Source organism: Parasteatoda tepidariorum, chromosome 8 (genome assembly GCF_982258835.1).
Source record: "Parasteatoda tepidariorum strain Cologne lab strain chromosome 8, Ptep-v5.0, whole genome shotgun sequence".
In the NCBI taxonomy this organism is placed as follows: Eukaryota; Metazoa; Arthropoda; class Arachnida; order Araneae; family Theridiidae; genus Parasteatoda; species Parasteatoda tepidariorum.
The window spans coordinates 66,673,497-66,745,585 of record NC_141762.1 but is presented as its reverse complement, the minus strand read 5'-3'; the positions used below and the strand labels follow the sequence as shown (position 1 = coordinate 66,745,585).

Below are 72,089 nucleotides of genomic sequence, written 5' to 3'. Positions count from 1 at the left end.
CTTTTTTTGAAAGGAAAATTACAGGGTGTTGCTCAAGATTTTGTGGCCAATAATCCTAAATTCATTAACGCTAATTTCGAGTTAACGTGTAAGTTGCTCAAAGAATTTTTCCAAAACGATGCGAACCCTACTAGTAATCTGATAACACTTAACAGTATGTTTTTGCTGCCAGGTGAATCGATTCGAAGTTTCGCACATAGAATCGAGTCCCTGGTTGCAAAAACATTTACTTCAGTAAATGATAATAAGGCATTAAACCAGATCAAAGCCCTTCAGCTGATCAATGGCCTACCCAATGAAATGAAAGAGTCATTGGTTTTAGAGGATTCCAGTGATTTTGAGTCTCTGGTAACCAAAGCCAATAAGATAGCTATGGCAAAAGCCACCGTTCAAGTACTAAATTCACATACTATTACAAATAAGTGAGATAATAATACTTTAAAGAGGCTGGAAAGCCAAATACAAGCCTTAACATTAAAAGTACAGGAAATTTCCTGCCAATATTGAAGCACTGGCCAATTGTGAAGAGTTTTAATTATCACTAACCCGACCAAAAGAGGCTTCAAATATGCCTAGACAGGAAAGTTTAAACTATTTAGATAACACCCATCAAAAATCACAGCAACCAATAATTTGTCATTATTGTAACAAAAGAGGTCACATTATGGCCCATTGTAGATTATATTTGGCAACTGTTCGTCCCACTAATTATCCTAGGTTTCGGGGTCCACAATATGTGACACCTCGTTTCCCACATTACAATTATCCCAATAGATATGATAGATTTCAAAATTCTAATTCACAAAGGTATAATGCAAGGCAATTTAACAATCAAGCGAGATATAATTCTGAACAAACTATGCCCAAATCTACCTACAAGAGTCATTTAAACTTAAGACGAGGCCATTAAAGGGTGGCATAATGTCCTCACTCCCACGTACAAGTTCACCCAAACAAATACTTAATCAATACTTAAATTCTAAGATGAATTCTGAACAATTTGATACGGTTAGAGATTATTTTAATAGTTTTAATGCAGAATCTAAATTAATTTATATCAATAATGTTTATACCAGTAAGAAATTACCCACAATAGATATTAAGTTTGGCAATCAATATTTTAAATTTTTATTGTATTCAGGTTCAAGTGTTTCACTCAAGACAAAAGATGTATACTCAGCAATAAAGAACTATAACAAAACTAGACTTCTTTCGAGCAATGTTCAAATTCGAACTGTAAATTCAGAGTTAAAATTTTTGTTTTGCTCTGAGATTTCTTTTAAAATTGATAAGCAACATTTTAAAAACCCTTTTTATATTTCTGAATTTACACATGGCAATTTCGATGCTATATTGGGCTATGACTTTATTTCCAAACATGATATTAAAATTTTCCCCATGAAAATGTTGCTGTTTTTCAAAATTTTAAAGTTAAATTAACTGAAAAATGTGAAACACTTTGTAATTCAATTGTTGACTCTAAGGCAATTGTAAATAGGAAATTAGTAATTGAACCGAAACAATCTGCTCAAAAAACAATCTGCTAAAAATTTTAATGATAGAGACAAAACCTTCTTGTTTGAACCCACTTTTAAAAATCCAAATATTGAAATATTTCCCTCTTTACATAATTGTGACAAATCTAAATTTATTACTGTTGTTAAAAATATTGGCGAACAAACTATCCATATAAACAAAAAGACACTAACTTAGGCAATATTTTCTTTAATCCTGAATTTGAAGAGAATTCTTCTCAGGAAATTATTCAAAATTCTGAAGAAGATATGGAACTTTGTAATTTGATATCTGCTACACAAGAGATTTTGGATTTGAGGAAAATTGAATTAAATAAAGAAGATTTTGACCTTGCCCATTTACCATCTGATAGGCAAGAAAAATTATTGCAATTGTTTACTTCAAGATATGCTGCTTTTTCAAAATCCCTTAAAACTTTAGGGCACTCAGATATTATTAAACCTCAAATTAAGTTTAAATCAAAAAATCCTATGAAATGTCAACCATTTACAATTCCCTATGCCATACAAGATCGAGTAAGAACAGACTTAATGTAATTAGTTGAAGCAGGCATAATAGAACGAAATATTTCTTCTTGGTCTTGCCCTTTAATTGCAGTTAAGAAAAGACCTAATCCTAAAGACCCTAATGCACCTACTAAATTTAGACTAGCCCTTGACCTGCGTTTAATAAATACTATAATAGATTCTGCAACTTATCCCTTACCCCGCATTTCTACTATAATTAATGAAGTATCACAATTTCAATTTTTCTCTACCATGGACATGCCCCATGCATATCAACAATTAAAAATTTCAGAGGATCTTAAAGATATTCTCACATTTACCACACCTTTCGGAACTTTTGGTAGCAAAAGACTGGTTTATGGCTTAAAAACAGCTGCCAGTATATTTCAAGCTATGATAGACACTATCATAGATGAATTAAAGAATATAGGATTCACTGGCATATTTTCATATCAGGATGATATAATTATAGGAGCTAATTCATTTGAAGATATGTTGAAAAAAATTCAAGCAGTGTTAGATATTTTTATTAAGTACAACTTAACTTTATCCCCTAGTAAATCTGAATTCTTTAAAACTGATACTAATTATTTAGGATTTAATATTTCCCATAAAATTGTTAAACCTATTTCCACTAACATTGCAAAAATAATGAAATTTGAACCACCTAAAAATCATGACCAAGTTAAATCGTTTTTAGGAGTCTGCGGCTTCTACCGCCACCTAATTCCTAAATATGCAGAGATAACTGATATTTTATGTAAACTCAGTGTTAGTAAATCAAAATTTGTATGGACGAAAGAACATCAAGATGCCTTTGAATCTCTTCAGCAAATATTTTTTTCCGAACCTTTTGTTTATTTCCCTCAATGGGATAAACCTTTCCTCCTGAACACTGATGCCAGTAAACAGGCAATTTCAGGTGTTCTTTTACAAGAATTTGATGGCGTCCTTCATCCCATCTCATATTATAGTAGAGCCCTTTCTAAGTCTAAACAAAATTATCCGGCCATTAAATTAGAACTCTATGCCATTTATAAATCTGTAACATCTTTTAAGGATTATCTTTATAACCGAAAATTTACAATTTTAACAGACTCCAAGCCCCTACTCCATTATAAGAAAATTACTTCACCTGCAAATTTAATTACTCGTTGGCTATTAGAACTGTCCGAATATTCCTTTGAAATGAAATATATTCCTGGAAAAATTAATTTTCTTTCTGATTACTTTTCTGGAAGAGAAAATCCTAATAATTGTGCTCCTGCTTTACAGTCCCAATATAATGAGCTAATACTTCCTTTTGTTGATCAAGATATAGAATTGGAAGCTGTAAATATTATTCAAAAACAGGACCCTCAAAATGAAATATCTAACAACACCTTTTATGAAGAGCAAAGGAAAGATCCAATTATAAATGAAATTATTGATCTGCTTGAGTCACCTTCTTTAATTAATGCACATAAAGTTAAAAATTTTATTGTTGATCCTGATACTAAACTATTAATGTTTATTACAAACAAAAAAAGATTAGTTAAGTTAATTGTTGTTCCAAAATCATTACAGAGTAAGGTATTAAAATTTAGTCATATCTCACATTTTGGCTTAAAGAAAACATATGAAATTGTTCAAAAAAATTTCTTTTTGAAAAATATGAATAATGATACAAGAAACTTTGTTTTATCTTGTGACTCATGCATACGCAACAAATCCTACAACATTCCCAAAGCACCTTTACAGAATGTTCCTATCTCTAAAGTCCCAGGAGAATTTATTTCAATTGATATAGTGGGCCCCATTAAAAATTGTGGTTATCCATTAACCGTTTTGGATCATTTTTCCAAATTTCTGACACCCTTTAAGAAATTTAACTACCGAAACTGTATCACAACATCTAATTGAATTTATCTCGATACATGGTAGACCAGCCATGATTTTGACAGATTTAGGCACACAGTTTAATTCAGAGGTATTTCATTGCATCAATAAAACTTTAGGTATATTTTTGACCCATACTTCTTCTAAACACCCACAAGCTAATGGTGCCACCGAATCTTTGAATCGTGCCATTAAATCATCCATTTTGACTTTGCACGAAGCAGGTGTATCATTTAAGAATTCATTACTTATTCATCAAAATTTGTACAATAATGCCGTTCATCCCAGCACTAGTTTTGAACCTGTATATTTACATTTTGGTAGATGCCCTCCCACTATGTTCGATACTTTTGATCCAAATGTAGAGCCTCAACAACTGGACAAGGCTTCCTTTAGTCAAAATTTCATATCAGATTTAAGGATAACTTATGATATAGCATTTAATAAACTGAAAGAACAGCAGATCTTACAAAATCAAAAACAAATGCAAAAGGCTAAACTTCGAAACTTTAATGTAAACGATATTGTGTACAGTGCGCAAAAAAAAAAAAGATATCACCCTGAATAACTTTCGTTCTAATGATCCGATTTTCACGAACTAAGTGTCAATCTTAATGGTTCCTGGGGGTGACCTCAAATATGCTAATTAATTAGTGCAAACTATTAATTAAGTTACGAAATCAGACACAAAAACGTACTTTCTCTGAATAAACATATATTTTTTTTTTTACATATTTGGTATCTAGACACTTGAATTAGGGGGGGTAGACAAAATTTTAAAACAATTGGGTCGTAAATTGGATTGCAATAAAGGTTTATATATTTGGCGATAGTCCAGAAACCGCCAAAAAATGTCGCCTGCGCAAATAAATATTTTAAGATAACCCATTGACTGATTCAAAAGAGAAACGCTTAATTTTACTAGGTTGCTAGGCAACCAATTTCTGACTGTAAAAAAGTTGAAATAATGTTTTGTGATTGCTCTGAGAGGTTTAATTAATAGTTAATAGAAAACATCTCGAAGTTTCTAGGCCAGAGGTCGCCGAAGTGGTCTATATAGACCCCCAGGGGTCTATTTAACAAAAGCAGGGGTCGACCTGAGACAGGGGGGCGAATGGGGGTCGATCCGAATCGGAAGGGTCGATTGTGGGTCGGAAAAAAAAACAGTTCTCAATTCGCAAATCACACATACCTAATTAAGTATGTAAAATTTGTGAATTTTTTTTATAATTGACTCAATATCAGTTTCTTTATAAAACATAAATTAATAAACGTATATTTATTGGGGTGAAACAAGTATTTAGGTACCACCGCGCAGTGGCACGAACTCAGCGCAGTTTATAAGTCATATGCATATGTGCGCTTGTCCAAATGTCACGTGTGACGTGCATTGACGTCACAAATGCAAATATCATACGCAGTTTCAGGTATCTTTGCAAACTGTGTTGAATATTTGCAGTGTCATTATTAAAACTTTTATAGTTTTGAATAATTAGTTATTGTTTCGATAAAACCATTCGTTTAGTTTAGACATCAATTTTAATTATCGATGCACAAAAAAGATGGTGAGCATTAATAATATGGATTAGTACAGCCCGAGAAAAAACTATAGCACACTTTGTATTTTTTTACGAAAATTACAAAATTGACCAATTTTGACGAAAATTAAAATTGACCAATTTTGAACCTAATATAGCGAACCTTGCAAAAAAACACCAGGCTCACCCATCTCATTGATCAAGAAGCAGTAAATCTTTAGTTACTTTACTTATTATATCTACTTATGCATAATTAATTAATAATAAGATATTTAAATTTCAATATTAATATATTTTTCATAAAACTATTGTTACACAATGTACTATTACTTTTATAAATGTTTAAAATCATAAATTAAATGTACAAACACAGTATCTAATAGAGTTTAATTTTAATTAACAAAATACTTTTGTGGGGGTCGACGGAGATTTCGAAAAATTATGTAGGGGTCGATGATCAAAAAAGTTTGGCGACCCCTGTTCTAGGCAATAGACAATTTTTAAGTTCATTTATGTCCAAAAAAAAAAAAAATTATTTTATTCTCCTTTGAAAAGAAAATTTGAATCGATTTATAAGTTTTTAGAATTTAAATACATGAACTTTTTATCTGATATTATTTAGATTATGCTATTTTTGCTATGTTTATTCGAGGATTTCATACTAAAATCACATTAACATAACTTATACAAAATTTTAGCTATATACAAAATTAGCTATATGCAACATTTTAGGGATAATGATTTTTACAGCTGTAATCAAGTCTTCTAGGCATGAAAGTTTGAAGAAAAAAAAAGTGCTTGAAAAATAAAATGTAGATTGTATAGCAATTCTAATGCACATTCACAAAGTTTTCTATAATTTACGATATTTCTTTTTTCTATAACTCAATGAATTGCTGAATGTTTAGAGACATTTTAAAAACATTGAAATATTTTATGTTTAAGAATAAGATATTGAAATAATATGTTGCATATTGTAGTATTCATTGTTTAAAAAATTGCTTCATTTTGCTAGATATTTACGTTACATGGTTTTCTTTGGATAAAGATGATTAGCAAATAGCATCCACATGTTTCGATACATTCTGAAACTTACGTTCGCAAATTCACCATAAAATGTCGCACAGCATATTCTTCAATTACGATAAGCTACATTTACCACCAAATACTGCTACTATGATTATTTTTGTTTTCTTATATATATATATATATATATATATATATATATATATATATATATATATATATATATATATATATATATATATATATATATATATATATATATATATATATATATATATATATATATATATATATATATATATATATATATATATATATATATATATATATATATATATATATATCTGATATGATACTCTCTTTTTAAACAGAGCTCGTAAGGCCCTTAAGATACTGAAATGGGGGCACGAGAACTTAAAAGATTTTTTTTTCCTAATGCCCGCCTGTGTTAACATCCGTCAATTCAGGCATCTACAGGGCGACAGATATCTGTGTGGCCTAAGGATTCCTAACGAGCATCAAACATTCTCAAAATTAAGTGTTCATTCACTGGAAAATTTAGTGTTTATTCAATTTAAGAACTGTTCCTTCACTTGGTTATCTTACTACTTATTATTTAAACCACCAAAAGCTTAAAACAATATTATGTAAGTTATCTAATTTTTTTTTACATAATTTGCATTTATTAACAAATATGTCGACATGCATTTAATAACAAATACGTCATTTAGCTAAAATTACAAATTTTGAAATTTTTATGATTTTTTTTTTTAAGACAAGCTAAGCTTGAGTATTCCATCACTGGTTAGTTTACCCTATTAGATTTTGAGAAATTTGCGATGTTGTGAGAGATGCTTAAAAATGTTGACTACGTATTTTTATTAATATTTATAAAATATATATTCAAGAAATTGATGAATATTTTATTCCAAATTTTTTCATTCGTATGTATATTATTGAAATTTTATCAGTTATTGAGAAAAAAAAACTAAAAAATAAAAAATAATCACATTAAAGAAACACAATCTGTTGTATAATCATATTCTATCAGAAGCATGCTTTTATAAAACTCCACATTCTCTGAATAAAATGTATTTTATTCAATAAAATGTTTTATTCAAATTTCTTTACTAAATTGCAAATAGAATTTTAGAAGACTAAAAAAGAAACATCGTATTTTATAGCTTAAAAAAATAAAAATGAAAAGATAAGCAAACGATTATTAGTGAAAAAAATATGAATGAAATTTTATGCTAAGCGTGCGAAGTCAAGTTCCTCGCAAGTTTATCACATTTTAATATTAATCGCTCCATTTAATCATTTCTTCATTGTCGCCAAATTATTTTTTTAAAAATAATTAATTTTAATTTTTCTCAGCTTCTAATAAATAAAAACAGTTGAAACTTTAGATTTTTCAATTGAAAAATATGTAGATTAATATGGTATAAAAAAATTCATACCTTGTAATTCAAAAATTTTTCATCCTTAATTTAATTAAATAATAAAAAATAATTAACAATTATTAAAAATTATTTTTTTCGTGAAATTATCTTTGGGTAAATGAGTTTTATGACTGGGTGAAAATTTCTTCGAATTGCTTTATTAGTTTTTAAAATATGACTAAAAACGTAAAAAGTGAAATTAACATTAAAGGGTACGAACTTTGGATCGCTCTCCTGACCAAACTATGGGGACCATATTTCCCAGATTGCGGCTACCCCCTATATTTTGAGGGTTAAGAATCCAAATATGTAAGAAAAAACATATGTTTATTGAGAGAAAGTACGTTTTTGTGTCTGATTTCGTAACTTAATTAATAGTTAGCCCTAATTAATTAGCATATTTGAGGTCACCCCCAAGAACCATTAAGATTAACACTTAGTTCGTGAAAATCCGATCATTAGAACGAAAGTTATTCAGGGTGATATCTTTGCAGGGTGATATATATATATATATATATATATATATATATATATATATATATATATATATATATATATATATATATATATATATATATATATATATATATATATATATATATATATATATATATATATATATATATATATATATATATATATATATCTGATATATATATAACAAAAATAATCATAGTAGCAGTATTTGGTGGTAAATGTAGCTTATCGTAATTGAAGAATATGCTGTGCGACATTTTATGGTGAATTTGCGAACGTAAGTTTCAGAATGTATCGAAACATGTGGATGCTATTTGCTAATCATCTTTATCCAAAGAAAACCATGTAACGTAAATATCTAGCAAAATGAAGCAATTTTTTAAACAATGAATCATACAATATGCAACATATTATTTCTATATCTTATTCTTAAACATAACATATTTCAATGTTTTTAAAATGCCACTAAACATTCAGCAATTCATTGAGTTATAGAAAAAAGAAATCGTAAATTACAGAAAACCTTGTGAATGTGCATTAGAATTACTATACAATCTACATTTTATTTTTCATGCACTTTTTTTTCCTTCAAACTTTCATGCCTAGAAGACTCGATTAAAGCTGTAAAAATCATTATCCCTAAAATTTTGTACATAGCTATTATAAGTTATGTTAATTTGATTTTAGTATGAAATCCTCGAATAAACATAGCAAAAATAGCATAATCTAAATCAGGGCTTCTTAAACTTTTTTATATAGCGACCCCCTTCAAGCTTAGGAAATTTTAAACGACCCCCTCCTCCATATAATGAAATATATATTAACCGTAGATGTAATATCGCACTATTTTACAATGTAAATAAAATAAGGATTAAAGAATACGTACCCATTCATTTCACATATATATAATTGGAAACGTTGACGGGATATCGGTCGTAATAAAACACAATAAATAGAATGACATAAAACTATATATATATTTATTCAATAGAAAAAATAAACTTTTGTAACAATTTTTTTATAAGAAAACATAAAACTATATCTATATATTCAATAGAAAAAATAAACTTTTGTAACAATTTTTTTAATAAAAACATATTATTAACATCAAACAATATTAATGTGACGGATGTGATTGTTTATTTTTACACAAATAATTAAATCTAGGCTCAATTTGAGTTAGTGCAGATCGTAATAAATTTTCAACGTTTATTAAAGTTGAACGGTATTTTGATTTTATGTAAGTTAATGTGGAAAAGGCTGATTCACATAAATATGTTGTACAAAATGGCAGTAATTTGTTCATTGCCATTTCCGATAGTAGGGGATATTCTGATTTGATTTCTATCCAAAATTCATGCACAGGCACTTGAGAAAATCTAAGTCGCAAGGTAGTATCACTTGTTAATTCGGCAAATTCTTCTTGTGCTTTTAAGTTTAAAAAATTAATTTCTTCCATTTCAATTGAAAATGGATTGCAAATCCATTGTTGTGTATCGATATCATTGGGAAAATACCTATGCATGTAAACTTCCATATCCTTCAAATGATTAACTATAATTTTTGTTATAGGAGTATCTTTTTTTGAAATATTGTTACTAATTATATACTCGTCAGTAAATGGAAACATTTCGAGTGATCCACTTTCCACTCTGTTCTTCCATATAAGAATTTTTTTAACAAAGGCCTCAAGTTTATTTTTTAACATAAACATATTAACGCAGACTCCCTGCATTGATAAATTCATATCATTGATTTTATCAAAAATATCTGCCAAATAGCATAGCTTGAGAAGCCATAAATTATCTTGAAAATAATCGGCCAAATTAGAATTTTGCTCTGTTAGAAATATAAGAACTTCATCTTTTAAAGTTAATAATCGTTTCAAACTTCGACCTCTTGATAGCCACCTAACTTCAGCATGTAGCAATACACTTGTATAATCCGAATCCATATCAATGCACAAATTTTTAAACAATCGACTATTAAGTGCTCGACTTTTAATAAAGTTAATGATTTTGACTGCATCAAAAAACACAGTGTTTAATTCTGGTGCAATTTTTTTAACAACAAGTGCCTCTCGGTGAATCATACAATGTGTAAATGTAATATGATCATTTCCAGCTTTAACAAATGCTGTAAAACCAAGATCTTGTCCGGTCATTGCTGCAGCAAACCAAGATCTTGTCCGGTCATTGCTGCAGCACCGTCCGTGCACACACCAACACAATTTTTCCAATTTAATCCTTCTTTTTCAAAAAACTCATTTACTTTTTTATATATATCTTTTCCACGAGTATGACCTTCCAGAGGACGACAAAACAGTATATCTTCATGAATGCTTCCCTCATAAATATATCTTACAAAAAGTAACAACTGTGCCATTTTTGAAATGTCTGTCGACTCGTCCAGCAGTTGTATTGCAAACTTTGAGCTGTCTTTAGGCCTCATAAGAAGCTGTTGAAATTGATCATTGCTAATGTCTGAAATTCTTTTGGACACAGTGTCATTTGATAATGGAATTTTACTAATTTCAGCAGCATACTGTTTTCCATGAACAATTTCAGACATTCTTATAGCTGCAGGTAGTAAAAGTTGCTCTCCAATAGTAAAAGGCTTTTTCGTTTTTGCTATCAGATACGAAACTTCATACGATGCCAATAGATATTTATCATTCAAAGTAACATACTTCTCCAAAGTGTTCTTTTCTTTATTTGATGTTTGCAAAAGACGCTCAAAATATTCTATTGGCTTTTTTGATAACGTTGCATGTTTAGTATTCAAATGTCGTTGCAGTTTTGACGGTTTCATGCTTTCTGCAGCCAAAACTTCTTTGCAAATTAAGCACACTGGTTGTTCTTCATTGTTGTGAGAAGAGCATGTGAAGCCATACTGCAAATATGATTCGTCATATTTTCTTTTTTTTGTATTGCTAGAAGTCGGATTTGAAGCACTGCAACTTGGTTGTGACGGCGTGGCAGACTTATTAGTTGGAATTTTAATTAGCCATTTATCCATGATGGTTAAATAATAATAAATAATTAAACAAAATGTAGTTGAACTTTAACGTAATAATTAAAAACACCAACTGAAAATTACACAGTAAATACACACATGTCACTACGAAGACAAAGCTGAGTCCAAACTGAAGTACAAACAGAAAAATAACTACACTCGAATCTTTACCAGTGCAATGACAACAAATTACGATCAGATCAACCCCGACGCATGGCGTGTTCAAAGTGTGCAGCGCACAAAGGCACCGTATCACAAAGACGCCGAAAAAGAAGCTTTCATTTAATTTTTTTTATTATTCTTTTATAAAAATAATATGCCGATTCGCCTAGCCTAGCTTGATTATGCTTCCGTATTGTATGTGTAAGCTGTAAGGCGACGCGGCGTCTGGGTACTTATAATCACTAAGTTATCTTGCAAACACTGACGCCGGCGGCCAGACATCAATGTCGAACGTTCAGTTGAAAATCGAGGAGCGCGTTGTATTTATTATTTTAAATGCTACTTCCATATTTTCATTTATAGGCCCTACATAACAGTTTTGCATTGCCACTTTTTTCAAAAAATAGTTATAATAAAACTACAATAGTATTTTGTATGATTTTTATTTTTATTTATATTTGTACGTAGTGTGTATACTAATTTTAAAATTTTATTTATAATGATTGAAAAGTATCAGATCTTTGCGACCCCCTTTCAGTAGTCTCGCGACCCCCCTGGGGGTCGCGACCCACAGTTTAAGAAGCCCTGATCTAAATAATATCAGATAAAAAGTTCATGTATTTAAATTCTGAAAACTTATAAATCGATTCAAATTTTCTTTTCAAAAGAGATTAAAATAATTTTTTATTTTATTTATTTATTTATTTTTTTTGCTTTTTGGACATAAATGAACTTAAAAATTGTCTATTGCCTAGAAACTTCGAGGAGTTTTCTATTAACTATTAATTAAACCTCTCAGAGCAATCACAAAACATTATTTCAATTTTTTTACAGTCAGAAATTGGTTGCCTAGCAACCTAGTAAAATTAAGCGTTTCTCTTTTGAATCAGTCAAGGGTTATCTTAAAATATTTATTTGCGCCGGCGACTTTTTTTGGCGGTTTTCTGGACTATCGCCAAATATATAAACCTTTATTGCAACCCAATTTACGACCCAATTGTTTTAAAATTTTGTCTACCCCCCCTAATTCATGTGTCTAGATTCCAAATATGTAAAAAAAAATATATGTTTATTCAGAGAAAGTACGTTTTTGTGTCTGATTTCGTAACTTAATTAATAGTTAGCACTAATTAATTAGCATATTTGAGGTTACCCCCAGGAACCATTAAGATTGACACTTAGTTCGTGAAAATCGGATCATTAGAACGAAAGTTATTCAGGGTGATATCTTTTTTTTTTTGCGGACTGTACATTATCAAACTCTGTGCATTATTAAACTCAAATAACATTATATAACTATTTCATTCAACAGTATTTAGTAAGGAATTAAAATTAAATTTAACTTTTAACTTTCAAAAAAAAAATTATGGTAATAATTTTTTGTTTAAAATACTTACAATTACTAAGTACTGATGTATTCTATGAGTTGATTTTTCTCAATTTAACAATTGGGTATTTTTAACAGGGTTTTCAAATGGCAAATATATCAAAATTGTTCAATGTTGATATAATTTGAATATTTTATTTTTTACTGTATGTGATATGTTAAGGATATGTATACCATGATTTATTGAATTTATTTAATATGATTTGTTGATCATTTGTTGGAATGATCATACTTGTTTTTATAAGGAATGAGAATGTTTTACATGTACATAATTTACAGGGTCATTCTTATTTTTACGAGTGATATTTCTCTTAGAATTGGTAATTGTTACATTTATGAAGAAAAATGTTGGTATTTTACAAACAAATTAAAATTTTAGGTTCTTTTAAGAGAAATTTGAATATCACGATTTAATTTTGATTATCACACTGAATACTCACACGTACTCACCTTTTTGGTTATATTTATTTATCCAAGTTTTTTTCTCATTTATTTTAGATACATAATTACAAACATTTAAAAATGATGGTCATAATTACTAATGCATAAGCATTTTATAGTTGATTTTCTTGTCATGAGTCTTAGGATTTCTTTATCGAAATTAACATTCGTCAAAAAAAAAAAAATTTCTTTTTATGGAATTAACATTTTTCCTAGGTTTTTAGAGTTATTCCATAAAGTGACCAAATTTACTTGAATGACTTCCAATGAGAGTTTTTAAAGGTAATTCCAATTTGTTTTTAATAGGATTGAATTACTTATAATTAGAGTTTTTGATGTTATTCCAAATGCAGCGAATGTATTTACAGTGAAAAGTGCATTTAATGTGTCAAAGTTGTTATTATATGTGATGCTCATACTTGTAATGCCATTTTACTTTTCGTCAGACGTTTAACCTCACCTTGTCATCCCACCTCAACAATTATGGTTTGAATTTTAAGAAAAAAGCAATTATTGTATAATTGGGCATCAGGACAATTGAACTCTTTTTCAGGGCACCAGCCAAATTGTCTTTTACTGAGGACACTTGTGTAGCTCAATATTTTTTAATGCATGTATTTACTCTAGATTTTTTTATGTTGAACATGATATGTATGTATGATGTTTTTTTATCTTTATGATTCGCATTTTATGTTTACGGTAACTTAAGTTTTTTTGAATTTAACTTTTACATTTTAATGGGGTAATTTAAACTTAATTTTTCATTAAAGGGGTGGTTATTAATTTTTTTCCCATTCAAGGGGGGAATTTGTGGTGATCATGGGATCACCACAATGTTCACTTTTCATACTGGGCTGTCTCCAACAGGAGCGCCCTCTTCATTGCCTTTGCAGGATCTCTAGGGCTCGACTCATAGCTCGTCTTTAGAGATTCTCGCAACCGCTAAGGAGGGGACGCTATCTTTTGGAGATAGACCAGCATACCCCGTGGATATTTGTCGAGTGTAGTTGCTTTTTTCTTGAGCTGCGTTTTTTTCCCCCTGTGTGCTCCACGCCGTTATAATTCATCTTAAGTTTATTCCTTTCTTAACTCCATAAATTTAACATATAGCAAGTCATCTATTTCGAGAATTTTACTATTATCTAAAATTATTAAAATAAATTTATATTTATACTCCCTGGAGCACACAGGGAGGACATAGTCCACGTGTTGAACTTGATAATGCTTCATCTTATATTCCATGAACTTCACTTAAAAATGTACGATGTACTTCACTTGAAAATGTGACGATTAAATAAAAGTATCTATGGTGTAGTTGATGTCTAGAAGTCCTATGCCACCCTGAAATATCGCCCATAAGAAGTAAGTTAATCACTGTTCATGATCGACGCAAAAGACGAGGAACCACCTGTCCTGGCGAGCAACATCTACTCCCCAATATGCACAACAACATGAAATATATATATATATATATATATATATATATATATATATATATATATATATATATATATACTGGATTTACGTGGTATTAGAGATGCACAATGGGCTATTGACAACGGTCTGGGAGACATCCTTGATGATGATCCAAAGACATGCCATCGCAATTTTAATTCTCTGTAGAGGGGAGGGTAGCCCGACGACTTGCGCGCGAAGTCAAGCACTTTACACGGCAGAAGAGTTTAACGGGAACCGATACCGCGCACCCTCGGTCCTTACGCAAGCTGATCAAAATGGCTTACCCGCTTACTGACAGCAGCCAGAGCTGTTTGACTTCAATTCTCTACTAACCGTGTTTTTACGATCAGTCCACTGCGGGAGTGTATATATATATATATACGCGCACACACACACATATATATATATGTAAATGCCTTGGTTACCATTAATAAAGTCAATCACGACATTTAATGATTATGCTTATTCTTTAATAATAATATGAGTCACACAGACTCTTAAACAAAAAAGATCGAACCACACAGGTTCCAAGTTTCACACAGAAACAAACTTCAAATAACTAATAACATAGTCATATAGGCTCTTAACCACTAAGGTTACCCGTTTCACTTAGAAACTACTCCGACAGACAATTCCAACTGACTAACTCCTTTACATCGAGAAAGTTCTATGCCTTTTGTTCAGACGAGCGACATCTGGCGGGATAACAGAGGCTGTTGTCTCGCTTATTTTATATATATATATATACACTGAAGAGCCATAAAAACTGGTACAGGCATGAGTATGCAAATAAAGGGGTATGGAGCTAATCAAAGTACAGCGCTGCGATCGACAACGCGTATATAAGACAACGAGTGTAGATCGGAAATCCGAAAATCCTAAAACATCAAATCTACGACACCGCTGGGATATTTGGGATGCCTTGCAACGTGATGTTCAGAAGATATCCCCACCCCCTCTTACTCCCACTGGTTGATGGACAGCCCTGCAAGATTCATGGTGTCAATTATCTCCAGCACTACTTCACACATTGTTCGAATCCATGCCACTTCGTGTTGCGGCACTTCTGCGTGCTCGCGGGTACCCTACACGATATTTGGCAGGTATACCAGTTTTTTTTTGGCTCTTCAGTGCATATACACACACTCCCGCAGTGGATTGATTATAGAGGGCAAATTTCAATTTGTTCGAAATTGTATTACTGCTTTATGCGCTTTTTCGCCATTTCTTAAACTTCTTTTACATTGAGTAACTAAACCATTCTTTTTTTTCCTATTTTTTTAGTTTTTTTTCTTTTTCTCGAAATTTTTGGACGCGAGTACTAACACTTGACTTCATGCCAAAAGCTACAAAAACTGAAACATTTTAATAAAACATTGATTTGATGCTGTTAAAAGTTAATATTTTTATTGGAACTTTTAAAAACACAAATGGTTCAAAAGAAATTTAAACATTTTCTAATTTTTGAAGTTATATGATGAAAGTTATATTTACAAATTTTTAACAAATAAAATTAAATCTTAGCAAAATGTGCTTAAAAGGGTAACAAGAATTTTAAAAACAAAATTTTTTTTAAATCGATTTTCAGGAAGAAACAAGACTAAAATGATTGAGGTATATGTATAGGAGTTGTTAAACGAAGTGATAGTGTAATGAACCTTCAAGTAATTAACAAAAAAATTACTGTTTTATTTGAATTTCTTTAAAATATATAGTTATGTTGATTTCGTAAAAATGTAAGACGAATTGCATGTTGTTTATGTACTTTAACTAAGATAAAACATAGTTAATAAGATTAGTATTTTAAAAATATTAGTTCAATTAAATTTTTGGAACAATAATTTACTAGACTTTTAATGTTACTAAAAAATTTTAAACTATTCAATTTTATACAATTTGACTTTGTTTATATTTGACATTAAAATATTTTGTTTTAAAAACATTATCAGTGTTCAGAATTATATAGAAAAAAATATATAATTGTAATTAATTAGTAAACATGATTGTTGTAGAATATTTCATTATAAAACAATATTAATGTAATTTTAATTTTCAGGAAGGATAAATTACTGCGTAAAAAATAGAGATTGTTTACTTTTTATATTAAGAATACATTTGAACAAGATTAGTAATTAATCATATTACAAATGTATGAAGAAAATTTTTAATTATCAAAATAATTTTTACATTTGTAAGAATGTGTAAGAACAAGTGTAAGAATGAGAAACTAAAATGTAAGGAAATGAAAATATTCAAAGATCTTTTGTTTGTTGCTCCTACTGACATCTAGTGAATAAAATAGTTACCATTGTCTATTTAAATAGAGTAAAAACATTTGAAAAATCTTTATGAGTATATAAATAAAAATATTTAACTCAAGTTTCGAACCCTCGATCTCGGCATAAAATATATTCCTACCGTACTGATTTAGCCACTACGCTAGCCAGCATGCTAGGACTGTACGTAGAGCATTCGGAAATATAAAATTTTACTCTTTTCTTTGAGTTGGTTAATTTTTAGTTTATATCATTGCTCATGCTGCCACCTAGTGAAAAAACTTCATCTTGAATTGCGTGAAATAGAAAATATTTGGAAAAAAAAAATCACGATGCTCATGGCGGCATCTACTAGTTAAACTCCGAAGTTTGAAAAAATAAAGAGATATTTGAAAAATAAATTATACATAAAGATGTATGGGACAAGCTTCGAACCATCAACCTCATCACTTCGACTTAAAATGTCTCAATGGCATAGTGGCTTAACGCTCGTCCTAACCACTATGCCATTGAGACATGTTGTCTTTCAGTTGTTTTTATAAAAATCAAACCCTTACATGGAGTAGATAATATTTTTACTTGTTGCTTATCAATGTAATTAAGTATAAATATTTCTTAAATTAATTTAATAAATATGTTTTTATTTTTGACAGCGATTTTATTTGCATTCGCTTTTGATCACAAAAAAATGTTCAACTATCATCTGCCATCTTTCTCAACAACATTCTCTAGTAAATCAAGGAGAGCTGAAATCTGTGGATTCAATTCATCTTGGAAAAAGTTACTAGTCTTTTGCTCCAGAATTAGTGACTTTAATTCTGTGACTGTATTTAGGGATAGAGGCGAGGACCACATTACGATTTCTTTCACATGATTCCAATCCTCATCAGTTAGTGATTGATTTAAGAGCAGAACCTTTTTAATTCTTTTCTCAGATAGTATAAGTTCGTTTTTGTAACGCTTCACTTCATTCATATTATCAAAAGATGCATTCAAAAGTACGGTGGCACTTTCAAGAAAACCTTTACTCAGTGCATACTCTATACAACTACGACAAATAAGTCGAAATTCTGCAACGTTTACAAGAGAAGACAAGTTGTAGTTTATAAATTTTTGTAACACATATCCTTCTGTTTTTGATAGAATGTATAGCATGTCTATGAATCGCTTGAAAAAATAATTATAACTTTTTCGCAAAAAGTCTGCTTTAAATTGTTGAATTTCATCTCCCGTCTGGAAATACCAATTCAGAAACTGGTCCACACTCTCATAGTTGGACAAAAATATTAATGTCAAATAGATAACATGTGGAGATGACACTGTTTTCTTAAATGTTTCAATTTCTACAGATTGATAAGCCCATCTCAAAAAAGATTCAACTGCTTGGATGTTACCATCGCATATCCACTCAATACAAATATGCCAATCGCTAAATCTAATAAGCCACGATATTATCAGTCTATCTTGCTCTCTTTGCTCTATAAGATTGATTTTATAAGGATAACATTCTGGTGGCAAGGTAGATTTTGATAATAACACGTGGAGTGAATTCAGATTGTTTGAATAAATAGCACGATTGAATTCAGGCCGGCTAAATATAAAGCAGATAAATAGTTTAATCTCTTCTTTGGAAGCATCATTTATTATCCTGACAGACAAGTTCAGATTTTCTAATTCCAGCAAGCGCAACCACACTTTGCGGCAAAGATATTCATTTTTCAAAAATGATAGTCTTAGTCTTAATGGACTGGCACTCCATATTTCTTTAAAAATCGTCATTTCATTTCCCCTTTTACTCATCGTAGAACTAATAATCGACATTATACATAAATAAATGTCTTCTTGAAGATTATCCAATAGTTCAAAAATCATGGACAAGAATATTCTTTGATATGGCCAACTTTCGAACAAAAACACTAATACGCGAGAATGATTCCGAAAAAATTCGGTCATATGAGTTATACGATTGACATGAGATAATAAAAAACATAATACATCTAAATTTTCTGAAGAATCTTGATAAGATATATGATTTAGAACTCTCATACGTTGAGCAGCTTGCAAAAGCCACTTACTCAAATGATCGTTTTTCTCCTGCTCCGACAATTTTTTCCAGAAATACTTTAGGGCAACTATGTTACCTATTCGAATCGAGCAAGCAATCATATTTACATCAATACTAAACTTATCATCGTATATGTTTTCATAATCTATAAGTCTAGTTAGAAAACTCCCTAAATTATTCTCGAGGGCACATGTCCAGTATGTTATCAAATCATCCCAGTACATTCTAAAGTTGTTCCTAAATTGTTCTGGAATTTTCTCCCACAAAATTGAAGCATATTCCCCTAAACAGTGAGAGCAGGCTATCTCATACAAATCGCAAATATCTAAGCTTCCATTATAGAATAGTTCCTTAAGGGATTTCACTGTGTCAACTGTCCCCTCAACTGTCCAATAAATTGAACCACGCTTCATGTAATACTCACAGAGTTTTCTTTGGTATCCTGTCCTTCTAAAGTAACTACGAAATGCTTTCGACAACTGCAACCTAATGGGTCGAATAACGTATGAGATTTCGGTCTTCAGCGATGAGGGCAAAGAGCTATTGGACAATTTGTTTAATATTCTTCCCTCTAACTCAACTATATCTTTGATATCGTATAACGGAGAAATTGTCATTTCATTCCTTATATCAGGCGCCGTCCATAGCCCGATTGCAATCGACACTACTGCAATGCGCTGCAGGGAAGGAGGTTCAGAAAAATTGTTTATGAAATCAGCTCTTTCAGACGATTCTGTTTTTGATGTTTTGAGCCCCCAGCTTCCAGACCTCTCTCCATCTGTAAAATACAATTTTTAAATTTAGTTTTGAATTAAAGATTCGAATAAAAAGAAAGAACATAATGCATGCGTAATTTATCACGAACCTAAGTCATACATTCAATCTACATGTTACTAGTTAAGGGCAGGGTTGGGGTTTTGGACGTCCTAAACTGGTTTTGGACAGGACACGTGGGTTTTACTGTCTTAAACTGGGTAAAACTGTCTTGTGTCCAAAACCTTGAACTTTGGTAAAAGGTAAAAATTCTATAGGTGTAACCATTGTACAGTCCGCAAAAAAAAAAAAGATATCACCCTGAATAACTTTCGTTCTAATGATCGGATTTTCACGAACTAAAAGTCAATCTTAATGGTCTCTGGGGGTGACTTCAAATATGCTAATTAATTAGTGCTGACTATTAATTAAGTTACGAAATCAGACACAAAAACGTACTTTCTCTGAATAAACATACATTTTTTTTACATATTTGGATTTTTCATCTTCAAAATATAGGGGGTAGCCGCAATCTGGGAAATGTGGTCTCCATAGTTTGGTCAGGAGAGCGATTCAAAGTTCGGGCCCCTTAATGTTAATTTCGCTTTTTGCGTTTTCAGTCATATTTTAAAAACTAATGAAGCAATTCAAAAAAATTGCACCCAGTCATAAAACTCATTTACCCAAAGATAATTTCATGAAAAAAATAATTTTTAATAATTATTTATTATTTTTATTATTTAATTAATGTGAGGATGAAAAAAAGTTGAATTATAAGGTATGAATTTTTTTATACCATTTTAATCAACATATTTTTCAATTGAAAAATCTAAAGTTTCAACTGTTTTTATTTATTAGAAGATGAGAAAAATTAAAATTAATTATTTAAAAAAGAATAATTTGGCGACAATGAAGAAATGATTAAGTGGGGCGATAAATATTAAAATGTGATAAACTTACGAGGAACTTAACTTAGCGCGCGTACCGAAAATTTCATTCATATTTCTTTCGCTTATGATCGTTTGCAAATCTTTTTATTTTTATTTTTTTAAAACTATAAAATAAGATGTTTCTTTTTTAATAGTCTAAAATTCTATTTGCAATTTAGTAAAGAAATTTGAATAAAACATCTTATTGAATAAAAAAATTTTTATTCAATTAATGTAGAGTTTTATAAAAGCATGCTTCTGATAGAATATGATTATACACCAGATTGTGCTTATTTAATGTGATTATTTTTTAGTTTTTAGTTTTTCCGTCTCAATAACTGATACAATTTCAATAGTATACATACGTATGAATAGATTTGGAATAAAATATTTATCAATTTCTTGAATAAAATTTTTATAAATATTAGTAAAAATACGTAGTAAACATATTTAAGCATACCTCACATCATCGCAAATTTCTCAACATCTTATATATCGTCTTAATGTTAGAAGTAATTTTTTAATCACCTGTCTGGAAGTGTTTCGCAGAACTATTTTACCAACTATTTAATCACATTTTAACATTTTTAAAAATCTTATTCTTGTATTATTTCTTCATTAATATACTAACAATTTTTTAGTACTTTAATTTAGGTTTTCTTTAAAGTGAAGTTCGTTTTTAAATTATAGTCAAGTTTTCTTTTAAAAGAATTATTGTCTGCTAGCTAAGAATAATACCTTGTTAAGAAATTAAAAACATTCCACTGTTTACAATTATTTAATGCAAAACAACTGATTATTTTCTAAGCATACTAGCTTTTTCGAAAAAGGAATATAAATCATTGATAGTCTTTTTTTTGTTTTGTTTCTTGTGACTTCAACATAGATTATCTAAAATAGTGTTGATGCTTTAAAAGTCACTACAAAGAGTCTAAAGATACCTAACATAAAAAGCTGTCGAATACGTAGCCAAAATTTTTAAGCGTCTTAAAATATCTCAGTATCTTAAATGTCGTCCTAACATTTTAGTTGTGAAATTAAATTTTTAATTATCTGACCACGCGTGATTCAATAATTATTTCATTATATCTTTTACTCTTTCTTATGATTACATGTAGATTTTTTTCCGGATAATATGCTAAACTATTTTGTTTAATTTTTGTCTTTAGCACGATTCCCAAGATATTATTGTAGTATAATTTGTTATCAGGAGAAATGCCTTATTTTGTTAAGCAGGAAATAATAAAAATTGAATTTTGTAAGAAGATTCCGAAGCCGTGCCAATTTTGGAACCATCTTATTTTTAAAAAAAAAATGCAATAAAAAATACGCAATTTCCGATCTTATTTTGATTAAAAATAAAAAAAAAATTAAAATAAAAAAAGCGTGGCAAGAAGGCTAACATACTTTTTTCAGAAATTGTGAAAACCAATTTTTCCTATATTTCGTCAAAAGAGGATAAGAATGATTCCAGAACGCTATTTCCAGAATGAAATCTGCTTGATCGAAACATATTTCCTTGAAAATTAAAACGAGAAAACAATTAATTTTATTATTTATCTAAGCTTATTCCATTTATTTAATGATAGCGGTATCAAGGTTAAGGATATGCGATGGAGGCCCCGTTTACTATTATACTATAAATGCATTAAATCAGGTAGCTTGAATATTTTATTTTAAGTAAATTATTTAATAATTTTAAGTAAATAAGGGTGTAAAAATAAACTCGATCGAAATACTCCGAAAGTGTACCCTGAAATATATGCAGAATAAACTTTGGAATCGATATATAAAAAATACCTTTTCAAACAACTTCGAGTAGGACGGAAACGCAAACTGTTTTGAAATAGTTGTCCTTGAAACTATTTAAATTCGATTCCTGGTGCTAGGGGACATTCCATTTTCACATTCGACTTTTGAAATTTAAGGCTTGCAGCAAAAAAAAAAAAAAAAAAAAAAAAAAATCATTGATTTTTTTCGAAAGTAGTGAATTATTATTTTTTTCAATCAAAGAACCTGCGCCTATAGCTTATGTAAAACTTATTTTAATATCGAGTGAAATAATTTAATATGTTGTGTAACTAAATAGATAATCCTAAAAAACTGAATCGAAAATATAAAAACTTCATTGATTTAAAAAATAATAGATGATAATAAAAATAGACATGTTTTGAGTGTCCAATAATAAAAGTCATAAGTTATTCAAGCTTGACAAGTTTTGAGAATGGGCGATTATATTTGAACGCTCGAAACATGTCGACTTTAACTTCCCTCTTCATATTTTTTGAGGCCAGGTGAGTTTTTATCATCAATTATACCGTTTTACATTTGAGTCTTGATCATTATTTTGATAAGTATTTTACACTCGTTAAAGTAAACATAAGCATTTCTATATTTTAACAGGATTTATGTGGTCTTTAAAAACGTAATAGCCACAATAGTGTAAAAGTTAGATTTAACTTAAAAATTGAATTTTTGAGACCAGATATTTTGAGTTAATGAAATTAAACATTTTATCTTTTAAGTTTTTGTGCCCCCATTTCAGTATCTTAAGGATCTTACGAGCTCTGCTTAGAAAGAGAGTATCAGATATATATATAAGAAAACAAAAATAATCATAGTAGCAGTATTTGGGGGTAAATGTAACTTATCATAATTGAAGAATATGCTGTGCGACATTTTATGGTGAATTTGCGAACGTAAGTTTCAGAATGTATCGAAACATGAGGATGCTATTTGCTAATCATCTTTATCCAAAGAAAACCATGTAACCTAAATATCTAGCAGAATGAAGCGATTTTTTAAACAATGAATCATACAATATGCAACATGTTATTTCAATATCTTATTCTTAAATATAACAGGTTTCAATGTTTTTAAAATGCCACTAAACATTCAGAAATTCCTTGAGTTATAGAAAAAAGAAGTATCGTAAATTATAGAAAACCTTGTGAATGTGTATTAGAATTACTATACAATCTACATTTTATTTTTCAAGCACTTTTTGTTTCTTCAAACTTTCTTGCCTAGAAGACTCGATTAAATCTGTAAAAATGATTATCTCTAAAATTTTGTATATAGCTATAATAAGTTATGTCAATTTGATTTCAGTAAGAAATCCTCGAATAAATATAGCAAAAACAACTTATCTAAATAATATCAGATAAAAAGTTCATGTATTTAAATTCTAAAAACTTAAAAAATCGTAAATAATTTTTAAATCAATTCAAATTTCCTTTTCAAAGGAGTTTTTTTAAAAAAAAATTTTTTTGCTTTTTGGACAGAAATCAGCTTAAAAATTGTCTATTGCCTTGGAACTTCGAGATATTTTCTATTAACAATTAATTAAACCTCTCCCAGCAATCACAGAACATTATCTAATTTTTTTTTTTTTTTACATTCAGAGTTCTTTTACTAGGTTGCCTAGCAACCTAGTAAAATTAAGCATTACGCTTTTGAATTAGTCAATGGGTTATCTTACAATATTCATTTGCGCTGGCGACTTTTTTTGGCGGTTTTCTGGACTATCGCCAAATATATAAGCCTTTATTGCTACCCAATTTACAACCCAATTTTTTTAAAATTTTGTCTACCCCCCCCCCCTTAATTCAAGTGTCTAGATTCCAAATATGTAAAAAAAAATACATGTTTTATCAGAGAAAGTACGTTTTTGTGTCTGATTTCGTAACTTAACTAATAGTTAGCACTAATTAATTAGCATATTTGAGGTCACCCCCGGGAACCATTTAGATTAACTTTTAGTTCGTGAAAATCCGATCATTAGAACGAAAGTTATTCAGGGTGATATCTTTTTTTTTTTTGTGGACTGTACACAATATCGTTTACATTAAAGTTTCGAAGTTTAGCCTTTTGCATTTGTTTTTGATTTTGTAAGATCTGCTGCTCTTTCAGTTTATTAAATGCTATATCATAAGTTATCCTTAAATCTGATATGAAATTTTGACTAAAGGAAGCCTTGTCTCCATAGTTTGTTCAGGAGAGCGATTCAAAGTTCGTACCCCTTAATGTTAATTTCGCTTTTTGCGTTTTCAGTCATATTTTCAAAACTAATGAAGCAATTCAAAAAAAATTGCACCCACTCATAAAACTCATTTACCCAAAGATAATTTCATGCAAAAAATAATTTTTAATAATAATTTATTATTTTTTATTGTTTATTTAAAGTGAGGATGAAACATTATTGAATTATAAGGTATGAATTTTTTTATACCATATTAATCTACATATTTTTCAATTGAAAAATCTAAAGTTTCAACTGTTTTTATTTATTAGAAGCTGAGAAAAATTAAAATTAATTATTTTTAAAAAAATAATTTAGCGACCATAAAGAAATAACTAATTGGGGCGATTAATATTAAAATGTGATAAACTTGGAAGAAACTTGACTTCGCGCGCGTAGCGTAAAATTTCATTCATATTTTTTTCGCTAATAATCGTTTGCTAATCTTTTTATTTTTATTTCTTTCACACTATAAAATACGATGTTTCTTTTTTAGTCATTTAATAATTTATTTGCGAGTAAAGAATTTTGAATAAAAAACACTTTATTCAACAAATGTCTAGTTTTAAAAAAGCGTGCTTCTGATAGAATACACCAGATTGTGCTTATTTAATGTGATTATTTTTTATTTATTTTTCAATAACTGATGCAATTTCAATAATATACATACGTATGCATAGATTTGGAATAATATGTTTATCAATTTCTTGAATATATATTTTATAAATATTAATAAAAATACGTAGTCAACATTTTTAAACATCTCTTACAACATCGCAAATTTCTCAACATCTTATAGGGTAAACAAAACAATGAAGGAACACTTAAGCTTAGCTTGCCTTTAAAAAAAATTCAAAAAAATTTCCAAAATTTTTAATTTTAGCTAAATGATGGTGTCGACATATTTGTTATTAAATGCAAATTATGTAAAAAAAAGTTAGATAACTTACATAATATTGTTTTAAGCTTTTGGTGGTTTAAATAATAAGTAGTAAGATGACCAAGTGAAGGAACAGTTCTTACCAGTGAATAAACACTAAATTTTCCAGTGAATGAACACTTAATTTTGAGAATGTTTGATGCTCGTTAGGAATCCATAGGTTACACAAATGTCTAAAAACAAGATCTTTCTTGGAATTACGACATATAACCATAGTTAATGTGGAAAATATTACTTTTTTTTCAGTCATGGAATGGAAAGTAAAATATGTTTGAATACATAATTTTAAAAAAAATGTTTTTCATTTTTTTCTCACAGTTTAATAGTCCGTTCTAAATTATGAATGTTTATCATTGTGTAATCCGATGATGTTTTTATTATTATTATAATTTGATCATTTTTTTGTTTACTCTTTTCCCCATATTTTTTAAGCTTTTTTTAAATCTTTTTAAGTATTTTTTTTCTCTTCGTCATGAGTAATTTATTTCCTTTTCTTTTGATTTAACCTTCCTCTTTTTTCCAACTTTTTGGCCAATGTAAATGTATCTTCGAAATTTCTTTTGATTTTCCAGTTCCATTTCCAGAATTCCTCATTGGATAATAAATGAGAAAAAGGAGTTTCGAAGTTTGAGTAAAACTCATCTCTCATTGACTTATATCTAGTAGTTACTTATGAAACCAATTGTTTTTGCTACTAACAATGCCTCAAGAGGACTTATCTCAAAATCAGTTTTCAAGATACTTTCATTATTAATGTTAGTTCTCCCAGCTTCAGAGCCAAAATTTGATTATACAATTGTTCTTTTTGAAATAAAATCTTCAATATTGAGAAAAACACAGGCTATTGGATATTTGGGAGATTAAACTTTTCTGCCAATGTTCCTTTAAAAATTTGCAACATAACTTGTGAGATTTCCTTCTCAAGCTTCTGAAGAAATAGCGCATCGTTACTCTCGAAACATGTGTTTTGTTGATAAGTTGTCTTGCTCATTAACTCTTGGTGTCTGTTTTGCATGCATTTGTTACAGCCAACGTTTTCTACATCGAATGGAAAAATATCGCATTTCATAAAAGCATTTTAACTTCATCAGTTGATGCCTCAAATCTTATTTAAAAATGGATGTGAAATTTTCTAGACTTATTGTTTTACAATTCTTTTGTTTTCAAGATCTAACGAGAGATTTCCATGAATTAGGTAGAGAACTAAACCAGAAAATTTGTTTTGAGGAACAAAACTTGCTCAGTTTCAAATTGATATGAGATTTATACCTTTCCAGAAGAAGCAAAATATGGAATTTGATTGCATTTTTAATTAGCCATGGGCAGAAACATTTGCAATATATTTTTAAAATGTTGCTGCGGTCATCGTTTCATTTCACGAATAGCTTTTTCCAATGAAATATGTAGCAGGGACTGATTCTGTAATATCTCAACGAATTCTTCTGTAAGGAAAAACTACCAATGGAGGTACTTTTTCTTTCCTAGGTACTTTAGAATATAAATCCTTATAATTTTTAAGGCCGAAGATTTTTCCCCCGTTTAAGGGCAGTATTCAACTCTTGTTTCATTCGCATTGTAAATGCAATCACTTTATAAAAGGATGCCAGGGCTACTTCTCTCCTAAAGATTCTTCTGAAGTTCTTGAAACCAGTATTTCGAATATTATTCTCTAAGGGAAGTTTTGCCTTCGAGAACTGTGCCATTGCATTTTTATTAATATTTTGCCATTGGACTGAGCTATCGGTGGATGTCGCCTTAAAAAAACTTCACCCATTTTTCACCTAGATAATTGTCTTTAAATGGATTTTTCCTACCAGTTCCCGTTAGGACATTAAAGACGGCAATAAGATAATAATTTAGCTAATTATTGGCACAAAATCCTGCAAAGAAATTTTCCATTCAAGCTTTTATTATTATATTTAGTTGTTATATTTAGTTAATAAACATAGTTTATTAAGGTGTCTAAGGTATGATGTAATAACTAATCACTACATTTATAAAGATAAATAATAAATTAATTATTATTATAATTCTTTAAATAAATTTAGCAATTAAATTTGCATATTTAAATGAAATTGTTATAGGAACTATATACAACATTTAACTGAATTTTAGGAGTCCTCTATGTCGCTGAACTACTAGTTATCCATGTAAAATCATATTTCACACATACTATTCATTCACTGGGAAATCTATCAGTGAAGGAACATGCCTGTTCCTTCACTGTTTAGAAGTTGTTGTTGTTTTTTTTTTAACATAATTTTGATTTATAATATGACAAAAGGTACAAGAAAATTAAAATTTTTCTTTTATTTTCATTAACTTGAAAAAATCCCAGTAAAGGAACACTTGTTTATTCATTGGTTTTTCATCGTTCGGTAATCCAGTTAATAAACACCCCCTAATCTCAGTACTTGCTTATGTTATGATGCTTAACATAAATAAAACGTAACTTCAATGAACATATTTTGAATTCTTTTTTTCACAATGAGAAAAAAAAGCATTATTATATGTAATTAATTGTAGTTTAAACGGATAACAACAAACACTGACCTTATAATTTTGTCAAAGAAACAAGGCGTTAAACAGATACTAACAAGTTCAAAACTTTTTCCAGAGAAGACTCAAAGACCAGGTAACTAAATGCATTGTTAGATGACTTCCTATTGTTAGGTAGTAAGCTACTGTTACCAATCAATCTAAATTAAAACGTTTAAAATCTTATTTCTAAGAAATATCTATGAAATGCTCCTTCATTTGTTGGTTTACCCTATATCATTCTAATCTTAAAAGAAATTTCCGGAAGCGTATCGCAGAACTATTTTACCAACTATTTAATTAAATTTTAACATTTTAAAAATCTTATTCTTTACCATTTTACGTTTATTATTTCTTCATTAATATACTAATAAATTTTTTAGAACTTTAATTTAGATTTTCTTTAATATAGGTTTCCTTTTTAAATTATAGTCAAGTTTTTTTTTTAAAAGAATTATTGTCTGTTAGCTAAGAATAAAACCTTGTTAAGAAATTAAAAACATTCAGCTGTTTAAAATTATTTAATGCAAAACAGCTGATTATCTACTTTACTTAGCATACTATTTTTTTTGAAAAAAGAATATAAATTATTGATTGTCTTTTTTTGTTTCTTGTGACTTCAACTTAGATTATCTAAAATAGAGTTGATGTTTTATAAGTCAAAGAGGATAAAGACATCAAACATAAAAAGCTGTGGAATACGTAGCCAATTTTTTTAGTGTCTTAAAATATCTCAATATCTTAAATGTCGTCCTACTATCTTAGTTGTGAAATTAAATTTTTAATTATCTGACCACGTTCACTAATTATTTCATTATATCTTTTACTCTTTATGATACCAAGTAGATTTTTTTTCTGATAATATACTAAACTATTTTGTTTAATTTTTTACTTTAGCATGATTTCCAAGATATTATTGTAATATAATTTGTTATCAGGAAAATGCCTTATTTTGTAAAGCATGAAATACTAAAAATTAAAATTTGTAAGGATTCCGAAGCTGTGCCAATTTTAGAGTCATCTAATCTATTCTATTATATATAATTCTCTTACGTGGCTCCCAAATTTTGGCTGTATTTCTTTTCCGCCGGTGGCAACGTTTGCTTTGCTTTGAAAACACCAAAGCATTCTGTCTGCAGTATCCTCACTACTGAGTCAAACTCCCAAACAACAACTGCCCCCTGAAGCAGTTGTGAAACGAGACTATGATACTTCAACCTCTCTAACCGAACTTTGAACTGAAGTGAACTGTAGTTCTGCGAAGATAAAAACATTCACGCACAAGTTTGTTCACGAGATGTTGTTCATCTGAAAAACATATTTTTTTCTCACTCGCAATCGTCGGCGAGATATGCTTTTTTATTTTACTTATTATTTAATTTTAATTACATTAAAATGTAATATTGGGGAAACTAGAGAAGAAATCCCATACTCTGGCGCAATGTGATTTCAAACCCGATAATAAAAGTCGCCTTTTTGTATCTGACCCTATTTCAAAATTAACATATTTAGTGGATAGCGGTAGCGATGTTTGTGTTTTACCGTACAAGCGACACACTTTTAAAATTAGCAGCGAAAATAATATAACATTATATTCCGCGAATGGTACAACAATCAAAACATATGGCGTTAAAATGGTAACACTAAGTTTAAATTTACGTCGTAAATTTCAGTGGACATTTATTCTTGCTGACATAAGTAAGCCTATTATCGGGGCAGATTTTTTGCGACATTACGGTTTGTTGATAGACCTTAAACATGGCTGTCTTAAAGATCCGCTGACCAATCTTGTCAGCACGGGCACTAAGTCCGCGGATGACGCACCTCAAGTAACTTTAATTGCAAATGACGCTGCTTATCGGAATATTTTGAACAAATACAGTGATGTGATACGCCCCTATTCTAAAATCAGAGAGGTAAAGCACAATACCGTTCACAGGATCTTAACTCGCGGACAACCAGTTTTTGCGCGACAGCGTAGATTACATCCGTTTTAAATTAGCGGCAGCCAAACGCGAATTCGAATATATGTTAGAACATGGTATATGCCGCCCTAGCACATCAAATTGGTCTAGTCCTTTACACCTAGTGCCTTAAGACAACGGAAATGATTTCCGACCGACGGGAGATTACAGAGCATTAAACAGGATCACAATTCCGGATAGATATCCTTTGCCCCATTTACAAGACTTTTCCAGTCAATTACACGGTAAAGTTATTTTTTCGAAAGTAGATTTAGTTCGCGCATATCACCAGATACCAGTACACCCAGACGATATTTCCAAAACTGCAATAACAACCCCATTCGGTTTATACGAGTTTTTATTCACGCCGTTTGGATTGTCCAATGCGGCGCAAACATTCCAAAGATTCATTAATGAAGTTTTGCAAGGTTTTGATTTTGTTTTTGTTTATTTGGACGATATCCTTATAGCAAGCAGTACAGAGAAAGAACATAAAAACCACATCGGAATGGTTTTGAAAAGACTCGCGGATTACGGTCTTCGCATAAATTTAAACGAGTGTGTCTTGGGTGTCCCGGAATTATCCTTTTTAGGTTATTTAGTAAATAAAGACGGAATTAGGCCACAACCGGAACGCGTTGAACCAATCTTAAAATGTGCATTGCCTCAGACCACAAAGGAATTACAACGTTTCCTTGGGTTATTAAATTATTATCGTAGAAACATTAAAAATGCTGCTCATATTCAAGCCCCTCTTAACGATACGCTTAAAGGCAGGAAAAGTAAGGGAAAAAATTATCTCGAGTGGAACGAATCTCAAACGTTAGCATTTGAGTCATGTAAAAAGCAGATAGCAGAGGCCACCATTTTGTCTCATCCTGACCCGGAAGCTCATTTAACGCTTTTCACGGACGCTAGCGACTCAGCTGTAGGAGCTTCACTTAATCAAATTACGAATGCTAACAATGAACAAAATATCAAACCTGTGGCATTTTTCTCGTCAAAATTATCACCGGCACAGCAAAAATGGTCTACTTTTGATCGCGAACTTTATGCGATTTACGCAGCCATTCGTCATTTTCAACATATGCTTGAAGGCCGTCAGTTCACGATTTTCACGGATCATAGACCACTCACATACGCTTTCCTTCAAAAATCGGATAAGTGTTCCCCACGACAATTACGACATTTGGACTATATCGGTCAATTCAGTACTGATATTCGGTTTGTCAAAGGTTCCGAAAATATACCAGCCGATATGCTGTCGAGGTTAGATGCTTTAGAACTTTTAGATATTTTAGATTATGCAGCCGTAGCACAGGCCCGAAGTACGGATTCCGAATTACAGGACCTCAGGAAATCAAACACGGGTTTGAAATTTCAAAAAATGATAGTACCAGGTACTAATGTCCAACTCTTTTGCGATACTTCTACCCAAAACGTTCGTCCTTATCTTCCGCTCGAATTTAGAAAAAGCATTTTTGACGCATTACATAATCTCACTCACCCAGGCATAAAAAGCACGGTGAAACTTCTCACATCACGATTCCTATGGCTAGACATAAAGAAAGATATCACAAAGTGGACACGATCGTGTATACCATGTCAGAAAGCTAAGATATATCGTCATACAAACAGCCCAGTTCAGACTATAAAGGTCCCAGACAAAAGATTCGAACATATACATATAGATATTGTAGGACCCCTTCCACCTTCTCGCGGTTATTCGTATTGTTTGACAATGATCGACCGTTTTACTCTCTGGGTTGAGGCTCCTCCAATTTCAGACATTTCGGCCGAAACAATAGCTAGTGCGCTATACGAAAGTTGGATCGCACGATTTGGCATTCCTAAAATAGTGACAACAGATCAGGGTAAACAATTTGAATGTCAACTATTCAAATCATTAATGACATTATTAGGCATTAAACACATCCATACGACGGCATATCACCCCATTTCTAATGGCTTGATTGAAAATTGGCACCGTACATTGAAAGCCTCATTAAAAGCTCATCTAACTGATCGTTGGACCGAGGTTTTACCCACAGTATTATTGGGAATGCGTTCTGCATTCCGGGAATCCATAAAGGCTACAACAGCTGAACTGGTTTACGGAACTGCCTTGAAGTTGCCGGGAGAATTTCTAATGCCAACACCAAAGGATTTCAATGCCAGGGAATTTGTGCAGCGCCTGAAAGAAAACATGGCAAAATTGTCCCCTTCACCAACCAAGAATCATGACACCAAGAACCGAACATTCATCTCGACCGACCTCAAATCGTGCAAGCAAGTTTTCCTCCGGCACGATGCTGTTCAACCTCCACTTAAGCCAGCTTACGATGGACCTTTCGAGGTACTTGAAAGAACAGACAAAGTATACAAAGTTCAAGTCGGCAACAAATCCAAGTTTGTGACCATAGACAGACTAAAGCCAGCCTACATCTTGAACATTCCAGAGTCAGAACCAGAGCCTGTGACCAACCATCCTAGCCCACCTCCGGAAGTTGCTGAGCCAACAACAACAAATGTTGAACATGCAGAGGACAAGGCTAAGCCAAAGATTGTATAAGTGTAAAGATGGGAAACTCGCGAAAGTCGTAACAAAATTTGGCACAATGCCAGCGCTTCGTGTACGGCGGAGAAGTTTGTGTCCAGGGGCACAGTGCAGCGCATGCGCAATATCATCCTTAGTTTTGGAAGGAGAGTTTGGAGAGAGAAGCACATGAGAAATCAATCAATGGCGGACGTTATTTTGACAATTATCCCTAACAAGTAAGTGAGCTTTGTATAACCTATCTTCTGTTGATTTTTTTCTCCTTGTTTTCAGTTTTGATAAAGATTCTAATCGTCTTTTTTTCTTTCAATATTTTTCAGTGATTCTTCTGTGCGCAAAGCAAAGAATTATGATAGATGTGCTTACTGCAATGTAAATAGAGCGGGTTATCCAAATTTGAAATCGTTTCGCTTTCCTCAAAATATCGAAATGTAAGTAAATAGTTAAGCATTTTCGAAGATTTCGGTAAATTATTTTTCAATGATTGATTATATGAACCTATTAGATAAGACTGACTTAGAATTGTAACTAAATGTGTGACTAATTTATAGTGTCTGACTTTAATTTAATTTCATTTGGTTTTTAAATTCTGTATAATTCCATAAGTGAGTTTATCTTTTTTGGTCGGAATTAAATATTTACAAATGAAATTTATGTATATAACTAAGTAAAAATTTAAATGTTTTTCAAGAAATGTGAAAAAGATCTATAAATCTGACATTTTAAATTTCTGAAAGTTCATTACATATATGAAATTATTTGAATGGTGTTAAGTGTAAAAAGTGTTACTTTTTATTCATATAATATTTATAGAGTGTGTAATGTTTGGCAACTGTTTGGCGATCGTTCAGGCGCACTTGGCGCATTGTGTCACCCCTTCGGGGGCATGCTAGGAATCGAGGTAGATGAATGTTTATTTTGGTCGGGAGAGGGTCTCCCTTGGTTGTTTAAGAGCTGGATGCTCTAAGTAAAATAATGACTAGTTTCTTCTAGTTTTGAATAAAGTTAAGTTTATTATTATGAAAATCTGGTGTGATTATTTGCATGGAATATAGTCATTACAACACGCTCTCGTTTCGAACACCAGAGATTTGCACCTATAGAAAGCAATTTCGGAAGTAGAATCAGAAGTTAGTTGGAGAATTCTGATCTGAGAGAAAAATGTTCAAAAGCGTACGAAAAGAAGATTTGGTGACAGTTTTGTCAGAGATAGGTGAAGAAGCCAGTTTGGAACTGAAATTAACGGAGCTGAAACATATGTTGCAAAATAGCAAGGAATACTTAGACGATCCGGACTTTGTTAAAGAAATACTAAATACTACAGTAGAAAACAGGAAGAGAGCTGAAGAGACAGAAAAAGCGAAATTAGAAGAAGAAAAAATTCGATTAGAGCGAGAACACGAAATTCAGCTGGCGAAGATCCGAACGACACGAAGTATCGAAAGCAGAAGCCCTACCCCAGACGCTCAACACAGCCGTGGAGAAAGCGAAATTTCCCTGGATAAACTGATAAAAGGAGTAGAAACCTTGACGATTCCAGTACCGAAGAAAGCGAAAGCATGGAATATATTTTTCGACTCCATCGAAAGAGCATTTAAACATAAGAATGTTCCGGACGAATTCAAAGCAGAGATATTGTTGAAATTAATTGGGGATAAAGCTGCCAATGTTCTTGTTTATATCAAGGGAGAAGATTTAAAGGACTATCAAAAAGTAAAAACACTGATTCTGAAGGAATATGAACCGACCCCCCAAACCTGTTTGGAAAATTTCAGAAGAGCAAAACGATATTCAGGAGAAACACACATCCAATTCGCTTCACGAATGACCGCAACATGGGATTATTACTGTAAACAAGGCCGGATTAACCATTAAGCACACTAAGCACGTGCTTAGGGCACCAGGGGATAGGGGGGCACCACAAAGCCTGACTAAATGTTAGGAATATATAATTTAATTTTTTTTTGAGACATTACTTAAAAAATTTATTATTTTGAGCTTCCATTTTAAGAGTAGATAACAAGCTTTTCTAAGTACAAAATTTTACATAATAAAAGAAGAAAAAAAATGTTATGTATCAAAAATTTTTGGTCTTATAATTAAATTAGGTAGCGAATTTCTATGCGATAAAAGATCTATTTATTTATCCATTACAATGATTCCATAACATACTGCTACGATTCATGTTTACATAATATTTTTCGCAGTTGTAGCAAAGTTAATAAAAATTTAGTTACAACATTTTGATGCAATGATTTGATGATGTAAAATATGTGATTTTTGATGTGAAAAAAAAAACTGTATTATGCATGTTTGCAGTTTTTGTGCATGTTTTTGTTTTTATGTGCTGCACATTTTTCAAAAATATTTGCTTACACTATATTTTTAATTATATTCTCATTGCATATTAAAAAGAAGTCATCAAATTATGTAAAGGTTGTGTTACAAAACTGTGTAAAACTTGTATTTCAAAATTTTACGTCAAATAATTTTTTTATTCACTAAATTAAGAAAAAGGAGCTGTGTTTAAGTATAATTTTTCAAAATTTCTTTGTGGAGGAGAGGTTAAATTTGCGAAAATATGACCACACACTTCGCATTACTTATAATTTTTTTTATCTATATATAGCGAATGTTGAAATTAGATTTTAAAACTTAAAATATATACTATGTAATACGAATGCAAGCAGCTAGTCTTTTTATAAGGAAAGAATTACAGGTTCCTTAGTCCTTAGAGTCTTGTATAAATACAAATGTTATAAAAGTTAAGCACAAAAGATGTGTAAATTCACAATGTGAATCTTATGTTCGTTGACGGTGAAAAATACGTTAAAAAGAGTATCCATTAAAACTAATTTAATATTAAAATCAAATATAAAAAATAAGTAGCAATAAAATCAAATTTTCGATCATTGAATTGGGTTTAGTGCAAGTAAACTATATTTTGTGCATCGTATAACTAAATTTGTAAAAATTACAATTAAGTTACAATTGAATTTAAAAATATGTTTAATAACTAATAAAGAAAATCCTTAATGATAATGATTAAAGTTAGAGCCAATCAAAATTATTATTGAGAATATATATATATATATATATATATATATATATATATATATATATATATATATATATATATATATATATATATATTATATATATATATATATGTAATTTCATCAACTTTTATTAAGATGATAATTTGAACATGTTAATATTTTGAAAATAATATTATTTCTGTCACTAAAAATAAATTTAATCGTTGCTTTTAATTTTTACTTGCAGCTTGTGTTTACATCAGATTGAAATAAATAAATAATTAAGGTATTTCCATTTAACTTTTTCTTAAAATAAAAATTGGTCATTCTGCATAAACGAGTGGGAAAAATATTGTTGCTCCTGTTATTTTATTATAAGCACCAGACTGCTGGGAAACGTGGTTCAACTTAACCTGATCTTGCTTTCTGCATGTAACAAACAATCCCGTCGTAAAACAACAAAAGCTGTTTATTGCCAGCATTCGATTTCATGAATTCAAAGGCTCTTGAAAAGGACCACCGTGATTGTCCCCAACATATGCGTTAGAATACAAAACTAAATTTTCTGAGAAGAACCACTTTAAGGACAAGACAAGTGTAACCAATTGATTTACTACAGACAGAGAAGATCCTTTCATCTCAGATATCTTTTAGTCGACTCGTTCCCCCTTCCTTTTTTTTTTTAGAGGAAAGGGCCATATCTCAGAAAATTCAAATTGTCTTCCTTTCGAGGGGTACAGATACAAATAAATGATGACTTAAGATTGAAGAAAGTGGGAGGTCTAGGAAAAGAAAAGTTCCTTGATTGACATAATTTTCAACCAATAACTTTATTTAATTTTCTTAATTTTTTCTTTACTTAATTTTCAACCAATACCCCGTATATACACACAAATTAAACATTTTGGTAAACACTTTACACCTTAGTTTACAGGATTTTGTTTCAACTTGGTTCGTGTTTAGATTATTTTACTTTTTCGCATTGTTTAATTTTTATTTAACTTTATCGATTATTTTACTATTTGATTTTTGTGACTATTTTAAGATAAAAGTTTCGGGCATCGATCATATAAAGACAAACATGACTCTTGCAGAAATTTTAGAGTTGACGTAAGTAACCATTTATTCTACTTAAATTGGTTCCCCTTCCTTGTTCCCAATGTTTATTGAAAATGAAAATGTTTTTATAAACAATACTTGAGGAATCTTCCATTTCATTGGTCAAATAATTTTAATTATTAAATTTTGAACAGGTTTTTAAAGGCAGATTAATGAAATATAACTTTAATTTTGTTCAAACGAAATTACTAATTTATTTTTAGGAAAAGCTAAAATCAGGTGTTTGATAAATAGCCTTGTTGAAATGGTTAACTTTGATGTTTCTCCACTTCGAAAATATTTATTTTCAAAATTTTTCTTTTATCATCTTTGCCTGCACCGAAATTTTGAATTCAAAAGTTCTTTTTCTTCATTTTTTGTGTTAAAATGTGTACTAAGATCTAGTAGAAGGTATTTCAAAGTTGGTTATTTTAACATATAATGTAACATTTAATGTATAGTATGTAAAATAACTAACCATCTTTTCTTAAAAACTTAAAAGTTTATTTGCAATTCGTAATTAAATTTTATCATTTTAATCTTTAAAATAGTTAATATTTCAATAGGCTATTGAAATTATAGTATCGATAGTTTTTCCTTATTTTAACAAAGTCATTTCTTGTATATAAAAATTATAAGGAACAAATAAAACTATTGTTTGTGACTCTAAAAATTATTATGATATTTTTACGGAAATATGAGAAGAAGAAAAATAAATTTCATGAAAGGAAAAAAAAAATGGTAAAATTATACGTGAATGCACAGAAAAAGTTTATTGTACTGAAACATTATTCTAAATATAAACATTATATCAACATTACTCTTGCTTTTGAAAGCATGCTGTAATAGTGTACAGCTTATATTGCTTCAGGTAGTAGCTAAACCCCTCAAATAATTTTATCAATAATTATTATTTATCGATCAATATTGATTATATGTCTGAGTAAATATAAGTCTGAGTAAATATAAGTAAAGAGTTTAATTTTTCTAAAGCATTATAATATTTTAATTATAAAAAATTAATTAAACCTAAATGAAAAAATAAAATTACAATTTTTAAAAATTATATAATTTTTTTTACATTTTAAGCATTCTATTACATAATAATACTCAAAAGTAATAAAAAAAAATTTCAAGTTTTTGTTAGAAATACAATGTGACATATTTCTTAGGAGGGGATGCCATATTATAAGTTTTAAGAAGTAATTAAATTTTTTTAAATAATTGATCTTATTGAAATAAATTTTATTCTATGACGTTATAATTTAAATATTTATTCGATTTTAAATAAAAATTTTAAGTAACAATACACAAATTTTATTTCGATTTATTTTATGAATTTGTCTTTAAATGTTGTAAAGAATATGTGAAATATTTAGTACATAAAATTTGAGTAGGCAAAGTAGATTTCGGTTGGTTTAAGATAAATGTTGGTTCAATAAAATTACATACAATACTTCTGTTTATGTTTCTAAGGATTGTATTTTTCCAAACCTAAAATTATTTTCTATAAAACTTATGTGGTATTATGTACGCGTATGCATACAGGAATAAAAAATATCGTTAACACACACCAAAAAAAAAAGTGAATAAATTAAAAATGGTTTGTTATGTTCTACTGATTATTAATTAAGTTTAGTTTTTATATTATATTCATTGTTGCTCTATTTATGTTTTTGTTTTGTATTATAAAAACACGAATGTTCTAAATTTGTAAACGAAAATCTGATAATTGAATTTATAGTTATTTAAAGCATTTTGTTTTTGCATTTATTTACTTATTGAGGACAGAGTGTTTATTTACCGAGACAGCTTTTACAGACTAAAGTTACTGCTATCACTTATGAGAATTTTATGTACAGGTTTAATGGAGTAGTTTTAAGTGATTTCTATCATTTTTTCTAAAAGGTCATTATTTTACTAGTCAAATTAAGATTTAATTGATAGTTATTTATTGCTCCTAAACTCTTCTGTACCTTTGACAGGTTACCTAATTAAGAGAATGTCCAAAATATTAAACAAAATAGTAATAATTTTATTAGGTAATTAGTTCTGTTTTCCACAGATGCAATCTAGAGTGAGTTGTTATTATGAAATAAGTTCATTTATGATTTTTAATCCAGATTTTATAGGATCATTTATGATAATTGTTGCATTTATAAATTTACTCATCACAATTTTTTTCCCCTCATTTCTCTTCCAATCATTATTAATATATTAGGTTTAATAAGGAAAAAGAAATAATGAAAAGCATTATTATTTGTAAAAGTATGTTGTATTATATACAGTGCGTAAAATGAAAAAAGTAAAAAACCTGAATAACTCTTGATTTAATGATCGGATTTTAACTTAGGTTCTAGATCTCAATCTAAATGGTTTAAGGGCCAATCTTAAAATATGCTAATTAGATGGTGCAGAAGATATTTTTTTAAGTCAGGCAAACGTGCTTACTCTACCTATATATATACATATGTATATGTATGTTGTTAAATTTGGATATTTGTCCCTCAAAATATGGATGATATTCGCAATAAGGAAATTAGGGTCCCAAAAGTTTTTTTAAGGTTGAAAGTTTGGGCTCCATTATTTAATTTCAGTTTTCATGCATTTCGCAATGTCTCGAGAACTTTTGAAACGAATTGAAAAAATTTTATACCTAATAATAAAATTCATTTACCTAAAAATATTTTCCCGACAAAAATAGTTTTTTTTTAAATTATTTATTATTAATAGTCGGAAAAATTTTCAATTTAAAAATATACAAATTTTTATATAATTTTAAAGAACATAAATGTAAATGGTAAAATACAAAATTTGAACGAAATCTGTCGAATAGTTCTTGAGAAATTAAATGTTAAATATATAACTTTTTTAAAATTGAATAATTCAGTTGTATTTGACTGATTTAATACACATTAAATTTTGTATTTTGTCATTTAAAATGACATTTGTTAAATTTTCAATTTAAAGTTCTTTCGTCTATTCTCTTAAATAAATTAATATAAAATAATTAATACTTCTAAAAATTATTTTTGACAAGGCTATATATTTCGAGATATATATAGCCTTGATCGAAATATATTTGGCTATATATTTCGAGAGTCAAGAATTCGAACCATTTAAAAAAAAAGTTATGCTTTTTTTAGAAAAAGATGTGTTTGTTTTTCTAAAGTATTTTGAGTCTTAGTATATAAAAGTTCAAACTTTCGATCATAAGTCAATCAAAGTGTTTGCTTTTTGGCACATGGTACATGTGCACAAACAGAAGTTTTTTTTATATCAATCAAAAAGTTTTCAAATGATCATATTTTAATTTTTTTTATTTGAATAAATATTTTACTTTAAAAAAATTTTGATTTTATATTTAGAATTAACACGTGACTTAATAGCAGATGTATTTTTAATTGTTAGAGGGGGGCACCAAAATATTTTCAGTGCTTAGGGCCTCAAGAGGTCTTAATCCGGCCCTGACTGTAAATTAAGAAATGCAGAAGATATTGATACACTTAAAGAACTAATTATATCCGACAAGATATTCCAAACTTTAGACGGAGAGACAGCGTCCCATATCACAATACGACAAGGAAATACATGGTTGAAGCCTCAGGAATTAGCTAGAGAGTGTGATATTTACTTTTCAGCGCGAAGAAAATCTTTTGATGAATACCGAAGTGAAGGAAAACGCCCGAGATTTGGAGACGCAACATGTACACCCGAAAAGTATGTTCCCCCTCAACTGAGAAAAGAATATCCGAGACAAGAAAACAATTTCGTCAGGCAAAGAGAATGCTACATTTGTGGGAGCTATCGACACATTGCGAGAGACTGTTCCGATAGAAAGAAAAAGAATGAAATGACGGGAAAGCGAAATGAAAGGGATCACACAAAAATTTCAAGAAATTCGAATAAAGTATCAAGCCGAGAAGAAGCGGTGGTAGAGAAAGTAGATTAATCTCATCTACGGAGTGACGTCAGAGAAACCATTATTAAACCCCTGCAGAAAGTTAATATTTTTATCAACTCCGAAGAAATCGAGGCAATCGTCGATTCTGGAACTCAGATTTCAATTCTACATTCGTCATTCATTCCGGATGTAAAGGAGAGAGATGGAGGGAAAATTTTGTTAACTTCTGCATTCGGACAACAGATTGAAGCAAAAGTTTGCCGTACGCCGATTTATTTAAGAAATGATGGAACTAACTTATTTAATTCAGTGGATACCTTTATTGCTGTGACGGATGAATTAAATGTGCCTTGTTTATTAACTCCCGAAATACATGAACTGTTGATCAACCCCCCAGAAAAGAACATGAATTCCGACATCGCAGAAGAAAGGCGTCAGAACAAAGAAGAAAAAATGTTCGTTTTGCTTACGGAAACAGAAAAAAAGAAACAAAATACGACAGAGGAGAGAAATGAAGAGGTGGAGGAGAGGGAGAAAAGCATTGCATCAGTTGTCCCTGGCAACCAGTCAAGCTTTGGAGAGTGGCTAGAGGATAATGCAACAGCCAATCCCATCGAGTCTACTGTATCGACAGCCAAACAGCTGTTCATAGAACAACAAACATGCCCGACTCTACACGAGCCTTGGAAGTTGTCGAAGGAAAAGAAGGGAAACTATTTTATTATGGACGGACTCTTGCATCATGAAGAAAAATTGTTTGGAGAAAAAATACGCCAATTAGTTCTCCCATTAAGTAGAAGACAGAAGGTACTTGATCTAGCTCACAACTCGGTATTTGGATGCCATATGGGCATGCGGAAGACAAAAGATAGAATAAGGTATTCCTTCTACTGGCCAGGAGTTTCTCAAGATGTGGAACACTTTTGTAAAACATGCAGCGAATGTCAATTAAGAAGCCCTGAGAAAAGGTCGGATAAAATTCCAATAACCCCAGTAGCAAGACCTGGACTGCCATTCGAAATAGTAAACATCGATATTATTGGGCCCATTGATCCACCCTTTGCTAGGAAGCACAAATATATTTTATGTCTTATAGCTCAACACTCAAGATGGCCGGAGGCCATTCCTCTGAAAAGCTTAAGTGCAAAAGCTACTTGCACAGCTCTCCTCGAAATATTCATGCGAACAGGAATCCCGCATACTATTGCAAGTGATAATGGTACAAATTTCGTGTCAAGACTGACTAAAGAATTTCAAGAAAGATTGGGTGCTCATCCTAGATTTTCAACCCCTGGATACAGTGCTTCCAATGGACTAGTCACTAGTTGAACGATGGAATAGGAGTTTACAGCAGATGCTACATCATGTGATAAGGAGCGACCCATCTAACTGGGATAAGCATATCCCATTCCTGTTATTTGCTTATCGGGAAATCCCCAACTGCACCACTGGAATCTCACCTTTTCAATTAATGTATGGAAGACAGCCAAGAGGACCTTTGGCAGTGCTAAAATCATCATGGTCTGGTGAAATACCCATTCCTCCAAATTTGAGTGAATCAGCTGTCGAATACTTACAACAGTTGAAAATAAGAATGGAGCAAGCTGCAGAACAAGCTGAATTGATCGCAAGTGGAAAACAACATAAATACACTGAATATTTCAATCGAAGATCTGTACCAAAATGTTTCAAGAATGGTGACCTAGTTTATTTACTTATACCGGACTCTAACAACAAGCTTTATGCTAGCATGGAAAAATCCATGGAAATATAATTATTGAATTGTAATGTTTATACATGATCTTTGAGGTGTTATGGTTTAAAAATATTTTTTCTTTATTTTGATTTGTAGTAATAATTTTTTAATTGATAATGTGAGTATTAAATATTATTAGTATTACTGTGTGTCAGTAGGTTATAGTTAAGGTGGATAATTATTCTTGTATTAGATATTATTTTATAACTATTTTTTATAAAAAAAAAAGGTTATATAGGATTGAATTGTTGATTGCTAGCGTTATAGTGTATAATTAATGATAACTGAGTTTATATATGAGTAGTTTGAGTATCTCATCTGTTTAATTCCTATTATGTTTTCATTGGAAATATTGCATAATCATGTTTATCGTATGTATCATTCTGTATTATAATTTTTTTTTATCGCAAACAGTTGTTTTTTTAATTTTCAGATTAACGATTAATTATTTGTAATATAATCATTATCTTAGGGGGAAAGGTGTAATGCTTGGCAACTGTTTGGCGATCGTTCAGGCGCACTTGGCGCATTGTGTCAACCCTTCGGGGGCATGCTAGGAATCGAGGTAGATGAATGTTTATCTTGGTCGGGAGAGGGTCTCCTTTGGTTGTTTAAGAGCTGGATGCTAAGTAAAATAATGACTAGTTTCTTTTAGTTTTGAATAAAGTTAAGTTTATTATTATGAAAATCTGGTGTGATTATTTGCATGGAATATAGTCATTACAGAGTGGTTTATAGTAGATATATATATTTTATTTATCTGTTAGCTCTAAATGTTCAGTAAACAGTACCGTCTTTACTTATAGGCACACAGGGCAATGCCCGGGGACCCCATTTTCTCAGGGGGCCCTAGAGAATCGTACTTTTTTTAAAAATTGCATTAAAAAGAATTTAAGACTAAAAACTACCTTATATATTTAAAAAAAAATTTTTTTTATATAGTACGACCTCGAAAATCCGGACTGCTTGGGGGTTTGGTAGGTCCGGATTTCGGAAATTTCCGGATTTTAGATACCTTACTTAAATTGATAGAATTATCGAAGTTCCGAATTCGACAGGCCGATTTTGCGATTAAACGTGCTTGTGTAAACCTCCGACTTCCATTTTAACAACTTAACATAGATACTATATGCTTTAAATAATAAATAAGAGACATTACAAATCAAACAGAGACAAAAAGTAGCCTAAAATAATATATTTATAGCAACACAATTAAATAAACTTTAACTAAATTATTTTTTAAACATATCAAAAATCGTTAGTTGTTTCATAGATTTCATTCTATGTTTGCTTATTTTTTCTTTTACTTTATAGAGTAACATTAACTCGTGCTCATCAACAATGTCTCTTTGTTCCAAACCTTTAAGAACATTGTTCATATTTGTTAACATTTCATCCAATGACACTAATCTTTCTTCATTTGGAGTTTCAGTTTCGGAATCACTGTTTTCTTCACGACCATTACTTAAAACGGCCATTTTTATTTCATTGTCCGTCATGTGGTTGACTATAGGTAAATCGTCGTCGCACATCATGACCTCCTCGATGTCATCTTGATCGATTTTGAACACGCACTTTTTAGCGTAATCGAGAAGTTCATTAACTTCAAATTTCAAATTTTGGACTTTTGAAAGTTTGAAACCTTCACAATCGTTTTCGTTTTCACTTTCATTTTCAAAGAAAATGGTAGAAGGCAGCAGATTGTTCCAACCATGCCTCAAAGTTTCAGGCGTAACACTATTCCATGCATTTGCAGCACAGTAAAGGGCATCCTTTATGTTAAATTCCTTTACAAATTCTGTGATGCTCTTGCCCTGATTGAGAGAACGGAGCATTTTCTCCAAAAAGTCCTTTTTATACTCACATTTTAAAGATCTTAATATCCCATTATCCATAGGTTGAATGAGAGAAGTGCAGTTCGGAGGTAAGTGCATCACTTGAACTCCTGATTTCGATAAAATTTCAGCTGGAGGATGTGCTGTGCAATTATCTAAGAGGAGAATAATTTTGGCATCGCTTGGAAGCCCAACAGCATTACAATGAGCTCGAGCTTTTGGAATGAAATTATCGTTGAACCACTCTTCTGTCAATTCTTGCGTAATCCATGCACGCTTGTTCGCTTTGTATACAACGGGTAGACTTTGAACGTTTTTCAATGCTCGAGGTCTAGCACTTTTGTCGATTACCATCAGCTTGAAGCGATGAGATCCGGAAGCATTAGCGCACGCCAACACAGTTAGCCTCTCCTTTATATCCTTCACACCGGATGGATTGCTTTCATCTGCAGTGGCTAAGGTTTTTCTGGGAACATAGCGCCAAAAGAGAGCAGTTTCGTCGGCATTATAAATCTAATCGAAAGATAAATTATTTTCAGCCACAAATTCGGAAAATTCATTAACAAAATGCTCGGCAGCTTCAACGTCAGCTGACGCCTTTTCCCCGCAAATTCTTCATTCCCTTATTCCATGACGTTTTTTAAATTTATCTAGCCATCCTGAAGAATATTCACAAGGCGTTTCTATTTTCAATTCTTTGTGATAGAGCCTTGCCTGTGCCATAATAATTGCGCCAGTCAAAGGCACTTTCTCACTTCTTCGTTGCCGTACCCATTCTATCATTATGCTATCCAAATCTTCGTTGTTGGCTTTGCGTATAGTCTTTCTCTTATCCATCTCTAAAGGCACGTCACTTTTTGCAAAAAACTGCAGTATTTTATCTTTCTGCTTAATTAAATCATAGACAGTTGATTTGCCAAGTTCGTATTCGATGCACAGATTAGCCACTGAAGTTCCTGAGTCATGTTTCCGAAGCATTTCTACTTTCTTCAAAATTGAAAGAGAATTGTGTTTCCTCTTCTTCGAACTTTCATTATTTTTTCCCGTAATCGATCTTTTAGATAACATAATGTTAGATAACAATTCGTTAAATAACAATTAAAACTAAAAATATAGGCTTTTAAAACGGGAGCTGACTTTCAACATACAACTAAAACGGATGCTTCTAGACTAGGCTGTAACAGCTGATACTAATCCTTTTTTTGTTGGGTAGCGGAAGAACTTGTCCCCGCCTCCCACACTTCAAGGTTAAGAAAGAACCCGTTTTCTTTCTTCACAAGGGGGAAAAACAAGGTGGTAGAAGAATTCCTCCTCCTACACACCTTATCTATTAAAGAAAATAGAGAGGATTCCCCTATCTCCAGGGGGGAGTCCCCTTTGTTCTCTCTACAAAGCTGATAAGAAGGACTGGAATTTCCTTATCAGCTATGTGCTTTCATTCACTCCCCACCCCTACCTCTTCTTCTACTGCTTCCTTGTTGGAGAAGAGTTGCGATTTTGCGCTCTTAAGTTAAAATTTTTATTTTAAGCGATTTTTTTTTGTTGAAATTTTTTCCTGACGAACTGGATGTAAAGGTCCGGATTTTAGAGATATCCGGATTTTAGAAGTCCGGATTTTCGAGGTCGATTTTTTTTCTACAAATGGTGATTGCTTATCAAGCACCAATAATTGGAGTAGTTTATCACCATGAAAACTTAAAAAGTCAACCGAAAACTATTTTTCTTATTTTATTATATGAGGATTACAACTGGTTAGAGCATCAATTTTTTTTTAAACTATGCATAGTTTAAAAGTACTTTATTTGAGTTTTTGTGGTAATCAAAATTAGTTAAAATTATTGCATTATACAGTCCCTGGCCAAATTATTAAACGCACTATAAGATTCTATGTAAAATCTTAATTACTCAGGTGATACTACACAGCTTTATTGTATTTACGCTACTGAAACCGGTTTGTACTTGTTTACGTTTGTGTAACAATTGGTTAAATTAGGCGATATGTAATATAAATTCGACAAAATGTAATAAAAATACAGATTATTTATTGCATCAGGTAATATATTATTATATTATAATAATTAGGTCAAATTAATAGACGCACTATAAGATTCTATGTAAAATCTTAATTACTCAGGTGATACTACACAGCTTTATTGTATTTACGCTACTGAAACCGGTTTGTACTTGTTTACGTTTGTGTATCAATTGGTTAAATTAGGCGATATGTAATATAAATTCGACAAAATGTAATAAAAATACAGATTATTTATTGCATCAGGTAATATATTATTATATTATAATAATTAGGTCAAATTAATAGACGCACTATAAGATTCTATGTAAAATCTTAATTACTCAGGTGATACTACACAGCTTTATTGTATTTACGCTACTGAAACCGGTTTGTACTTGTTTACGTTTGTGTATCAATTGGTTAAATTAGGCGATATGTAATATAAATTCGACAAAATGCAATAAAAATACAGATTATTTATTGCATCAGGTAATATATTATTATATTATAATAATTAGGTCAAATTAATAGACGCACTATAAGATTCTATGTAAAATCTTAATTACTCAGGTGATACTACACAGCTTTATTGTATTTACGCTACTGAAACCGGTTTGTACTTGTTTACGTTTGTGTATCAATTGGTTAAATTAGGCGATATGTAATATAAATTCGACAAAATGTAATAAAAATACAGATTATTTATTGCATCAGGTAATATATTATTATATTATAATAATTAGGTCAAATTAATAGACGCACTATAAGATTCTATGTAAAATCTTAATTACTCAGGTGATACTACACAGCTTTATTGTATTTACGCTACTGAAACCGGTTTGTACTTGTTTACGTTTGTGTATCAATTGGTTAAATTAGGCGATATGTAATATAAATTCGACAAAATGTAATAAAAATACAGATTATTTATTGCATCAGGTAATATATTATTATATTATAATAATTAGGTCAAATTAATAGACGCACTATAAGATTCTATGTAAAATCTTAATTACTCAGGTGATACTACACAGCTTTATTGTATTTACGCTACTGAAACCGGTTTGTACTTGTTTACGTTTGTGTATCAATTGGTTAAATTAGGCGATATGTAATATAAGTTCGACAAAATGTAATAAAAATACAGATTATTTATTGCATCAGGTAATATATTATTATATTATAATAATTAGGTCAAATTAATAGACGCACTATAAGATTCTATGTAAAATCTTAATTACTCAGGTGATACTACACAACTTTATTGTATTTACGCTACTGAATCCGGTTTGTACTTGTTTACGTTTGTGTATCAATTGGTTAAATTAGGCGATATGTAATATAAATTCGACAAAATGTAATAAAAATACAGATTATTTATTGCATCAGGTAATATATTATTATATTATAATAATTAGGTCAAATTAATAGACGCACTATAAGATTCTATGTAAAATCTTAATTACTCAGGTGATACTACACAGCTTTATTGTATTTACGCTACTGAAACCGGTTTGTACTTGTTTACGTTTGTGTATCAATTGGTTAAATTAGGCGATATGTAATATAAATTCGACAAAATGTAATAAAAATACAGATTATTTATTGCATCAGGTAATATATTATTATATTATAATAATTAGGTCAAATTAATAGACGCACTATAAGATTCTATGTAAAATCTTAATTACTCAGGTGATACTACACAGCTTTATTGTATTTACGCTACTGAAACCGGTTTGTACTTGTTTACGTTTGTGTATCAATTGGTTAAATTAGGCGATATTTAATATAAATTCGACAAAATGTAATAAAAATACAGATTATTTATTGCATCAGGTAATATATTATTATATTATAATAATTAGGTCAAATTAATAGACGCACTATAAGACTCTATGTAAAATCTTAATTACTCAGGTGATACTACACAGCTTTATTGTATTTACGCTACTGAAACCGGTTTGTACTTGTTTACGTTTGTGTATCAATTGGTTAAATTAGGCGATATGTAATATAAATTCGACAAAATGTAATAAAAATACAGATTATTTATTGCATCAGGTAATATATTATTATATTATAATAATTAGGTCAAATTAATAGACGCACTATAAGATTCTATGTAAAATCTTAATTACTCAGGTGATACTACACAGCTTTATTGTATTAACGCTACTGAAACCGGTTTGTACTTGTTTACGTTTGTGTATCAATTGGTTAAATTAGGCGATATGTAATATAAATTCGACAAAATGTAATAAAAATACAGATTATTTATTGCATCAGGTAATATATTATTATATTAGAATAATTAGGTCAAATTAATAGACGCACTATAAGATTCTATGTAAAATCTTAATTACTCAGGTGATACTACACAGCTTTATTGTATTTACGCTACTGAAACCGGTTTGTACTTGTTTACGTTTGTGTATCAATTGGTTAAATTAGGCGATATGTAATATAAATTCGACAAAATGTAATAAAAATACAGATTATTTATTGCATCAGGTAATATATTATTATATTATAATAATTAGGTCAAATTAATAGACGCACTATAAGATTCTATGTAAAATCTTAATTACTCAGGTGATACTACACAGCTTTATTGTATTTACGCTACTGAAACCGGTTTGTACTTGTTTACGTTTGTGTATCAATTGGTTAAATTAGGCGATATGTAATATAAATTCGACAAAATGTAATAAAAATACAGATTATTTATTGCATCAGGTAATATATTATTATATTATAATAATTAGGTCAAATTAATAGACGCACTATAAGATTCTATGTAAAATCTTAATTACTCAGGTGATACTACACAGCTTTATTGTATTTACGCTACTGAAACCGGTTTGTACTTGTTTACGTTTGTGTATCAATTGGTTAAATTAGGCGATATTTAATATAAATTCGACAAAATGTAATAAAAATACAGATTATTTATTGCATCAGGTAATATATTATTATATTATAATAATTAGGTCAAATTAATAGACGCACTATAAGACTCTATGTAAAATCTTAATTACTCAGGTGATACTACACAGCTTTATTGTATTTACGCTACTGAAACCGGTTTGTACTTGTTTACGTTTGTGTATCAATTGGTTAAATTAGGCGATATGTAATATAAATTCGACAAAATGTAATAAAAATACAGATTATTTATTGCATCAGGTAATATATTATTATATTATACTAATTAGGTCAAATTAATAGACGCACTATAAGATTCTATGTAAAATCTTAATTACTCAGGTGATACTACACAGCTTTATTGTATTAACGCTACTGAAACCGGTTTGTACTTGTTTACGTTTGTGTATCAATTGGTTAAATTAGGCGATATGTAATATAAATTCGACAAAATGTAATAAAAATACAGATTATTTATTGCATCAGGTAATATATTATTATATTAGAATAATTAGGTCAAATTAATAGACGCACTATAAGATTCTATGTAAAATCTTAATTACTCAGGTGATACTACACAGCTTTATTGTATTTACGCTACTGAAACCGGTTTGTACTTGTTTACGTTTGTGTATCAATTGGTTAAATTAGGCGATATGTAATATAAATTCGACAAAATGTAATAAAAATACAGATTATTTATTGCATCAGGTAATAAATTATTATATTATAATAATTAGGTCAAATTAATAGACGCACTATAAGATTCTATGTAAAATCTTAATTACTCAGGTGATACTACACAGCTTTATTGTATTTACGCTACTGAAACCGGTTTGTACTTGTTTACGTTTGTGTATCAATTGGTTAAATTAGGCGATATGTAATATAAATTCGACAAAATGTAATAAAAATACAGATTATTTATTGCATCATGTAATATATTATTATATTATAATAATTAGGCCAAATTAATAGACGCACTATAAGATTCTATGTAAAATCTTAATTACTCAGGTGATACTACACAGCTTTATTGTATTTACGCTACTGAAACCGGTTTGTACTTGTTTACGTTTGTGTATCAATTGGTTAAATTAGGCGATATGTAATATAAATGCGACAAAATGTAATAAAAATACAGATTATTTATTGCATCAGGTAATATATTATTATATTATAATAATTAGGTCAAATTAATAGACGCACTATAAGATTCTATGTAAAATCTTAATTACTCAGGTGATACTACACAGCTTTATTGTATTTACGCTACTGAAACCTGTTTGTACTTGTTTACGTTTGTGTATCAATTGGTTAAATTAGGCGATATGTAATATAAATTCGACAAAATGTAATAAAAATACAGATTATTTATTGCATCAGGTAATATATTATTATATTATAATAATTAGGTCAAATTAATAGACGCACTATAAGATTCTATGTAAAATCTTAATTACTCAGGTGATACTACACAGCTTTATTGTATTTACGTTACTGAAACCGGTTTGTACTTGTTTACGTTTGTGTATCAATTGGTTAAATTAGGCGATATGTAATATAAATTCGACAAAATGTAATAAAAATACAGATTATTTATTGCATCAGGTAATATATTATTATATTATAATAATTAGGTCAAATTAATAGACGCACTATAAGATTCTATGTAAAATCTTAATTACTCAGGTGATACTACACAGCTTTATTGTATTTACGCTACTGAATCCGGTTTGTACTTGTTTACGTTTGTGTATCAATTGGTTAAATTAGGCGATATGTAATATAAATTCGACAAAATGTAATAAAAATACAGATTATTTATTCCATCAGGTAATATATTATTATATTATAATAATTAGGTCAAATTAATAGACGCTCTATAAGATTCTATGTAAAATCTTAACTACTCAGGTGATACTACACACCTTTATTGTATTTACGCTACTGAAACCGGTTTGTACTTGTTTACGTTTGTGTATCAATTGGTTAAATTAGGCGATATGTAATATAAATTCGACAAAATGTAATAAAAATACAGATTATTTATTGCATCAAGTAATATATTATTATATTATAATAATTAGGTCAAATTAATAGACGCACTATAAGATTCTATGTAAAATCTTAATTACTCAGGTGATACTACACAGCTTTATTGTATTTACGCTACTGAAACCAGTTTGTACTTGTTTACGTTTGTGTATCAATTGGTTAAATTAGGCGATATGTAATATAAATTCGACAAAATGTAATAAAAATACAGATTATTTATTGCATCAGGTAATATATTATTATATTATTATAATTAGGTCAAATTAATAGACGCACTATAAGATTCTATGTAAAATCTTAATTACTCAGGTGATACTACACAGCTTTATTGTATTTACGCTACTGAAACCGGTTTGTACTTGTTTACGTTTGTGTATCAATTGGTTAAATTAGGCGATATGTAATATAAATTCGACAAAATGTAATAAAAATACAGATTATTTATTGCATCAGGTAATATATTATTATATTATAATAATTAGGTCAAATTAATAGACGCACTATAAGATTCTATGTAAAATCTTAATTACTCAGGTGATACTACACAGCTTTATTGTATTTACGCTACTGAAACCTGTTTGTACTTGTTTACGTTTGTGTATCAATTGGTTAAATTAGGCGATATGTAATATAAATTCGACAAAATGTAATAAAAATACAGATTATTTATTGCATCAGGTAATATATTATTATATTATAATAATTAGGTCAAATTAATAGACGCACTATAAGATTCTATGTAAAATCTTAATTACTCAGGTGATACTACACAGCTTTATTGTATTTACGCTACTGAAACCGGTTTGTACTTGTTTACGTTTGTGTATCAATTGGTTAAATTAGGCGATATGTAATATAAATTCGACAAAATGTAATAAAAATACAGATTATTTATTGCATCAGGTAATATATTATTATATTATAATAATTAGGTCAAATTAATAGACGCACTATAAGATTCTATGTAAAATCTTAATTACTCAGGTGATACTACACAGCTTTATTGTATTTACGCTACTGAAACCGGTTTGTACTTGTTTACGTTTGTGTATCAATTGGTTAAATTAGGCGATATGTAATATAAATTCGACAAAATGTAATAAAAATACAGATTATTTATTGCATCAGGTAATATATTATTATATTATAATAATTAGGTCAAATTAATAGACGCACTATAAGATTCTATGTAAAATCTTAATTACTCAGGTGATGCTACACAGCTTTATTGTATTTACGCTACTGAAACCGGTTTGTACTTGTTTACGTTTGTGTATCAATTGGTTAAATTAGGCGATATGTAATATAAATTCGACAAAATGTAATAAAAATACAGATTATTTATTGCATCAGGTAATATATTATTATATTATAATAATTAGGTCAAATTAATAGACGCACTATAAGATTCTATGTAAAATCTTAATTACTCAGGTGATACTACACAGCTTTATTGTATTTACGCTACTGAAACCGGTTTGTACTTGTTTACGTTTGTGTATCAATTGGTTAAATTAGGCGATATGTAATATAAATTCGACAAAATGTAATAAAAATACAGATTATTTATTGCATCAGGTAATATATTATTATATTATAATAATTAGGTCAAATTAATAGACGCACTATAAGACTCTATGTAAAATCTTAATTACTCAGGTGATACTACACAGCTTTATTGTATTTACGCTACTGAAACCGGTTTGTACTTGTTTACGTTTGTGTATCAATTGGTTAAATTAGGCGATATGTAATATAAATTCGACAAATTGTAATAAAAATACAGATTATTTATTGCATCAGGTAATATATTATTATATTATAATAATTAGGTCAAATTAATAGACGCACTATAAGACTCTATGTAAAATCTTAATTACTCAGGTGATACTACACAGCTTTATTGTATTTACGCTACTGAAACCGGTTTGTACTTGTTTACGTTTGTGTATCAATTGGTTAAATTAGGCGATATGTAATATAAATTCGACAAAATGTAATAAAAATACAGATTATTTATTGCATCAGGTAATATATTATTATATTATAATAATTAGGTCAAATTAATAGACGCACTATAAGATTCTATGTAAAATCTTAATTACTCAGGTGATACTACACAGCTTTATTGTATTTACGCTACTGAAACCGGTTTGTAGTTGTTTACGTTTGTGTATCAATTGGTTAAATTAGGCGATATGTAATATAAATTCGACAAAATGTAATAAAAATACAGATTATTTATTGCATCAGGTAATATATTATTATATTATAATAATTAGGTCAAATTAATAGACGCACTATAAGATTCTATGTAAAATCTTAATTACTCAGGTGATACTACACAGCTTTATTGTATTTACGCTACTGAAACCGGTTTGTACTTGTTTACGTTTGTGTATCAATTGGTTAAATTAGGCGATATGTAATATAAATTCGACAAAATGTAATAAAAATACAGATTATTTATTGCATCAGGTAATATATTATTATATTATAATAATTAGGCCAAATTATTAGACGCACTATAAGATTCTATGTAATATCTTAATTAGTCAGGTGATACTACACAGCTTTATTGTATTTACGCTACTGAAACCGGTTTGTACTTGTTTACGTTTGTGTATCAATTGGTTAAATTAGGCGATATGTAATATAAATTCGACAAAATGTAATAAAAATACAGATTATTTATTGCATCAGGTAATATATTATTATATTATAATAATTAGGTCAAATTAATAGACGCACTATAAGATTCTATGTAAAATCTTAATTACTCAGGTGATACTACACAGCTTTATTGTATTTACGCTACTGAAACCGGTTTGTACTTGTTTACGTTTGTGTATCAATTGGTTAAATTAGGCGATATGTAATATAAATTCGACAAAATGTAATAAAAATACAGATTATTTATTGCATCAGGTAATATATTATTATATTATAATAATTAGGTCAAATTAATAGACGCACTATAAGATTCTATGTAAAATCTTAATTACTCAGGTGATACTACACAGCTTTATTGTATTTACGCTACTGAAACCGGTTTGTACTTGTTTACGTTTGTGTATCAATTGGTTAAATTAGGCGATATGTAATATAAATTCGACAAAATGTAATAAAAATACAGATTATTTATTGCATCAGGTAATATATTATTATATTATAATAATTAGGTCAAATTAATAGACGCACTATAAGACTCTATGTAAAATCTTAATTACTCAGGTGATACTACACAGCTTTATTGTATTTACGCTACTGAAACCGGTTTGTACTTGTTTACGTTTGTGTATCAATTGGTTAAATTAGGCGATATGTAATATAAATTCGACAAAATGTAATAAAAATACAGATTATTTATTGCATCAGGTAATATATTATTATATTATAATAATTAGGTCAAATTAATAGACGCACTATAAGACTCTATGTAAAATCTTAATTACTCAGGTGATACTACACAGCTTTATTGTATTTACGCTACTGAAACCGGTTTGTACTTGTTTACGTTTGTGTATCAATTGGTGAAATTAGGCGATATGTAATATAAATTCGACAAAATGTAATAAAAATACAGATTATTTATTGCATCAGGTAATATATTATTATATTATAATAATTAGGTCAAATTAATAGACGCACTATAAGATTCTATGTAAAATCTTAATTACTCAGGTGATACTACACAGCTTTATTGTATTTACGCTACTGAAACCGGTTTGTACTTGTTTACGTTTGTGTATCAATTGGTTAAATTAGGCGATATGTAATATAAATTCGACAAAATGTAATAAAAATACAGATTATTTATTGCATCAGGTAATATATTATTATATTATAATAATTAGGTCAAATTAATAGACGCACTATAAGATTCTATGTAAAATCTTAATTACTCAGGTGATACTACACAGCTTTATTGTATTTACGCTACTGAAACCGGTTTGTACTTGTTTACGTTTGTGTATCAATTGGTGAAATTAGGCGATATGTAATATAAATTCGACAAAATGTAATAAAAATACAGATTATTTATTGCATCAGGTAATATATTATTATATTATAATAATTAGGTCAAATTAATAGACGCACTATAAGATTCTATGTAAAATCTTAATTACTCAGGTGATACTACACAGCTTTATTGTATTTACGCTACTGAAACCGGTTTGTACTTGTTTACGTTTGTGTATCAATTGGTGAAATTAGGCGATATGTAATATAAATTCGACAAAATGTAATAAAAATACAGATTATTTATTGCATCAGGTAATATATTATTATATTATAATAATTAGGTCAAATTAATAGACGCACTATAAGATTCTATGTAAAATCTTAATTACTCAGGTGATACTACACAGCTTTATTGTATTAACGCTACTGAAACCGGTTTGTACTTGTTTACGTTTGTGTATCAATTGGTTAAATTAGGCGATATGTAATATAAATTCGACAAAATGTAATAAAAATACAGATTATTTTTTGCATCAGGTAATATATTATTATATTATAATAATTAGGTCAAATTAATAGACGCACTGTAGTTTTTTAATAATGACATGATTTGCACGAGTTTACATACTATACTTTTATAATTAAACATACGCGTTAATTTATTAATATAATGTATTTAATTATAAAAGTATTAATATACATGTTAATACTTTTATAATTAAACATACAAATGGATTTTTATTCAGGAGATTTTTCATTCAACTCCTATTTGTATTTATTTTCAACGTATTTCATTTCAATGTTAACCTACTGATACACTAACGTAAAGAAGTGGAAATCGATTTCATGTACGTAAAAACAATAAAGCTGTATAGTATTACCTGATAATTATAATTTTACATAGAATCTAAAAGTGCGTCTAATAATTTGGTCGGGGACTGTATCTTAAAAATGATTTATTTTTTGTATGTGAAGTTTTTTAGTTTGTTTTTAAACATTACGACACATTATAGGTCTAAAATATTTTTGTGCCCTGGACCCCTGCATGCTATGAAGATGATACTGCCAGTAAAACATAAATTTAATTGATTTTGTTATTTAATCACCCAATGAATTGTTTTGTTATTAAATTTCTTTTCTAAATATTTTCCTTAAACACTGCCTGCTTTTTTAAAGCTATTTAATAAAATATTAATAAAGAAAAATAATACATATAATTTATTAATGCCATACATTTTAAGTTCCGTTCTCGAATTAGACATCATTCTTATGTCATATTAGCACTTTAATCTTACTGTGTCATTTTTTTAAAAATAATATTAGGTGCAAGAAATGATTAGAGGTCAGCAAAATTGTATCGTTACGGAATGTTGATACTGACAGACTGACTACACAACAGATGTAGATTGTGTTCAAGACATTCTAAAATTAAAGATTATGTATCAAAAATAATGCAGACTTGTTCCTAGTGCAGTTCCAATGAACCAATATTGCATCTTTTTAATTTTATGTTATTTTATTTCATAAACTTGCTCAAATAATTATTTATTGTATAAAATGTATACAATTTTATTTGTGTATTTTTTATTTTATTGAAAAGTATATTCTTAAAATATATAACCAAAAAGAATATTTTTAGATAAGTTTAATAAAGATAAAACAAATTCTACAACAAGTGTCTTGTTTATTTTTTTAAAACTCTAAGTGTATATAATTGAAAATTTTTATTTATATATAGCACATTTCTTATACATATACACACATGGAAAAATTAACAAAGCGAAAAAGGTTTTTTTTCCAAGGGGAAATAAATTTTACTCAATTTTTTTAAAGTTTTAATGAATTTTTATTTTTTAATATAAATTACTTTTGTTAAATAAATATATACTGCTTTAAAATAAATTATAATCCCGCTAAATTTGTGAACTGAAAAAAATTTAAAAGCAAAATCGAATCCGATTATAATTAACGGAGAAAATATGAGGGCATTAGGAGAAAATCAAATGATCTGCGCCCGTTCTTCAATCGCTCTTGACGGTGGCTTTCCTGCATTACACCTTCAGAAAAAAAATAACGAATTCTAAAAGAAATAAAAATAAACAACTTAAAAAATAAAAATGCTGTTGCCAGCCATAGAATTTTTTGAAAGTTAACTTAGCAACATAAATCAAAATGACATCAAAATTATGATAAAATTGAAAATTGAAACGAGGGAAAAATTAACTTTTATTGTTTATCGTAGCTTATTCCATTTATTTAATGATAGCGGTATTAAAGGTTAAAGATATGCGTTGGAAGCTCCGTTTATAATTATACTATAAATGCATTAAATCATGTAGCTTGAATAATTTATTTTAAGTAAATTATTTAATAATTTTAAGCAAATAAGGGTGTAAAAATAAACTCGATCGAAATACTCCGAAAGTATACCCTGAAATATATGCAGAATAAACTTTGGAATCGATATATAAAAAATACCTTTTCAAACAACTTCGAGTAAAACGGAAACGCTAACTTGTTTAAAAAAGTTATCCTTGTAACTATTTAATTTCGATTCCTGGTACTAGGGGATATTCCATTTTCACATTCGACTTCTGAAATTTCAATTGTAAACGGAATTTTTTTATGACCTTACATTAAAATGTTAAGGCTTGCAGCAGAAATAAACTTTTTTTTCTTTTACTGCATTAATTTTTTACAAAGTAGTGAATTATTATTTTTTCAATCTAAGAACCTGTGCCTATAACATATGTTAAACTTATTTTAATATCGAGTGAAATAATTTAATATGTTGTGTAACTAAATGGATAATCCCAAGAAACTGAATCGAAAATATAAAAACTTCATTGATTTAAAAAAATAATAGATGATAATAAAAATAGACATGTTTTCAGCGTCCAATAATAAAAGTCACAAGTTATCCAAGCCTGACAAGTCTTGAGAATGGGCAATTACATTTCAAATCTCGAAACATGTCGACTTTTACTTCCCTCTTCATATGTTTTGAAGCCAGTTGAGTTTTTATCGTCAATTATACTGTGTTACATTTGTGTCTTGATCATTATTTTGATAGGGATTTTACACTCGTTAAAGTAAACATATGCATTTTAATATTTTATCAGGATTCATGTGGTCTTTAAAAACGTAAGAACATCAATATAGTAAAAGTTATATTCAACTTAAAAATTAACATTTTGACACCAGATATTTTGAGTTAATGAAATTAAATATTTTATCTTTTAAGTTTTTGTGCCCCCATTTCAGTATCTTAAGTATCTTACGAGCTCTGTTTAAAAAGAGAGCATCAGATATATAAAAGAAAACAAAAATAACCATAGTAGCAGTATTTGGTGGTAAATGTAGCTTATCGTAATTGAAGAATATGCTGTGCGACATTTTATGGTGAATTTGCGAACGTATAAGTTTCAGAATGTATCGAAACATGAGGATGCTATTTGCTAATCATCTTTATCCAAAGAAAACGATGTAACCTAAATATCTAGTAGAATGAAGCGATTTTCTAAACAATGAATCCTACAATATGCAACATATTATTTCAATATCTTATTCTTAAACATAACATATTTCAATCTTTTTAAAATGCCACTAAACATTCAGCAATTCCTTGAGTTATAGAACAAAGAAAAATCGTAAATTATAGAAAACCTTGTGAATGTGCATTAGAATTATTATGCAATCTGCATTTTATTTTTCAAGCACTTTTTTTTTCTTCAAACTTTCTTGCCTAGAAGATTCGATTAAAGCTGTAAAAATGATTATCCCTAAAATTTTGTATATAGCTATAATAAGTTATGTTCATTTGATTTTAGTATAAAATCCTCGAATAAATATAGTAAAAACAGTGTAATCTAAATAATATCAGATAAAAAGTTCATGTATTTAAATTCTAATAACTATCTTAAATAATTTATAAATCGATTCAACATATAACTATCATAACATATTTCAATCTTTTTGAAATGCCACTAAACATTCAGCAATTCCTTGAGTTATAGAACAAAGAAATATCGTAAATTATAGAAAACCTTGTGAATGTGCATTAGAATTATTATACAATCTACATTTTATTTTTCAAGCACTTTTTTCTTCTTCAAACTTTCTTGCCTAGAAGATTCGATTAAAGCTGTAAAAATGATTATCCCTAAAATTTTGTATATAGCTATAATAAGTTATGTTCATTTGATTTAGTATAAAATCCTCGAATAAATGTAGTAAAAACAGTGTAATCTAAATAATAACAGATAAAAAGTTCATGTATTTAAATTCTAATAACTATCTTAAATAATTTATAAATCGATTCAAATTTACTTTTCAAAGGAGATATAAATAATTTTTTTTTTGCTTTTTGGACAGAAATCCCCTAAAAAAATTGTTTATTGCCCAGAAACTTCGAGACATTTTCGATTAACAATAAATTAAACCTCTCCGAGCAATCACTGAACATTATTTCAATTTTTTTACTATCAGAGCTTGGTTGCGTAGCAACCTAGTAAAATTAAGCACTCCTCTTTTGAATTAGTCAATGGGTTATCTTAAAATATTTATTTGCGCAGGCGACTTTTTTTGGCGGTGTTCTGGACTATCGCCAAATATATAAACCTTTATTGCGGCCCAATTTACCACCCAATTTTTTTAAAATTTTGTCTACCCCCCCTAATTCAAGTGTTTAGATTCCAAATATGTAAAAAAAACTTATGTTTATTCAGAGAAAGTACGTTTTTGTGTCTGATTTCGTAACTTAATTAATAGTTAGCACTAATTAATTAACATATTTGAGGTAACCCCCAGGAACCATTAAGATTGACACTTAGTTCGTGAAAATCCGATCATTAGAACGAAAGTTATTCAGGGTGATTCGTTTTTTTTTTTTTTTTTTGCGGACTGTACAATGGAATAAAAACAATTGAATTTTCATTCGAAAATCATTAACTGTTGAGTTTGTAAAAATTACCAGGCTGGATACTCTGAAACCCAGGGGGATGCAACTGCAAAATTGAAATTTGACGAGCTGAATTTATTTATTCTTGAAATTCTAATTAGTTAACTCGCTTTTAAATTCAATAAATTTTATTACCGAAAATAAACCTTCGCATTAAAAATTATTTATTAGTAGTTAATAATAATTCAACTATATATAAAATGGGTATAAGTACTTACCATCATCATTCCCAATAGCATAACTTCCCATCTTTACAGTTATAAACACCACGTTCCTCTGAATACACTAAACTATATTTCTTTTCTTGAGGAGCGCCTTGCACTCAGGGACTAAACCCCCTACATTTCAGAACAGTTCATTCTTAAGTGCATATGTTGCTCATTCATCAATGTTGACTACGAATTGTTCACTTCCTTGAATGAACAACCACACCTTACTCGTTTCTTATCTATCTCTACCTTCTTATCTATCTCTATCGTTTCTTATCTACCTTTTCTATTGCTGCATTCCAAAACAACAATACTTACCAGTAAAATCACATTCATTCTGAATACTTTTGAGAAGAGGACCTGGAGAGAATCTTTTCATGGCAAATTCTCCGAAAATTATTTATTTGACTGTGATTTTTTTTTGTTGTTGCAAATTTAACAGGAGAAAAATAGTAAAATAAACTAATAATACATGGAATGCAGAAAATTTAACTTCGCATGAGAAATTAAGATTCCTTTTAAAGTTAAAGTAAATTAAAAATCAGTTAATTAATTATACTGTTGTATTGACTGCGTAATTTATTATTCAATCTTAAATAGAAAAAATTAATATTAGCTATAAAAACTAGTTAATTGAAAAAGTATTTGCAATATGTAAAATAAAACTAAGCAACTTATAATTTGGCATTTGATTACATATAAAAATTCAAGTAATATTTATATATCAGCCAAATTTGTCAGCAGAAGGCGAATAAAAAAAATGCAAGAATGGAAGAAAAAAAAAAGGATGGAATATTCAATCAATAATTTTGCTTTATCTTATATTTTAATCGCATTTAAGACAGACATATCATAATTATTGTTCAAATTAAATAATAAATGATGTCTGCGCATGCGCGTACTGTTAAGAGCGCTTTTGCTCTTTGCGGGAATTTTCCCCAATATCTACCTTTACCTTTTCTATGTCATGTTTGTGTCTAAATAAACTAATAAAAAGACACATGGTCCGTCATTTATTTACAGTTTAATTTACGAATAACTTTCATCATCTCTCGATATCTCTAATATCTTAAACATAAGTGGTCCGTCGATTACGAGACGTACCAACAAAGCCTATGGAGAAATTAAATCGTTCTAAGGGAGCTATCAAATGCTCCATAACGAAATTTGAAACCTTTGTGCAAGAGCATTCTGTAACAGATCTATCGGATATATCAGTAAGTGAACTAGAAGTGAAATTGAAAAAAGTTGAAACGCTTCAAAATCGCCTTTACCATATCCGTGAACAATACTATGATTTACCGAACTTTAATGAGATTCCAGACGTCGAAAATGACTTGGAAGATACTGAATCAAGACTGGAAAATTTAGAGGTAAAATTCAGACTATTTATTGATTCAATTAAGAATGTAAACTGCTCTAATGTTTTTGCATCAGAATGTTGTATTGTTGTAGATTAATCAGTTTCGAAATGATAAGAGATTTTAAAAGTTATAACTAATTAAAATAAGTCTAACATTAATTTTATAAAAAATTTGCTGTATAATTTCTGATTAAAATACGTATTTACAAACTAATTTAATCTATCATGATTAACTTAATATTAGTCGATTCTTCACTACTTGTAAAAATATTGAATGTCTGTTATATAAATTGAAAACAAATCGTTGCGCGTAGTAAATGGCATATAAATATTTTCTGCATGCTCATTTAAAATTTCTTCAAATTTAAAATCTTTATAGTAAGAAATGTACTCAGAATATTTAAAAATATGAATATGTAATCAAAATATTTGGCAATCCTTAGTAGTTTAAAGTTATTGTATGAATAAAGGATTTACCAGAAATTAAATGGTTATTAGAAAACTAAGCAGAGGTATTAGTGTATCGACATTTCAGTTGCTGATAGATATGATTCCATTTTTTATGGAAGATTCCGATAAAACAAATACATTGAAATGTTTATATATATATATATATGGGCTGTATAGGTCGTCAAAATAATCGAAACAATCCAATACCAACGTATTTTTTCATATTTCTCAAGGAATACTTAGAAAATTATTTTAGAACTTTTGAAGTGTTAAAGTCATGCGTTTTTTCATATATATTACTGAAGTTAAAAGCATTTAGAGATTTGAGGAACCGGTAAAAAAATAAGAACCAAAAATAATGTTTCTGAATACCTTATTCGAAAACAATAAGCGAAAAGCTTGTAAATCATGTCAATAACGTTGATTATCATATGAAATAATAATCGTATACATACTAATATAATTAAACTTGTGTTATAAAACAATTTGATTTTTTTAATATTTTCAAAAGTTGTTTAGCATTCTTTTATTATGTATCAGAAAGTTTTATTTTAGTTTTATTATACATAAAAGCTAAGCAAGCGAGGCATCTTAGTTCATAGTAGTCCACCATCTCATTTTAGTAGGCTTTGCTTTGAAAAATCGTCTTCTCCTCTATATTAGTCCCTGCTAGTACAACTACACATTTGAATAGCCAGAAAAAAACCGGTTTTATGCACATACCCCATAGTAACAGGAAGAGATGGATACAGTTTCTTGTTTTTCTTATATTCATTATTTAGCTTATTTCCTTTTCTTTTTTTTCAGTTTTCGTTTCTTACTCTTTACGCTGTTTCGAAAATATAAAGTAAACGCGCGACGGAGGCGAGATGCGAATACATGGGGGGGGGGGGGGAATAAAGATTGTTTGTATACAGCTGAAAATTGTATTTGTAAAAATTATTTATTTCCGAAATCTTATCAATAATGATTTATTATATTTTGCTATTTTCTTTAAAAAAAAAAACTGGCAACTGTCAGGAAAAAAATTAAGATCGTAAGGAATAAAATAAGATTTCTCTATTTGTGATTACAAAATATTCATCAACATTTATTTTTTTCGGATAAATAAACTGTCCCGTATCTTTATTATAACTGTCCGAAAATATATTGATATTTATGGATTAAAAATAAGAAATGATTTTCTTACCGGTTTCCAATATTTCCATTTTGTTTTTTATTTTCTCCCTTCTTTTACTTCTTTTTTTTTTAATAATTGTCGTTGAACAGCCAACCCAATTTCCAGTTTATGACTCAACTCCGTAGCCTTGTATTTTTGAACACAATCCAGAAGACAAAGTAGCTCTTCAATCAAGTATAGGGAGAAAATTTGCCTTCGTGGAGAACGTTTTGAAAGAACTAACACGTCTTTGCGTTAGGTGGACATGAAAACCACGAAAACCTACCACGAATAGTCCTGACGGATCTATGATCCGTCTGACACTGAGGATATTTTTTGTTAGCATTGCGCTCGGTGTGAGCCGTGGGCGGATTTCGTTTGACCAACTATCACTTGGATTCGAAATTGAATCACCTCATTTGGAGGAGAGCACTCTATCCCCTAAACAACCACGGCTCTTCCATTTTGATATGTATGTTACCGGCAAAGTTTGAAAGTCAACATTCTGTGGAATATCAAGGCGTTGTTATACCTAAACTAGCCAGTACCTGAAAGGACTCTTATTTTTCACATTTTCTAAGCATTCAATGTAATGAAAAACCTCAAAGTATAAAATATGCCTATGATTCGTTTCGAATGTAATGAAATGTAATTCAAACGTCTTTGAAGCTTACCATATCAGAGCAAGTAGATTAATTTTAATTTCTTCATTTGTATATGAAAATTTTGTTTCCCTTTATATGGCATGGATTCTACAAGGCATAAATTTTGTTTTATCCAACTTTCATTTTCTCTACGCATCTTGAATACAATTATTTAATGGCATTATTTAATAAATGTTATTTTTTATTATTTTTTTCTCTCTCTCATTATTTTTTGCGTATAACATTTTAATTGTGGAGGAATGCGCGTGATTTACATAATAGCCTTATCAGGATCTTTTTTCTTACTTTGCCTAAATATCATTTGTCATTCTATAGAATACCTAGCTATTACATATAGTGTCTAGGGAAAATATGTAATAATTCTCATATTTCATGCTTGGAAAAAAAAAACCTGACATTCCATGCAATGTCATGGAATGCCGGTGTCTTGTCCTTTACCCCGGTAACAAATATATTATTTATTGAATGTATTATTTATAAGAAAATGTATTATTTATTGAATGTATTATTTATTATTTATAAGAAAATGTATTATTTATTGAAGGGGTAAATCATGTGTTATTTTCTGAATATAAATTCATGTATCTAGTTTCAAAACTTAAATTTAAAATTATTAAATAATGTAATTTCCCATTCCATCGAAATTGGATTATTTCATTAAATAATTACACAATTTCCCATAAGAAAATGTATATTTTTTCCAAATTTTTTTTTTTTGCGAGTTTGCCGTTTTGCTATTAAATTTGCGAATAATAAAAAAAATTAATAACAGTACATATTTTTACTTTTCAGAAGAAAATAATGTTTACTATTTGTTGAAATAAAAAAAAAAACTGTATTTTGATAATAACCTGAAAGTTGTAAAAATCGCACAATCAATTTATTCCAAATAAAGCTTCACATAACTTTCCCTCTGAATTCCTGTTTTTAATGTATGGGCAAATGTATATTTTGTAAACTCGATTTAAATAAAATTTATTGAGAGTAAATCAGAAAATTTCACAGTTAATGCTTTTAAATTTGTGAAATTTTTTACCGATAACTCAAAAATAATTTATTAAAGGTTTTGCAAATTTTCCGATTTGTAGATTTCTATAATTTAATGAAAGAAATACAGAATCATTCATTCAGGGGAAGGGGGTTGATTATGAGACGGACGCACTGCCTAGTTCGGTATCGAGGCTCGGTGAGGGGTTACTAACTGCTGACTAAATAATAATAATAATAAAGTATAGTGTCTTTCTATTTGTATAATACCAGATTTCAATGCATACCCACAATATTAATTCTTATCTTTCATTCCTGAACTTTAAGAATCGAAGGAAACATCAAAGACGTAAAGCGTTTTCCAAAATAAAATTCGCAAAACATTAAGAAATTTCTACAAGTAAGGAAAATTACTTATTCCACCAGTAAGGAGAGGTTAAATTTTGGCTACCTTCTTTCGAATGAACCGCCATTCCTTAAACCAATCAATTACCAGTTCTTTCCGAGGGGACTAAGGGGTTGTTTTTTTTTCTCTTCGCATAATTAGGTAAATAGACGCCTTCGTTGTAGATGGCAGCACAATAACTCAGATAGCTAAGATTTAAAGTTCAAATTTCGGCGCAATTTTTCTTCGTCCAATTTCAAAATATTTCTAGTTTTTTTTTTTTAAATGAAAGGTAAGAATATAATCTTAATTTACATGGATTAAGAATTCGATGAGAGAAAAACTACTATGGATAAAAATTGTTTGAAGTTGGATTGAGTTTTCTGAATTTAAAAAATAGTAAAAAAAAATTTTTTTTAAATTTCCTCCACATTAATTAAGATATTTTTATTTTCTTTCGTTTTCAAAAAACAGAATGTTATTATCTTGAAAATTGACGATTTTATGTAAGGCTGAACTGTCCATAGAATAACATGGGGGTTGCTTTTCTCCCGATCGAGCGAGCGAACGGCCTTAAGTTACCCGAAATACCACTTCCTGTTTTTACTGGAAAGTATGAAGAGTGGTCTAATTTCAAAACTCAATTTGAACATGTAATTTCAAACAATAAACAGTTAAATGATGCCCAAAAACTGTATTATTTGCGCGCTTCTTTAAGTGCCGAAGCTAAACAACTAGAAAGTGCTGATGATTCATTTGAATCCTTATTTACAGCACTAACAGAGAGATTCGCTTCCACCGAAATGCTTATTCCGAAATGCTTCCACCCTTGGCCCGAAAGTCAATAATCATGCCCTTTCGGACGTCGTATAAATCGCTACATTTCTGCATTGCGCCAACGACTGAAATGCTTTTCGATGCCCAAGGACATCCAATATATACACTACACTGTAATGTGCTGCCACCTGCACTCTGTGATTGGTTATTTCACGTTGACGTCGAAAGTAGGTGGTGGTCACATTAATGTGACTGGTCTGTGTATATACATAGTTTATCCCTACGTTACTTTTAGATAACATACCACACAGCAAAATTTTATAATTGTAAGATCACGATATGAATATGTAGCTTAAAAGCAGAATAGCTGAATTCTAGTTGAAATTCTTTCAAAACTAAAAAACACTTAAAAAGAAAACAATAATAATTTATTTATAATCAGCACAAAATATATTTTTTCAAGTAATTCAGATTATTCTTTATTGTTGTTTTCCGAATTATATAGATAAAGAAATATATACTATTCTACAAGGAAGAAGAATATTCTATAACTGTTACAGTTCTGTACGTTCTGAATTCACATTTATTAATTGGAATGAAGAAAGCAATGCTGACTTCACTTTAATTTGTAATGAATTGAAGACAGAGGAAATGTATTTTACCGTAAAACACATATCAGTAACAGTATGCGAATCCGAAATCGGAAGTTATCAGTTGCAAGTTTGTTGATAATAGAAGTTAAAAATTATTGAGGAATTTTTCTTCAAATGTTTGGCGTGTTCTGTTTCTGACAGATTTACCAATATTCTGGTGAGTTTTTTCAAGTTCTTCGGCCTTTTCCTTAGGTAAATTTTGCTTCTTATTTGCTGCTAAGGAAATGGCATTTGATTCTGCCAATGATTTTGAAGGAACTAAATGAAAACGTGATAAATTAATGCCTGATATTTTCAGGCTTCCGCTAGACGGAGTACTCGAGCGTTGCGATCGCGAATATAATCGAATACACTATTTTGTAGAATTAATTCCGAGTTTGGAGGATATATTTGCCCTGGTCTCAATAACTCGTAAAATATTGGGACTCCTAAAAGCATATCAACCTCTCCCGGTACGATGAAGGTCGGATCCGCTAATCGACAAGCGACTAGGGACAGGACGATTCCATAAATACAAACGGGCTTAGAAAATTTGGAAACGGGGAAAATGAGCTCGATATCGGGAAAACGTTGCTGGTGAGCAAAATATCGCCTTATTTTAGCGCCAACATTGAAAGTCAAATTTTGGCGGGATTTTCTGAAGAAAAAAAAAAACAACTTAACTAGGGTCATCAAAAAAGAAAGAATTGATTATTAGGCTTTACAGAGAAGACAGTCAGATTTGATTTTTTTTTATCATCAAAGAACGTTTTTGATGCAGATAGGTACTTACCTCAGTACTGTTGACAATTATCGGTTAGTAGTATATGGGGGGGGGCTACAGGACACTTTGCCCTTTCCTCATATACTACTATTAATTTCTTATTTTTATATTAAAAAAATTTAAAATAGACCTATATTTTACATTTTTATACGAAATATTAAACAAAATCAGTATATTTAAAAATTCTTATTTTTAATATTAATAATTTTTATTTTATTAATAATTTTTATTTTATTAATAATTTTTATTTTATTAATAATCCTGTATTTTATATGACTTTAGTAATCAAAATTCTTATTTTTATACCTTATTAATAAAATTATCACGATTATTTAAAATATCGTTTTTTATTTTACATGTGATTCATAATCGTAATATTTATTTTTACCTTTAAAATCAAAAATATATTTTCCACTATTAATTTTTCTTATAGCTTTATCAGATAATTCACCATGACATTTCGAGAGATAAAAATCTTTCTCATCATTGTCTACTTCTAATCTAGCTACAATAGAGCCACCGTATTTTGTATTTATTTTTCTCAACGATATTAAATTATATTTACCTATCTCGAGTTCATTTAATTTGTATGTTTCAGGAAATCGTTTGAGGTCATTAAATTCTTCCATTTATTTAAGAACATTTTTTGTAATATAATTTCTGTAATACATACACTTGTATAACGAACATCCAGGTCCTAAAATTTTAGTACATTTAGGTACATCAATGTCAATAGATGGTATATTCAATTCATCTAATATCTCTTTTTCTAAAATACCTCCTTTATAAGCAAATGTACCATCATATAGTTGATATAGGTTATTTATATAATTTTTTACGTCTTGATGATTTATCCATAAACTATTCTTATTTCTATTAAATCTTAATCCGTGTACTTCTGAAGTACATTTACGTACAATCTTCAATTCTTGATCATTCAATTCACAATTAGGTGTAAATACGCCAATATATTCACCGATTGGTAAATTTAAATGAGCCCATCCTATCTCTCTTACAATCTTACGACTGGGAAAAATAAATCCCTGAATGTTTAGGATGACTGTAATCTTATCCATTTATTAAGAAACATTTTTAGAATACTTTTTTTAGGCAAAAAAGCCTTACAGTTATTTTTAGTACCTATAAATGGAAAGTATTGAAAAAGAGAGAAATAAAAAGTTGTTAGAGCAATTAAAAAATGATCTAAGATTAGTTAAACTACAATCAGAAATTAGGAAAAATAATGAAATAAAATTAGAAGAAGATATAGGAATACAGAAATCATTAGCCGATTTTCACGAACCTGTACTTCATCAAATGGAAAAACTAGAAACTTCTAGACAACAAAACTTGCTAGGCATAAAAGATGCTGTTGATAATTTATCTTTCACTATGAATGAGACCTACAGATCTTTACCTCAGATAGAGAATCAGTCAGAGGAAGATTATACTGAAAATGTAGGAAGTATGTTTTTAAAAATAGATATAGACAAAAATTTAGATAAAGAATTACTAGAAGAATTAGAATTTGAATTACCTTCAATAATGTGGAATGAAACTGATGAAGATATTGAAGAAGTTATTAAAAGGGCAAAGGCAAAAAGAGATCAATTTAAAAGAGAGAAAGGAAATGAAACCAAAAATAGAAATTTAACAAAGAACAAAGATGAGTATCAGAAAAGGATTGATAATGCTGATTATAAAATGAATATGATGATAAGATATTTAGAAGCTTTATCAGCCATTAAACAAGGTAGACATTACACAGGAAAAGGTTTAGAAGATAAACTGAATATCTTAGTTGATTTGACAGATAAAATTTGTAAAGGTTCTAAAAGTAAAAAATTGTATAATAAAACTGTAGATTTGTTGGATTTACTTTTAAGAGAGGGAACTATGACAAACGATCAGGTAAAGGAATACTATAAGAAATTTCTTAGTAAATAAATGTATATTGTGAAAAAGGTATACTTGAGCGACAGTCAGATTTCTAAATTGAAATCAGCTTATAAAAATGGTGAAGAACTTAGTTTACAAATAGATAAAAGTAAAACACCCATTTTTGATTTACATTTAACAGCTACACAAATTAACCAAATTGATAAAGGTAAAAGAATTAAAATATCAAAGACTCAACTGAAAAAGAATGGAGGGTTTTTACCATTTTTAGTACCTTTACTCAGTGGCGTAGCGAGCTTAACTCGCGCCCGGGGCACAATACCCTTTTAGCGCCCCCCCCCCATTCGAAAACCATATAATATTATATGTAAAATATATATGGTTTATATATGGGCGACTTGGATTATAGCAAATTAATAAATAAATAAAGTAAAATAAATAAAGTCATGGACTCAAGCTAGGCTTTAAATTTGAGACAAAAAATTTAGTTGAGAGAACAAGACTAAATTTTGAAATGTATATGATCATCTAGAATTAGTTCAAAAGATACCTATTATTTATTTTGCATATTTATAAAGAAATATTTTAAAAACACGCAGTTTTGAAACAATAAAAAAGTAAATATTTATTATCTCTAAGGAGATACATATATTTAATAATCATATGATTATAATACATTAATAAAACTATTACTATGTCTAAATTTTCCGTGCTTTTGATGAAGCAAATGTATCAATATCATCAAAATTGATCATTTAAAATTTTTCTCTTTCCACTCTTAAAAATGCTTGGTCACTTAGGCGATCTGTCAAAATTAATTTTAATTTGCTGAATGAACGTTCGCAGCTAGCAATTGATACTGAGATAGTCAGGAGTATTTGAAATGCCCTCTCTCAGATTTGGAAAAACATCTTCTTTATTCGAGATTGATTATAAAAGTAAGAAATTCTAATGGAGTTCTAGGTTTAATTTCTTTTCTACTGCGGAGTAACATTTTGCTGTCACATATTTTGATAAAAAGTTCTATTACATTGAAATCTGTATTATAAAATTCACCCAGATTTTTAAATTTTTTTTTCAAGGTTATTAACAAGGTTTAAACATTATCCTTGTTTAATAAATTTTCAACGTCTAGTAGAAATCCAAATTTGAAATTAAGGTCACTTAATCGTGTACACATTTCTTGGAGACGATCAAGAGTGCTTTTCATAACGCGAGAAATTTCACTTTCTGCGGAAAGACCACCATTGCCAATTCTCCAGGCACGTATTGTTGTATCCATATCCCATTTTTCACAAAGAGACTCTGCTTTTTCTATTACCTCTTTACAGAGCTTGTCTCAAATTTCGGCTAGTTCAGTCGCTAATGATTCAAGATCATGGAATCAGGGCCTGATTACCGAAAAGGCACAGGAAGCAAGTGCTTCCCCTTTTAAATTCTAGGGGGGCCCCCAAATGACTGAAATTAAGGGCCCAATTTCTTATTTTTTGTAGCCGAAAAAAATATTAATAATAAAAGAATAAGAAAAAAAAATGACTCCAACAAAAACTCTCGAAAAGAAAAAAAATGGGATGCTTAATAAATGGGATGCTTTGTGTTGTTTTGCCGCTGGTAAAAAAATTGGCATAAAAAAGAGACTCATCTTGCAAAGAACCTTTCGTATAACAACAAGTAATTTTATAATTTAATTTAGTGAAATATTTAAATTTTTTCAACATATGTGCTAGCTACTCCCTCATGTTTTTGTTACTATATATAGTTGGCTACTATACATGTTGGACCCTACTTTACGTGCCTTATAAAGCACGTAAAGAAGGGTCCAACATGATTGCATAGGATCTCTGTATTACTTTCTAAGGTTCTAATAGTTTTTACATGGTTCTTACCTCTTTAAAATGTATTGTTTATGGGTGAAAAATATCAAAAGTTTCTTTTGCTCAAGTTAGGGGGGCCCCAAAATCCTATTATGCTTCCCCTATTTTCAGAGGTTAATCGGGCCCTGCATGGAATACTTCTCTAAAATTCATTCTAGGATCTTGTAATCTGAGCTGCACACGATCAATCCTTCTTAAGATTTCATACCAGAAATGAAGTAAAGTTATAAAACTAAAGGTTAGTATATTTTGCAACAGAATTATAGCTTCACTTCTGTTGTCACTTGTAGTGGTAGTGTGCTCTGCTAACTTTTCTATTAGTTCTTTTATATTCTCTAGCTCATAGATGATAACGATAACTGCTTGTATTCTAGCGCTCCATCGCGTTTCAGATGTGTGACCTGCCATCACGGCAGCATTATCGTAACATTGTGATCTG

General features: G+C 29.6%; 2 protein-coding genes across 2 annotated transcripts; both read right to left on the bottom strand.

Annotated features, from left to right (window-relative positions):
- Positions 1-10,563: 10,563 nt before the first annotated feature.
- LOC147806221 (zinc finger BED domain-containing protein 5-like) lies at positions 10,564-11,421 on the bottom strand. The gene is made up of 2 exons (XM_087149602.1): positions 10,707-11,421; positions 10,564-10,652 (listed from the first exon to the last, which is right to left on the bottom strand). Exons 1-2 carry the CDS (start codon positions 11,419-11,421, stop codon positions 10,564-10,566), a joined length of 804 nt encoding a protein of 267 aa, XP_087005728.1.
- Positions 11,422-17,700: 6,279 nt separating this feature from the next.
- LOC147806220 (uncharacterized) lies at positions 17,701-60,923 on the bottom strand. The gene is made up of 2 exons (XM_087169012.1): positions 60,685-60,923; positions 17,701-19,985 (listed from the first exon to the last, which is right to left on the bottom strand). Exons 1-2 carry the CDS (start codon positions 60,713-60,715, stop codon positions 17,842-17,844), a joined length of 2,175 nt encoding a protein of 724 aa, XP_087025138.1. The 5' UTR covers positions 60,716-60,923; the 3' UTR covers positions 17,701-17,841.
- Positions 60,924-72,089: the final 11,166 nt, after the last annotated feature.

Bases quoted from the DNA above. Each gene is read 5' to 3' on its own strand.
- LOC147806221 (XM_087149602.1), bottom strand. From the start codon at position 11,421: ATGGATAAATGGCTAATTAAAATTCCAACTAATAAGTCTGCCACGCCG. The intron at 10,653-10,706 runs GTCATACTCGTG...TTTTTGAAAAAG, and splicing joins GTTTTGTCGTCCTCTGGAAG to AAGGATTAAATTGGAAAAAT.
- LOC147806220 (XM_087169012.1), bottom strand. From the start codon at position 60,715: ATGGGAAGTTATGCTATTGGGAATGATGATG. The intron at 19,986-60,684 runs GTAAGTACTTAT...TGTATTTTACAG, and splicing joins TGCTATTGGGAATGATGATG to ATGGAGAGAGGTCTGGAAGC.